General features: G+C 33.2%; 2 protein-coding genes across 2 annotated transcripts; both read right to left on the minus strand.

Moving 5' to 3' along the window:
• Positions 1–2,054: 2,054 nt before the first annotated feature.
• LOC122537681 (cilia- and flagella-associated protein 58-like) lies at positions 2,055–23,368 on the minus strand. Its single transcript, XM_043671060.1, has 12 exons — positions 23,336–23,368; positions 22,805–22,900; positions 22,155–22,352; positions 21,455–21,583; positions 21,136–21,368; positions 18,521–18,797; positions 15,539–15,771; positions 12,536–12,947; positions 6,156–6,426; positions 4,115–4,629; positions 3,100–3,324; positions 2,055–2,327 (listed from the first exon to the last, which is right to left on the minus strand). The coding sequence occupies exons 1-12, from the start codon at positions 23,366–23,368 to the stop codon at positions 2,055–2,057; spliced, it is 2,895 nt and encodes a 964-aa protein (XP_043526995.1).
• Positions 23,369–36,494: 13,126 nt separating this feature from the next.
• On the minus strand, positions 36,495–49,111 carry LOC122537613 (lateral signaling target protein 2 homolog). Its single transcript, XM_043670917.1, has 6 exons — positions 49,079–49,111; positions 48,432–48,854; positions 44,380–44,736; positions 40,744–43,103; positions 39,532–39,818; positions 36,495–37,834 (listed from the first exon to the last, which is right to left on the minus strand). Exons 1-6 carry the CDS (start codon positions 49,109–49,111, stop codon positions 37,554–37,556), a joined length of 3,741 nt encoding a protein of 1,246 aa, XP_043526852.1. The 3' UTR covers positions 36,495–37,553.
• Between the last annotated feature and the right edge of the window lie 22,978 nt (positions 49,112–72,089).

Consider the following 72,089-nt stretch of genomic DNA (forward strand, 5'->3'; position numbering starts at 1 on the left):
TCCTATGTATCAGGATAACCGCTGGAGACATAGCTTTGTCGTTCCACCTCTTCGACTGTCATATGCTCCTAATACAGAATTCGAAATTTCAGCGAGAACAAGCTTGTGGTATCCGAGATATTGCCGCATGAATTTCAGTGGAGAAACCTACGTATCAGGAGGACCACTGGAGGCGTGTTTTTGTCGTGCCACCTCTTCCACTGTCATATGCTCCTGATACAGAAATCGAAATTTCTGCGAGAACAAGCTTGTGGTTTCCGAGATATTGCCGCATGTATTTCTATGGAGAAACCTACGTATCAGGAGGACCGCTGGAGTCGTGGCTTTGTCGTGCCACCTCCTTGATTGTTATGTGGTCCTAATACAGAAATCGAAATTTCAGCGAGAACAAGCTTGAGGTTTCCGAGATATTGCCGCATGAATTTCTATAGAAAAACCTACGAATCAGGAAGACCACTGGAGGCGTGGCTTTGTCGTGCCACCTCTTCGACTGTCATATTCTCCTGATACAGAATTCGAAATTTCAGCGAGAACAATGTTGTGGTTTCCGAGATATTGCCGCATGAATTTCTATGGAGAAACCTACGTATCAGGAGGACCGCTGGAGCCGTGGCTTTGTCGTGCCACCTCTTCCACTGTCATATTCTCCTGATACAGAATTCGAAATTTCAGCGAGAACAATCTTGTGGTTTCCGAGATATTGCGGCATGAATTTCTATAGAGAAACCTATGTATCAGGAGAACCGCTGGAGACGTAGCTTCGTCGTGCCACCTCTTCCACTGTCATATGCTCCTGATACAGAAATCGAAATTTCTGCGAGAACAAGCTTGTGGTTTCCGACATATTGCCGCATGAAATTCTATGGAAAACCCTACGTATCAGGAGAACCGCTGGTGGCGTGGCTTTGTCGTGCCACCTCTTCCACTGTCATATGTCCCTGATACAGAAATCGAAATTTCAGCGAGAACAAGCTTGTGGTTTCCGAGATATTGCCGCATGAATTTCTATGGAAAAACTTACGCATCAGGAGGACCGCTGGAGCCGCGGCTTTGTCGTGCCACCTCTTCCAGTGTCATATGCTCCTGATACAGAGATCGAAATTTCAGCGAGAACAAGCCTGTGGTTTCCGAGATATTGCCGCATGAACTTCTGTGGGAAAACCTATGTATCAGAAAAACCGCTGGCGAAGTAGCTTTGTCGTGCCACCTCTTCGACTGTCATATGCTCCTGATACAGAATTCGAAATTTCAGCGAGGTCGAGCCTGTGGTTTTCGACATATTTCCGCTTGAACTTTTCACGAAACGGCAGGAGGCGTGGCTTTGTCGTGCCACCTGCTCGATTGCGATATTCTCCTGTTACAGAATTCGAAATTTCTGTGAGAACGAGGTTATGGTTTTCGAGATATTGCCGCTTGAATTTCTATGGAAAATCCTATGTATCAGGAGAACCGCTGGAGGGGTGGCCTTGCCGTGCCACTTCCTCGATAGTTATATACTTCTGATATAATTTACAAAATTTAAGCATACGTCAGTTTGCAGCGTACGTAATTTGTCGGGTCAATTTATCAGTCACTTGAGTTGGAAGTTATTTTCTGCTTTGAATATGTCGTCGACTTGTCATCAAAATTTCTGATACATGTTTGAACAGAGACTCATTATTAGATTTAAATTAAATTAGAGTCGTAGTTGCTGCCAGTTGTCTAACTTCTGGTAGATGCTACTTAGATGAACCTAAATGGCGAATTGCTTCTTGCTTTAAACACGGGTTTGTCGACTTCCATGAAAATGTGTCGTACATATGTTTGCTCAAGGTTTTCCATTTAATTAACCTGTCTTTGCATCGTCGTGGTGTCGCCTCCGCGTCGCTTTGCAAATATTGGCAAACATTCTGAAATGTGGAAAAGGACAGAATAGCGAGTGTTGTGTAACAGAAAGACACCTACACACTGGAATTTTGCAAAGTACACTGTAATTATATTTTTGTTAGGCCCTCGTGTCATCGTCTCGAGCCGTACACCTCTTTCCTCGTTGGCCTTCGACGAGCGACACAGCTTCATCTGCACGTGGAATCTACGACGAAACAGTTTCTGGGCGTTGGTGTTACCATGTTGAAACCACCGCCGTGGAATTTCTTTCGATCTCGACCGACAATTGGGAAGACAGTCTCGCTCAGTGATTTCGGCTTTGTCTCTTTGGAGATCTGCAGCTTCTTCTTCTGTACGAAGTACTTCTTCTTCAGGTCGGTCATCTCGATGCTCATCTTGTCCATGTCTATTTTGTACTCACCCATTTGGACCTCGCACGTGCTCAACTGCGCCAGTAAACACTGAAAACATTCGTGCTGGTTTGCTTAGGTCAAACGCTTCGTCTCTCACTGGAGACTGATTTGTCAAACTTGAGAGAAAATTTTAATTATTATTATTGCTAACTCGAAAGAAAAGTTTAATTCTTTGATTTGTATTTTAGTGTCGATCGTAGAAAAGAAAAATTGGGATCATATATTTCAATTTTCTTTTTTTTTTTTCTCGATCGATTTAATTTTAATACTAGAACTACCAAGGACCAAAGGATAGAATTTTCATCATAGATATTATAGTAAAGAAAATAGAGATACGATGGTATACACAGAATACACTAGAATACTTTTATTATATAGAGATACAATAGAATACTTTTATTCGTGTATTTTATAAGAAATCATTTATATCTGTACTCTGTTTTGCATCTCTGATATATCTAGGAAAAAGTTATGAATTAGTTATTCGGTGAGTTAGGCCACAATCACTCACTTCGGTAGTTAATTTCAGCGTATGAAAATTAACAGCAGAAAAGGAAATTATTGTATTGTGAACGAAATATGAATTCTCTGGTCATCGTATTAGGATGATTCAAAGCTTTCCATATCTTTTACCTTCTGTCTAAAATTGAAGTGCTTGATTTGAACGAATCTCGATTGGACAAATTTTATTCGAAAATTGGTAATGGGGAAAATAATGTAATTACGGACAAAGTAAATTTTAGACATCTTGAGTACGAGTAGCTACGCATCTAAATGTAAAAATAATTAATAATATGATTGGAAATTTGTTTTCATTTACCTTTACTTTTCGTCCCCTCTCGCGCAATGCTTTCTGAGTTTTGTTCAGAGAAATCGCGACTTCTGGACCAGGATGCTTCGACAGAATTTCCCGAAGATTCATATATAGCTTCTCGGTGTCCTTTATCTTCTTCTCTTTCTCGATCATGTCAGCCGCCATTTTTATTATTCGTTTTTGAAGGATTTGAATTTTCTTCAGTAATTCGTAAGTATTTGGATCGGAACCCTAATCGAATTTTCAATGATATTTTTCATTACAAGAAAAAGAAAAACAGTACTACAATCACTTTAATAAAAATTCAAAATGAGTATTTTACAAAAAACTATAAAAGTATAAAGTATATTTTACAAAAAAGACAGTACTGCAATCACTTTAATAAAAATATAAAAATATAAATATATTTTACAAAAAAGTATTTTATAAAAAAAACAGTACTACAATCACTTTAACAAAAATATAAAAATGAGTATTTTATTTTACAACCACTACACTAACATAATTAAAGGAACAAAGCTGAGAACATAAACAGTTGTTTCTATCACGAAACTTTTATATATGTTTGTATATATATAAATTTCCATTAAAATTTCCATTTAAAAAAAAAAAGCTGCAGTCTACTAATTATCGTTATTATGTGCTTCCTATAAATGCATAAAAAAAACTGCAGCGTACTATTATTAAAAATTGTAGAACAACTATAACACGATTGATCACCGATGTTCAATTGTACAAATTGAAATGAAACTGACACAAGAATCCATGTCTGAAACATGTCCAGAACACGTCTCTGTCGATCATAATCAATGTCGCTCGATATTATTAGACAAACAAATACATTAATTATTGACAGCTGACGCACTAACCCTTTGCACTACGAGTTATTTTCCAATTGTTTTCTTTTGACAATTTAACTGGCAATTTAAAAAAAAAGTGTCGACTGGACATAAGAGTTCCTGTTGACAAAAATGTCGACGCCGACGCTGACAACGAAATGCAAAGGGCTGGAACACCATACCTCGAGCTTCCTCCATCTATGAATGTTAAGTGGCGTTTGCACTTCCTCTTCCAACGCCATCACCTTCAGCCTCTCTCTCGTTAGATCGTGATTCAAATGGAACACCTCGTTGCGCAGGTCGCTCATGTTCTGAATGTTCTTTATCAACAGAGCTTTCTCCGTCCTCAGTTTCTTCACCTCCAGCTTCAACAGTCTAATATCATCCAGCCTTTCATTGTACTGAACTTGTCCGCGTTGAAGCGTCCCGTGCAGGACTTTTATCCGACTGTACTGAAGGCTCAGCTCGTCGTTCCTACGGACCAGCTGGGTGCCCAACATGTCTCTCTCGTTCATCACGTTCTCGATGTCCTTCCTGTGCCGACCGATGTCCGATTCCGCCCGCTGGATCATCTGTCGCAAACTCTTCTCCTCCTGCCTCATCGACTCGATCTCCCGTTTCAAATCGGACGCCTCCTTTCGGCTGGACTGCAACTCGACTTTCAAAGCTTCTCGTTCCTTCTCCAGTTTCTTGTGAACTGCAATGGGATAGGAAATTGCGCGAACTTTCACTTTCACGCGCCGTCGACATTTGTACGAAATTTATATACGAATTCGCTGAATCTTTAGCTCTGAATATATCTATCGCGTTATCGCTATTGCATTAAATTCTTAGGGGACTTTTCATTATTAACAATCTGCGCTTGTCCACGATGATAAATTGCATTTTATGAAACGAAATTGTTTATCGTGAAATACTCTGCAGGCTCCTTTATTGTGTAAAGTGTTTCGAGTGAAATTATTTTATTGTGGTACTCGTTCTGAGGCAGTAGAGATCAAATTAAGAAACATAGTTCATATCGAAAGACATTGGTATAGATATTTACGTGTATTTATATCACGTGAATATGAAACATATTATTATGGATATGTGGATATTGAGAAATTAAAAGTCGCAAAAGTGGAAGTGAAAATGAATTGAATTTACACGCGTAACGTACAAATATAATGCAACAGCAGGAAGGAAAATAAAAATAAAAATATAAAGAGACCTTCGAAAAGGATAAATATGTAAAAATAAAATAAATATAATAAATAAAAATATAATAGATAAAAGTATGATAAATAAAAATATAATAGATAAAAATATGATAGATAAAAATATGATAAATAAAAATATAGTAGATAAAAATATGATAAATAAAAATATAGTAGATAAAAATATGATAAATAAAAATATAAAGAGATATCAGAGACCTTCAAAAGGGAGAAGTATGTAAAGATAAGATAAATAAAATAAATGTAATAAATAGAAATACGATAAATAAAAATATAAAGAGATATCAGAGACCTTCGAAAGGGATAAGTATACAATGATAAGATAAATAAAACAAATATAAATAGAAATACAATAAATAAAAATATAAAGAGATATCAGAGACCTTCGAAAGGGATAAGTATACAATGATAAGATAAATAAAATAAATATAAATAGAAATACAATAAATAAAAATATAAAGAGATATCAGAGACCTTCAAAAGGGATAAGTATGTAAAGATAAGATAAATAAAATAAATATAATAAACAAAAATATGATAAAAATATAATAAATAAAAATACAAAGAGATATCAGAGACCTTCAGAAGGGAACCTCAAATTACGAGCGAGTCGAACCTATTAAAAGGAGAAACTAAGTTAGCAGAAAGAGCCAACTCAAACGAACTCGCCTTCGTTAATTTTTACCTGCGTCAGATCGAGGGCGGGGGAGGGGGGAAAAAACCCTTTGCTTCGGCGGTTGGACCCTACAGCTTCCCTAACACGCTTTAACGATTAAAACTTATGGCCAAAGACCTGGATCCGCTGTTCTCCGTCAGGCAAACAAGTCGGGCAACTTGCTTCAAACTTTGGCCAAACATCGGTCGGAGAACCGAGGAGCCGGGGCTAACCAGCGCGACGTGAAACCGTCCGCAACTCAATTATCAAATGTCACCGGATGAAATATCATTAAGACGCGCGTCCGTTGAAGCGATTATCAAGAGCGTGGAGGGGAACGCTTAGGCTTACTGAACTGCTCTTTGACCAGCTGCCCCTCCTTCGTAACGATGTCCTCCTTCAGCTGTTCGATCTGATTGCTCAGCACCTTCAGCTTGTTCTTCAGCTCTTGTATCTCGTCGTGCGCCTCTGTCAAGCTCTTGCTGCACGCGTTCCTCTCCGCGCGAAGCAGCTCGAACAGATTCTGTTGCTGGCGGTGCTTGGCCTCGGTCTCGGCCAGACGTTTCTTGTAACTCGAGATCTCCAGCTGCTTCAGCTTCACCTTGCTTATGTATTCCTCCATCTGTGCGCGAAGCCGAGTTACACATAGTTAACTCGATTAGTTGACTCGGAACGTGTAAATTGACATGTTACTTTCAACGCTTAATACACCGATTATTTCTCTAGGCTGAGAGAGAAAGTTTGCGCGACCTCCTTCGAAAAAAAAAAAAAAAAAAAGAAAATCCTAGAACACGAAGATTCGAGATGTAAAGTTTCAAATTTAAGACTTAGATTAAAAAGTAGTTTTCGTAGCGTCGAAGATGCTTTCACGTGGTTCTTGAAAAGGGATGAGCAAAGATACTTTCATCTCTCGGCGATTTTACGGATTTACAACGTCTTTGCGAAAATGTGAAAGCTTGTTTTCATAACACTTTCAGATCCCCACCTTGAAGACTGCACGACGATCCCTTGTAATCTGTCGCACGATTTGATTTTTTTTTTTTTCACAGAGCTTCAAGAATTTGAAAATTTCTCAGTTTTTGCAAAAACAAGTGTAAGAAACGAATATATCTGTCATCGTATAGTATCATTTGGTTTAGGATTATTTATGATATAACCAGAAATATGCAAAAATTAACATAGCTAAGTATGAAAAATCACATTAAATATCTGATAGAAGAATAAGTCCTAACGAAATGAATATATCTGTCATCGTATAATATCATTTGATTTAGGATTTTTTATCATATAACTAGAAATATGGAAGAATTAACGTGCAAGCTAAGTATGAAAAATCACATTAAATGTCTGATAGAAGAATAAATCCTAACGAAATGAATATGTCATCGTATAGTATCGATCATTTGGTTTAGGATTTTTTATCATATAACTAGAAAGATGGAAGAATTAACATAGCTAAGTATGAAAAATCACATTAAATGTCTGATAGAAGAATAAGTCCTAACGAAATGAATATATCTGTCATCGTATAGTATCATTTGGTTTAAGATTATTTATGATATAACTAGAAATATGCAAAAATTAACATAGCTAAGTATGAAAATTCACATTATAATATCTGAAGAATAAATCCTAAACAAGTAAATAAATAAATTCAGAATTGCTCAAAACTGCTGGTTACATTATAAAGTTATTATTAATTATTATTACATTATAAAGTTATGTATTAAATTTACATTTATCGTGAACGTTAAAAATACCATAATATTAAATACCAAAAAAACATTGCAAGCTTTGTAACCTAATATTGTTGCAATATGGTTGTCCAAAGAAGTTGATTATCGCTCTTAGAAAACGAGATAGCTAAAATTTCCAGAAACGACTTGTTAAGAAAAGTCACACTGTCTCATCAGCCGAATGTAACTGACACCGGTGTACTCCTTGTTACAGAATAGTTAGTAGTTACATGATTTACGTTTTAGCCGTGTAACAATGTATATGAATAATGAGTATGAACCTCGAAGGACACGTAGAAAGTTTGTTTGAATAATGCTTTAGTATCTGATTATCACTTGTTTCTCATATGCGAAAGAGAAGAATACTTTTGTTAGATTTTCCTTTTGCGCAACGAAATTATTGATTTACATAAATATTTTGTAACGTCGCGTCTCTGCTGTACAGGGTTACCGAAATCGTTTCAAAATGTTCATTATACCCACGAAGCTATCGAAAAGAATTTTTAGTACAATGCCATGCTTTGAATTTCCGAATATCTGAATATTCTAACATTTGGGAATATCCGAAATTCTAATATCCAAATTATTCCAAATTCAAAATACGAATTGTTCAACATTTTACAACTGCAAATACGAAACTTGAAATATATCGAATGTTCAACACGTTAATTGTAAACCTTTTGCACATTTTGGTTAATTTATTTTTCGAATTATTTTAATATTTAATATTTAATTATTCATTTCAATAATTTTTAATATTTAATTTGAAATGTATTGAAAGCGTATATTATCTAGAATCTAGAATATTTATATTATTTAAAATTTGTTGCCAACAAGATTCATCCTATTTTAATCATTTCAGTTACTAGTGATCACTACAGCTAATACAGTTTGAAGATATCTGACAGTTTTGAAGCACAGAAAGAATTACTTACGCCAAAACGTTACGTTGGACAATTCTGTTCTCAACGTGCAGTTTTCTCATAATATCCACCTAAACACGCGCAATTCAATATCAGATAGACGATCCATTATCCATTGAAAATCCCATTAATCAGACACTTTTGTCTCCGTGTATAATACAGTTCGTTCTACAGTGCAGTATCGAGTACAAAGCGTTTTGGATCAAATTCTACACTTAGGCATATTGTAGATCTCACCTCCGGTAATAGTTACTAATCTAGTATTAATTACAATTTCGTGTATAATCACGAAATGAGCAGGTTATATACGTCGGGATAATACCGGCCACATACGCGTATATAATGTGGTTACACACAATGCGTTCAGCAGGACCACTGTTAAGACGATATTTCCTCGAATACAATATCAGTACGTGTGTGTCTGTGATGCAAAGCCCGTCGCTTAAAATTCGTATTTAATAGTTATGTACTGGAGTGAAGTGAATTAAACGAGATATTACTTAAGACTCTTCCATCCTATCGCATTATCTTATCTCTGTTCCTCTATTTCAATTTCAACGTTTCAGTGTTTTTTCATTTTATTTCACTTCTCTGTATGTCTGTTTTATATATATCGCTTGGAAAGTGGAGCGAAAATGTTTGTACCGGTTGAAAATGTTTTCGGATCAGACTCAACTGACTCTGGGGGGGGTTTTTTAAGAAGATTGTCAAAATTATCAGGTGAACGGACGTTGTTTTGACGACGTATGTTATTCAATTAGAGCAATCATCCACTACAAAAGATACGAAGCTGTTCGTGCTAAACATTGCGGTCGAATCGATCGGTTCCTGATCTCTCTTGAGATTGTATTCCGCAATTGCTCAAACGATAATTCCGTAATATACTTTCGGGATTCGGCTCGCGGAAAAAGGAAGGTACACTCGTAATAACTTTAGTCCCCTTTATCCAGCGGGATTTTCTCCCAATAAACTAGAATTGACCGATCGATTAATGATTGACGTAAGTCCGCGATACAACTAAATAATAAATTATACTTTACGATGGAACTTCGTCCGGAAGATTGGAAAGGATTAGTAAGTTGAAATCCACGTTTTTAATCGTATAATTCGCTGGTATATGGAAAAGGAAAAATTCAGTGCAAATATGGTAAAAACATCAAATACCAAAGATTGAGATATCAAGTAACGGAACAGTAGTAAATATGAAATGTTTATTTTTAAGACAGAGACAGTAATTTAAAGAACATTTTAAAAAATAGCAAATACCAAAAATTAAAATATTAAATGTCCTTGATTCCTAATAAATTAATGTAAATTCTTTCTCTCTGTGCGTGATCTCTGTTTTATTTTATGATAAAATGCCAATATTTGAATCTTCAAACTTCCCACAAATGCCAATAAATTCGCGATTTGATCGTTTTATTTATATATTTATATATTTATTTGCGAGAAATTATTTAAATCTTTATATATATATAATTTATGTGTAATTTATATTTAAATATATTTTTATATACAATATACATTTAAATTTATATATAATTTATATATAAATTATTTTTATATATTTATATAATTTATATAATTTATATTTAAATATATTTTTATATACAATATACATTTAAATTTATATATAATTTACATTTAAATATATTTCTTTATTTAATTTATATATAATTTATATTTAAATATATTTCTTTATTTAATTTATATATAATTTATATATTTTTTACAGGCCCGTAAAATGTCCAACAAAAATTAGAAATTGTGACCATTCTGGCGATATTGGTAGTTGCAGCGTTGGTAAGAACATTATAAACAATTCAATTATAAACGTTCTCTCTACTTCGACGAGCGCGAATCTTATCCGATCGCAGATCTTTCGAAAGCACAGACAGGATCTCGAGACTAGCCCTGAGCAAACCTAAAATGAACGACTGACCTATGTCTACCTTTACCACCCGCTGGCGGGCAAACCGTATATCCATCAGCGCAATTCGCTTGATGCCTGTGCACACAGCAACCGTACCCGCTTGCCGATCCCTCGGCCTGCACGTCCACCGTACAACTTAGCTGACAGCTCACGCTATATCAACACCTATTATTAGATAGATGTTTAACAGCGTGTCTACCTCCACTACTTCCACCATACCCGATTACGCAGTATACCTTAACAATTCCGCCTTTCCCTGTCCTATCGCGTTACGCAGCGTTTTTGATTTGCATCAACAGCCGGGAACGGGAGTGGACGATCGCGATCGCGCGTGATAAATGAGCTTTATCGATTGGCTGTGAGACCTCCCTTTTTGCTTTCTTTCTTTCTTTCTTTTTTTTTTTCTTTTTTTTTTTTGACGAAAGAAGAAGATTTATTGGTTGGTCACCGCGTGAACGATGGAAATGGTGAAATCCAGCAGAGTGATATGGATTGTGATCGGTACCGATTTCTGTTGACTGCGTTCGTTCATTGAAGATGTAAAACATTATATATACAGTGATGTAATATATAATGAAATATATATAGTTTCAATGGAATTAACTGGAATGTATAATAAAATGTAAATAGTTTCAACAAGATCGAAGAAATGACGTTAATTGTTAAGATTATTTGAATATATTCATTAAACTATGAGAAAGTTGTAATGGAAGCTAATGTGTTATACTACTATGTTGACAATTGTATAATGTCAGGGAGCTGTGAAGAATAATTTAAATTGAATTTTTCTTTCATTTGCTGAAAACATATTCAGACGTAGAAATTTATTTCGAATATATCACTGACAATAGGATGTAAGAATTTAAAATTGTAAAGTCTAGAAATTTGTTTTACAAGAATACGTGTACGAATTTATTTTCCTATCCGAAATAACGATCACAATTTTTAAAATGAGAATAACACGATACTATCAAGATAAAGTAAAACAGTGAAAAAGTAAATAATTCTCAAGGTGTTCATTTTTTCGAATTTGAACATTCCAAAAAGCAAGTTAAATCTGCTAGTAAATACTTTAGAAATTGCAACATCAATTGCAAGAATCAATATGTATCAATATGTGCAATATACAAATTGCAAGTAGAATGAATCAACGATATATGAGATAATAGTAAAAGAATTGAATTAAAATCAAGCGAACGAGCAATTTCTCCCCAAAAAAAGAAATAGAATGCGAACGAAAAACAAAGAATCAGTATACACCGATATATGTCACGAATTGTAAGTAGAATGAATTAATGATACGTCGGACAGTAATAAAAGAATTAAGTTAAAATTAAATGAATTTCTTTCCCAGAAAAAAGACTTTTTTAATAAAAAAAAAAAAAGAAATAGAACGTAAACGAAAAACAAAGAATCAGTATACACCGATATATGTCACGAATTGTAAGTAGAATGAATTAATGATACGTCGGACAGTAATAAAAGAATTAAGTTAAAATTAAATGAATTTCTTTCCCAGAAAAAAGACTTTTTTAATAAAAAAAAAAAAAGAAATAGAACGTAAACGAAAAACAAAGAATCAGTATACACCGATATATGTCACGAATTGTAAGTAGAATGAATTAATGATACGTCGGGCAGTAATAAAAGAATTGAATTAAAATTAAATGAATTTCTTTCCCGGGAAGAAAACTTTTTTAATAGAAAAAAAAAAAAAAAAAAAGAAACAGAGCTCAAACGAAACAGTGACACAGTTAAGCACGTGGAATACGAGGAACGAGAAACGAGAAACGGAGAATTTGTTTGTATGCATCCAGGCGAGTAGTATAAGACAGGATTGGGTTAGATAAACTGAGAGTGACTCACGCGTGAGTGAAGTGAAATGGGTGTTGGATACGTGGTCAGAAAAGTGAAATGATACCATATTTGCTCGGGCAAGTAGAACAGAATTCCTAGCGAACAATGTAAGACCGTGTATATATAACTGCGCATCATTCACGGTTATCCAAGCGACATTCTAGTCGAGTAACATACGGAAATTCCCGAGGTAATAAATTGTTAATGTTTTAAGCGACTATTCGACCTTTTTATTCGAACAATTTGACGCAAGCAAGAATTCAGAGAATTTCCCCTCCTCACCTGTTGTGCCAAATGCTGAGCGGTCGTGCTATGCTTGTCTCTCTCCTTCTCCACGACAGCCAATTGGGTTTCAATTTCCATGATGTTCCGCAACGATGAATCGAGCTCGTGCTCGACCTTCCTCCGACTGAACTCGCACACCAGAACCTCCTGATTCAGCCTTTTGATCTGGTCGCCGAGGGTCTCCTTCGTGCGAGCCAAAATGGTCTTCTCGCGCATGATGATATCCGTCTCCTGCATCTTGTCGGCCAGCTGTTTCCGGAACGCGACCGCCTCGTGCTCCGCGGTCCTCGCTTTCGTCGACATCTCCTTCAGCTGCTGCTCCAGGCTGGATCTCTCCAGCTCGAGCTTCTGCAATCGCTTCGTCGTCAATTCTCTCTCGGTCTTGCACTTTGACATTTCGTCCCTCATTCTGCAACCGATGCAAGAAGAAAAAAAAAAAAGAAAAAAGAAAGAACGAGACTGGGAAGCGAAATTGGAGAGTTATTGAAAGTTATTCTTCGAGACTTTGGATCGTGAACGCCTCGAATGTCAAAGTTTTATCAGGCGACATTGTGCTCTGACACTGGTTGCTATTCAATCGAATTATTTAATTTCGATCTAACGGCATCAAGGACAAGGGTTTTATAATATATACTATAATAACTATCATAATAATAATAATAATAATAATAAATGTAATAATAAATAATAATAAAGGACAAGAGTTTTATAATATATATTATAATAACTATAATAATAATAATAATAACAAATATAATAATAAATAATAATAAAGGACAAGAGTTTTATAATATATATTATAATAACTATAATAATAATAATAAATGTAATAATAAATAATAATAAAGGACAAGAGTTTTATAATATATGTTATAATAACTATAATAATAATAATAATAAATAATAATAAAGGACAAGAGTTTTATAATATATATTATAATAACTATAATAATAAAATATATAATACATTATTATGTTATAAAATAGAAAAAGCTCCAATTCAGGCTTTATTTGAATAATCTGACTTTTAATTTTAATTTTCATTGAACGTCAAATGGGAACGGGTCGGCAACGATTTTAATAACGCTGGACAAAGATTAAATGTTAGACGTTAAGATGTAACTATAGGGTATCGAGCAACAACGGATGTTGCATTATAGACTGCGTTTTACTAAAAGCTGGCAACCTTTATATAAGTGGAATAATTCAACGCATTATACGCCCGAACGACCATAAATTTCAGATGATCGTTCATACTGCTTTCGTGCACGTATAAACGTGTAATTGTTATTTATATATGCGCCGATACCGCAGGTATTGCTCGCGCGACGAACAACGATCCATTAAGCAGATTTTAAGAATAGTCGCGACACAATTCTCCGAAAATTATTACCAGTTACGCAGCACGGGATTAATCCGTCTGGGATAATTAAAGTGTATTTTACTACTGGATCAATTTGAATATATTGTTATTATTATTCTGGAAAATGTATTCTATATTCTGCACAAAGTTTTACCTATATTTGTATACTTCACTTCTTTTCTTATATTTAATACAATGACTACCAAGCTGTTTGCTCATCACTGTATTTTTTAATAATTTAATAATAATTTTAATAATAATTTGTACATTAATTAATAAAATATACATTTAACACAGAAAATTTAACAATTATACAAAAATATATTCCAATGTAATTGTAATAATGTACATTAAAGTTTACAGGAATAAATTTTATTTTGCTTGTTAGAGAAACATTAGTAAACTGTGTAAGTTAAAATAAAATAAATAATAAATAATAAAAATAAATATAATATATATAATAACATAATAATATATATAATATATAATATATAATAATAAAATAATAAAATAAAATAAATAATAAATAATAAAAATAAATATAATATATATAATAACATAATAATATATATAATATATAATATATAATAATAAAATAATAAAATAAAATAAAAAATAAATAATAAAATTAGAAAGTAACATTGATCGTAGAATTGTAAGATAATTAAGTCAGAATAAAATAAATTGCATAAACTAAACTGGACTGAAACTGAATTACAAAATAACGTTTAAGGAAAACTAAATTGCCCGAAAGACTATAAACAAAATTATTATTTCCCTACGAAAACTTATCTTGCAATAGAACTTGAAAATTTGTTACAACACTCCGCAGAAGTATTCACCCTCTTTAAACTCATATTTCTGATGGTACATTCCTTTGATATTTCTGAAAGTTTATCAATTTATCAAAGAAATATTGAAACATACCGTTTCATTCAAACAAACTTATACGAACAAGTGAAATAATAAATATCCGTGGGATGTGAAAGATATTTGGAACCGTTCTCAGAAACCATTCTTCACCGTCGATAGAATATTCGAAAATCCTGTTGTGCAACACACGTATTTCCTTCTTCTTCGTTTTCTCTTTCTGTTGTCATGCAAACAGCAACAAACGAAATTCGTTTCGTCAATAGAGGATAAAAGTGACGTGGAAATCCTTGTCGTCCGAACAATGAGTTATATTTTCTCGTCGATCCATCTGGCGAGTTTTCCCCCAGGGAAATACATGACAATTTGCATAGCAATTATACCTTGGCCATATCGTATCGGCGCGCGCATTGTAGTACAAAATTTAATGGGAAATAAATTTCGTTTGTTTGCTGGCGAGGCGATCCAGGAACGAGTAATATTGCAAATAGTCCGACGATATAATATTTCTCTAGCACGTAGATTAGAACAATCCTACGTTGCAATAAATTAAAAAAAAATTTTATTCGACCACAGTCTATCGTAAATTTGCTCGATTTCGAATATATTAATTTAATTTAATTTACTTTAATTTAATAATTTAGTTTAATTTAATATAATTAAAGAAACACACAAACTTTCCAATAATCGTAGAAATTTGTGATATTAATTATTAGTCCATTTAGCCATTAACTGGCTAATGTAACGTGGATTGAAACGTCATTTACCTGTTCATGGTCACCCTGCTATCTTTTATATACTTTTCCTTCTCCGTCATTTCCTTCTCCAAACTGTCTATCTGATTATTCGCGTTCTCGAGATCCGTCTCGAGGTTCAGCTTCTTTACTGACAGCTTGTTTATTTCCCTTTGCATCTTCTCCGTGGATATTCTCTGCTCCTTCAGCGAACTTTCCAGCTTTATTACGTTAGCGGCCGCCGCATTTATCGATTCGTTCGCCGTCTAACAAAATGCACGCAACTATTAATCACACGGGGACAGACATCGATGATAATGAGATTATGCAAGCTCGTGCGCAAAATTTGGAATCCGTTGAACGTGAAAAATGCGTTTCGAGACTCGAAACGGGCAAACAAGCGAAAGAAATACGCGTCAATTTGAGATTTTCGGTGAAAAATTGAGCAACAATACTATCTGTTGTTATAACTTGTACGATTTATCAGCCGTATTTTGTTTACTTGGGTAATTATCGAAGAAAAAGAAATTTTAACATTAACAATTAACGATGTGTTGAAAAAGTAAATTATTCTATTGTTACGTTCTCGTTTTGAATCCGATTGTACAAAACACTGAGTGTATATCATTCGAGCGTTACAATATCATGAAATGTATCACTTGATGTAAATTTAAATAGCTACGATTATTATAATAATTACAATTAACATTCTATCTTCTAATATCCTATCTAATAGTCTATCTAATATTAATATTCTATAAAATATACCTATATGTACGTATTATTATATCCCCAATTCGTACTCATGCCTAGTATATAAAAATTTCTATGCACGCGTCCTCAAACGCGATTGTAAGCATTAGAATCAACTTGAACACTAAATAGTGACAACAATTAAGAATTGTTAAAGAAATATATTCTAAGAATAATAAATAAATATATTCTGGTTAAAGAAATATATTCTAAATGCTAATGAACAAATTCTGAATGATAATGTAATTGTATAGTAGTAAATTCAAATTAAAATAAAAAAGGAATTTATTCTATGATAATAATTAAAAAAAATAGATACGTATAGAGTTTCATAATATATTCTAAATTATAATATACTTTATAATATTTATAATTATATGTATATGATATAAATAATATGTCATATTGTTATTATTGATATGAAACATAATATTATAATATTTAATATAATATTATTAATATAATATAATATAATATTATTAATATTAACATAATATTATAACATAACATTATATATTCAGAGCATAATATTGAAAATATTAATGAAATTAAAAATTTTTTTATATTAAAAATATATTGAAATATAATGTTTTAAATAAACTACATATTTAGAAATAAAGAAATATTGAAATATAATGTTTTAAATAAACTACATATTTAGAAATAAAGAAATATTGAAATATATTTAGAAATTTAGAAATATTGAAATATAATGTTTTAAATAAACTACATATTTAGAAATAAAGATATCTATATCTAGTTATATAGTTAGAAGCTTCAATTTTTTATTTCAGGTTAAATTAGAATTTTATTCAATAAAATGCTTCTTTTTAGCTTTAATTTAAAATAAAGTATGAAGTAATGTTTACATTTTATCTTTATTTGTATAACATGTATTGAAACAAAACATAGATCCAAGAAACTCAAACCCTATCAATCGTCCGAAATTATCACGCCTCAAACCAGACCCGTAATCGTAGCTACCTATAAATTATTTCACTGCCTCTATCACCCTGTATCTTGGCCGATAAGTTTCCCGCGCAAAAGTTTCCAATTCGTAGATCGAAGTCGCATCTTACAGACGATCATCTCGCGAAGATAAGCTTCGAACGAAGGAAAGCGAAATTCCATCGATCCGGCTGGAAATCGCCCGCGAAACCACCTCGTCCCGGTTTTTATTGCAAGTCTATTGGAAAACTTGTTGAACTTTTGCGTGCATTTGGTCGCGAGGCCGATTAGCCGAGAGAGAAAAAAGGTGGCTTCGTGTGTTTGACTTTTCGGTCGGGCAGCGAGCTTGAAAGAAGTTTCAAACTTCTTAAGCATAAATCTCCTGACTTTCTGAAGAGAGAGAGAGAGAGAGAGAGATTTCGAAGATCGTTCAAGGTGTCGCTCGAATTGACGCTTAAACGGCGTTTTAAGTAAAATCGACACCATGTTTGATTATCTCTCCAAAGATGAAATTTTAAGCCGTGTTTCGCTTGTCGATTCGAGTGATGAATTCAATGAGATTCAAATTAAATTAGACGTGTCTTTTTTTTTTTTGTTTTAGTCATTACCAAAGAATTTTTGTTGCGAAGATACTACACTAAAATTCATCTGTGCACTAGAACCACGTTGGTATGTTCAACTCTATAAATAAAGGACATAAACTTTTACTCATATATTTGACGAAGTTTATGAAAAGTCGCTGAAACATTGAAAAATGCTTGCCACTAAATCTAAAGAAAAAAGTTCCAATAAAATTCAACAAAAATTTAGAAAATTCTAAATCTCTTCAAGCCTAATGTTCCAAGGAAATCGTTCTGAAGAGAAAATTTCAATCTTCGAGACCGTAATGAATCTAATAACGAAAACATTTATTCAACATTTGTTCCTAAAGATGTTTAACTATTAAAACTAATATTATTGATTAAAATAACTATTAAATATTAAAATTAATATTATCTAATATATTAATATATATATAATGTTATTAATTAAAATAACTATTAAATATTAAAATTAATATTATTTAATATTATTAGATAATATATTTATATATATAATATTATTAATTAAAATAACTATTAAATATTAAATATTAAATATTAAATATTAAAATTAGTATTATCTAATATTATTAGATAATATATTTATATATTAATATAATATTATTAATTAAAATAATTATTAAATATTAAACTTAATATGATCTAATATTATTAGATAATATATTAATATTATATAATATTAAAATTAATATTATCATAGAGTTTTAATTACCTGAAGATCGCTGGTTTTCACGGCGAGTTCTTCTTGCAGCTGCAGGACCTCGTCCTCTGCCCTCTGTCTCGCCCGTCGTTCCTTCGAGATCTCGCTCAGCTGCATGTCCATGTTCTCTTGCATCTCCGCTATTTGATTGCCGGCGACGCTGCTCCTCTTTTCCAGCTCCTCCGTGTACAGCGCCATGTTCTTCAACCGTTGCTTCAACGTGTCCACCTCGCCCATCAACTTCTCCTTCTCTTCTATCAGGCTCTCCTTTTGCTTCGCGAAACTTGTGCTGCAATCGTCGATGAAACAAACGATGAACGCTGCTTCCTCTTCCCCTTTCTTTCTCTTTCACGCGGTTGAAATTCTCTATTCTATTGGCGATTGAAAAAAAATATCCTAGCAGTGTGATGCGCTGTCGGCGGTTGGTCAGAAACACGGAGATCTCGAGGGACATCACGGAGACGACGTTAATTCAAAGAAACACAATAACAAGGTCTCGGAAACTCGTGGGACACGTCGAAGACTTCAAATTCGTGTGATCCGATGTGAAAACGTAATCAAAGGGAATTTAGAACTTCCTGATATCGGACGGAGCAACGAATTATCTCTGTCATCAAAGAAACTCTAATGTCTAATAATATTCGAATTTAACTGTTATAATCTAATGTTATATTAACTATAATCTAATAATATAATGATAAAAAATATATATATAACATAATGATAAATGTCTAACAATACTGTAAAAGAATCAACTATTTAGTAATAGTAGGGAGGAATCAATTTGTTATGTAGTAATAATTTACTGTAATACACAATAATTTACTTGTAAGAATTCAACTATAATTACACAATATTAATAATTTACTGTTGTAAGAATTTAACTATAATAGTAATAATTTAACTATAATACAAAATAGTAATAATTCACTGTAAGAATTTAACTATAATTACACAATAGTAGTAATTTACTGTTGTAAGAATTTAACTATAATTACACAATAGTGATAATTTACTGTAAGAATTCAACTATAATTATACAATAGTAATAATTTACATTATGTGTTACATAGTGAATATGTAAGGAATTCAAAGGAAATAGCTGCAAAGAAATGAATTGTAGGTAAAAATCTAATAAAAAGAAATAGAAAAGAAAGATGAAGCTGTAAAAAGATTTTTATTAGACGTTTCATTAGAATATTTCATGGCGAAAGTATTAAATTGAAATCAGACGAAGTATAACAAAATAAGAAGGAAATATAATAACAAAAAGTTTAAAATTGTAAGGTATTGCAAATATCAAAGAATTACGTGTAAACGATAAAATATTAGAGATAATCAACGACAAGAGACACTTACTTTTTACCAAAAATTTTGTTATATACATTATATATATTTATTATATCATATATTATATATATATTATATTATTATTATGTATAAATTATGTTATATATATAAAATATAAAATAATAATATGAATATATATACATACATCTACCAATTTTACTAAAGACCAGAAGAACCGAACAATAAAATGAGAAAACAATTACTGACAAAACTATAACCAAACACAGACTGAAAATATTAAGGAACAAATGAAGTATTTGTAAGAAGATACAAATATCGTAGCCAGTATATAAATGTCAAAGAAACAGATAATGGAGAAAGGGCAATGGGGAAAGGGCAATTTCAGTTTGCTCGTAGCCATTAAACAATTACAAAGCTGTCGGGAATCGAGTGATATTGATTGGCCGTTTTAGCCCTTTGCGAGAGAGGTTGGCCGGAAGTTCAAGACAGTCTCCTCTCGAAGCCCTTTGTCGAGACACGAAACCCGAGAAACGAAGTAAAACGTCTTTATGAACCACGCTACACACCACCACCCTTACAGCCATCGTCCCTTTCGCACAGAAATTGCATTCTGACCGTGTTGACTAAACAGAGACGATCGGTTTACCGGACCCCCCTTCCTAGGGGATTAGATTCCCGGATATCTGTGTGGCTTCGGCGTGATCACGATGTCCATACAACAGATCGGCGTCTCCCATGGACGTGCGAGGCAAATTGGCGCCATTTAGAAAAAAAAAATCATCGTTCATGTGTATCTTGTTATTGTAACACACTATGCTTATTAATACTTACTCGCTTGTACGAAGTTTTTTACTTCGATGGGAAAATTAATCTTGCGATAGTATGTTTATAGATAATTTCGATACCGGTATTACTATATTATTAATAATATTTAATAATAGCGAATTTATTATTTTATCATTAATAATAAATTTATTATCACTTATTGGTAATAAATATTATATAATAAATAATAAATATTATATAATAAATTTATTATCACTTATTGATAATAAATATTATATAATAAATATATAACTTATTGATAATAAATATTATATATAAATTAATTTTTATTTATTATTATATTATTAATAATAAATTCGCCGGCGTTGGATAATTATCAGAACAATCGAAATTAAAAGTCGCAATGTCCCTCCGTTTCGAACTAAACTGAATTCTGATGTAAATCTTTCTGTATTTGTAAAAAGTTTACACGCTGTACAGCGAGAAACACGTGTTAGATAACGTAACGAAACATTTAAAAAAACACCTACTCTTCGCTGGCGGCTAGTTGCCTGTTTTTCTGCGCGATTTCCTGATGCAGTTTCTGCACATTCACGCGTAAATTTTCGATCGTGTCTTGCGCGTTCTGCTCGCGCGTGTGCGCAGCGTCCGCTCGCTTCATCGTGTTTATCACGTCCTGTTTCAGTTTCTCTATCTCTTCGTAATTCAACGATATCCTGTTCGTCAATTCGAATACTTTTTGTTCGCTTAGGAAAGCTCTCTCCTGGAACGAAAAATGTATTTCAAGGAAATTTAGAATGATTATTGTAGAGTAATTATTTATAGAGCGTGTAAAATGTATACACGGACCCTTAACGCATTATACTTCTCCATTAAGTCTTTCTCCGATCGGTGGGCTTCGTACAGAGATTCATAGAGTTTCGTGTACTCATTAATGAATGGAGCCAGCGCTTCGTTGGTTTTCATCTCTTGCAATACCTGAAGACCAAAGTAAATTTTGTCAATGAAACAATTTTATACAAAATATACAACATATATATTATTTAAATTATTTATATTATATTATTTATATATATATTTAAATTATTTAAATTAGTTATATTATATTATTTATATATATATTTATATTATTTAAATTATTTATATATATATTTATATTATTTAAAATCCATGCAATCCTTTTATAACTTTCAACTTTAGTTTAGCATTTCCTGTATGAAACAGATGAAAATTTAATTTTTTATTTACAAGTTCGCGTCCGCTTACGATTGAGACTCAATCGAGTCTCAAGCTTAAATTTCCAGACTTTTCAGTTACAACTATATACACAGGAAATAAATAATTTTTAATGCAACACATTGCAATGACACGCGTTCTACGTGTGTATAAAGTATAACGTCTGGAATTACGTCGGTGTTCCAATATTTTCCGTGACCGAGCGTCCGCCCGTGACGAGTTGAACTCAGCTCTCGAAACAATGCTCATACCTACTTCCTTGGGTCTTCGTGAGAAAACAGCATTGTCAGGACGAACAAGAATTTACCCTCACCTTCGAGTAATTCTTCTCGAGGTCGCAAAACGTGCTGCTAGCCGAGCTGCCCTCCGACGCCGGCTCGCTGCTCTCGCTCCCCTCATCCTGAAACGCGTCGTTACACGCTAACAGGATATCCGTCACGTCCTCCGCATGGCTTTTCTCACCATCATCGTCACCTAGCCGCGCCACTGACCTCGCGATATTAGTCACCGACTTTCGCGAAAAATTTACGACCGCTTCTTCTTTCTTTCGTTCTCTTTGTCTCTTGATAAACGTTTCGAGTTGACCAGAGAGAGAGAGAGAGAGAGAGAGAGAGAAAGAGAGATCTAACTAACCGCTCTGATGATCGAAAAGCACGCGTTCTCGAAAAATTTCAGAGATTCCGTGGATTTGTTGCCCCGTTATTAGCGATTGATTGATATTAGCTGTCACTGAGACTTTGTGTCTCTCGGGGTTTCAGGGTTTTTCTTTTATTAGGAATATCATTGCTTTGAATTGGATTATGCCAATTTTGACAAGTCTCAGATTTATCTCGTCGATAATTACTTGGAAGAAATGACGCAAGGAAATGAAACTAAAACGATAGCACGCCCAATAAAATTATTCGCGATTGCATTCTGAAAGATTTCTTACCGCAGATAGTCGCGCGGTTAGGTTATCGATACTTGGGAAAATTCAGTTTTGATAACAACGTCTTGGTTATCTGGTCCATTGCTCTTTTTAGACTTATCGGCGTCCATTATTCTTATCACACCATCGGACTATGTCGCAGGATTGCAACGATTTAACAGACTACATAAAGTAAAGCCGGAGCACGAGAAAGAAATATTTCGCAAATAGTCAGAAGAGCAAACTGTTTGAACATTATTCAATGATTGCTCGATCATACTCGATACATGCACAATGATAAAAGATGTACTGGGTGATTCTTAAATCAGCATATTGAAATACATAAGGAATATCATGTGATAATATAATATAATGATTAAAGAGCATAGATAATTGTTTAATCTACATTGCAATACATTCTATGAACGGTTATTCAAAATTTTATTTTAGCAGATAATTTCGTAATTTAACGCAACTTAAAAATGTATCTCATTATTATAATATTATTGTAAGTATATTATAGAAGTGCAATACAATATGATACGTTTGAAAAAATAATTTATCCTCGATCAAATGATTATACTTACGTCCAAACCAGCGTTCATCTCCATGTCCATCATGATGACTGTCTAAGATATCTCTTTTCAGAGATGAAACTTACAAAATGCAAATAAAACTTACAAAGTCGATATTTTCCCACTTGTAAAAAAAAAAAAAAAGAAAACTATCACTGTATAGAATATTTGAATATATCGAAATGTCACAATAATTATTAAATTGTTTAATAGGATATTGACTATCAGACTTGAGCAAAATTTCACTGATCGACAGGGAACAGCACGACGCGAAAGAATGTTCTATCCATCTATCTAGTCAAATCCACTATCGTAATTTCCTTTGTTGACTGGTATCCATGGAAGCATTCGATAGCCTGCAATTCCTTAACAGATAGTGGGAAATCAATACGTTGATGATCGATAAGAATAATAAAATTGTTATTATGGTGTATAGCTTGAAATTTCGAGCCACGAAGTGAGAAAAGAAGAATGGAAAATCTTCTGCAAATTTAGGAAAAATGGAAGTTGTCGATATATTAGTGCATATTAATAGTAACATGCATAGAAAATTGTTTTGAGAAAATATTACAACTAGATTATAAAACATTCTAACTAAATATTGTAACTAATTTATGAGTTTTTACATTTTCATGAAGAAAAATGGAATCTAGGGAGAAAATTATTTCAACTATTGCAGGGAATATTATACTTTGAATGTCTCATATATTCCTTCATATTATACTCATTGGGCGCATTTTTGCATCTTCAAATTTCCCGATAAAAGTCCGCAATCTGACGATAACAAGCTACCAAACTATTTTAATATATTAACAAACTACTGAATATTAGATAAATAATAAGAAGCTATTGAAATATTCTGATGAAACAAAAATTGAGAGATTGTGGCATTAAATAAGATACTATTGGCCTTCTGATATTGGACCGTGCCGAACACAATGTTCAAATATTGACACGTCGGGTAATTGGAAAATGGGAGGGTATTAGTAAAGAATATTGACATAAAATACTAAAAGTACTGAAACAGCTGTCTTCTTCCTTTTCCTTTAATACCATGGTACCTGGAGTATTAAGGTATTAAAACTAGCCGAGGCATTACTCTGTTAGCTAAAATATTAAAGCTGTGACGCCAAAGAACGAAAGCATTGAAACGTCAGAATATTAATGGATTGAAATATCGTATATTGGACACGTTGGCGGATTTCAAGGAATATTGAACGGCTGGAATTATTGAAAATATCTTGCAAAATATATTAACGGCATTTCAAAGCGTGCGCAATATTCTGACTTTCAAATATTGATCAATGTGTATGTTAGAAATAAAAAAAACTGGATGTACACTCCTGTTCACGTGAAAAATTACTTGAACCTAAACTATCACACAATTGAGAAACTAACTAGGATTATCAACATTTACTGTTACAATGATACAATATAATATGAAGATTATAATAGTATAAAATTATAATATGTAATAATATACAATATATTATAATAATATATAATTATATGTATATGTATAATACTTGATACTTTATATCATTCACTGCAAAACCAACAGGTATCCTAATATTTATGAACAGGAGTGTGCATACATGTATATGTTGTATCAGTGTATCCTGAAACCAGTGAAGTGTTACGTGTAGTGTAGTTTGTGGTGTATTTGTGTGTCTGTTTATTCATGCATTTTTATTCTATTTACACCATGTACATGTCTACAATTTTATATCTTTCCCCTGGCAACCACTATATTTGCAACCACTATATCTATCTCAAGCGTTTCGTTGATAAATCCAACGTTAAATCTAACATAGCAACCGTGTAATTTACGATACTCGGAACAAATTCTAATAGATCGTAAATTATAATACGTGTCACAAAAGTATCTGCAGGTATTTAATTGATTGTTCAGCTTCGTTGTTCTTGCGAACCAAGCACAATCAGAGATCAACGAGAATAGAAAAACGCGTTTGAACGAAAATATCATTGTATTAATAAAATTATCATCGTTCATATATATATATATTAACATTTTACATCGTAACACTTATTATGTATGTATATATGTATGTATGTATGTATGTATGTATGTATGTATGTATGTATGTATGCATGTATATATATTAATTCTTCTCTTAAGCTCTATCTTACAACATATTATCTGGAGTCGTTCGTAGTACGGAAAAAAGAAAACGGAGGCCTAAAACAACTTCGGCATTAAAACAACACCTCTTAAACACCTTGAATAACAAACTTTATTTACATTTACGTTCTTTAATGTGTCCCATTACCGAAACCACGACATATGATGTAGATATTATATAATAATATTGCGAATACTCTTGACTCCTATGATTCGCACATATGTTACACTAACTGCGATCTTCGTCGCGTGACACACGTTCAACTTTAGAATTCGTTGGCATTTCTCTTCAAATACCTTTTTTTTATTAATTTATTTTCGTCAAACTTGTTTATTTATTTATTTATTTATTTTTTTGTATTAATTTATTTCTCCCATTTCAATTTTCCTCTCATTTTACATAGCAAAAAGAACTTGTAACACTTTAAAAAGATATTTAACACGAATGTGAATATTTCTGTTTAAACTTGAGATATTTTTTAACATTATTATATATATATATAGTTAGTCCAAAATTAACAGTATGATGATATACAATTTGCAAGGAAAGAATATTTCATACGCACCGATCGAACCGCCAATTATCCTCGAGAATAATTTCTATACAAAAGAAGAAAACATTGACGAGGGGGAATCCAAGTTGAACGCGAGCCACGCTCGAACGATACACGTATACACGGTATGTATGTATATATGTACGCTTGGGCAAATAATATAAAAATAACTCTGAGGTATTGTTCTCTCCTCGGATAGTTGGAATTTTCTAACTAATTGGCAGATCACGTTCGTCGTGACTTCTTCCTCTTCTTGAACGTGGCATCCCGAACCGACACGTGGCTTCGTTCCGCCATTTTTTCATTTCGTTTGCCCATTTCTTCCTCAATTTCTCGCAGTTAGTCTTCCTCATTCCCGCCTTAACGTTCCCTTCGTTAGCTTCCCACTCCGCTTTATTTTCTATCAGTTTTGTTTCAGTTCGTTTGTCCGTCTAAGCGCAGGCTGGCCTGCGACATTTAGGCACGGGGGAGTTCCTGGTTATCAGAACGACGCGCGCGTGAAAAAGGGAGAAAGAACGACTGGAGAGACAATCGCAAACACGATCGAGATCGACGTTTTGTTCGCGCGTGAAATTTCTCGCGAGTCTTTTATACATACTTTTCTTTTCTCTTTTTTTTTTTTTTTTTTTTTTTAGAAGAAGAAAACTCTGGTTGACTCGCGATTCTACGCGACTGAGTTTCTAATCGGGTACAGGGGTCAAGTAGCTTTTCGTCTCAGTTCGAATCCTTGAACGCTAGAACTACAACGACGATTACAAAGTGCGAAACTTACGTCGAACTTACGAGAAGATTCAAACTGCAAGATTGTAAAATTTTGTTCGTACATTTTGGAAAAAGAGTCATTCGAATCTTTAAAAATCGGTAAATGACGGTTTCTAGGAAAAGTTACGAGTTGATCCTTCTCGTCGATTTGGTAGTTCCTTGATTATCCTCTTTCTCAGGATATCTTGTACACTGTCACTCATCTTCATCGATCGTTGTGATATATTTTCACCGGCATGAGCCACTTTTCATTGAGAACAATTTGTATCGTGCAAATGCCATTTTATTGTCAAAATCTTCAGTCGATGGAACAGATTAATCATTGCAACGTAGTCGGAATTTATAATATAATCGACCGAAAATTTTAACTCGACGCAAGTACATTCAGAACAAATCAATTTTAACGTAAAACAACCTTCGAAATCTCCAAATGGCATTTCGATACGCTACTTGACTTCTTACACCGGCAACTGCAACGATCCCGCGCGATACACCACCGTTTTATACAACAGCTTTGAGTTTGAAATTTTCACGATTTTATACAACTACGACGAATTCCTCAAGACGTTCGAACAAGTTAAAAATTCACAGAACGATGTTCAAGTGTTCCATCGTTATCAAGGGAAATATCAAAACAAGAAGAACGCGTGTCGTAGAATTTTCAAACCCTCGCAGAGAAATTAGATCTTTTTTTTTTTGTCTTTTTCATGCGAGAAATGGAATATTACAAATTTCTTGCAGCTAGCAAATTCATGGAATTTCGGAATCTATAATATTCTTCGTACGTTAAATTAATATACAGGTATAAATACGTATCGCTTTTTGGCATCGATAGTAGTATAATCAAAAAAAGGAAAAAAAAAAGTGAGAGGTTTGCCTGTTCGCGTGTTTAAAAAAAAATTATAGTTGTTTAAAAAATTTCCGTCCCTGACTACGAGTAAACATTTTCTAACTTAAATTTATTATATATATAATAATAGAAAATTTATTATATATATAATAATAGAAATTGATTTTTATTCATTCGTGCCAGTATCAAAAAATTATAGTTTAAAAAATTTCCATCCCTCATTACGAGTAAACATTTTCTAACTTAAATTTATTATATATATAATAACAGAAAATTTATTATATATATAATAATAGAAATTGATTTTTATTCATCTGTGCCAATATCAAAATGCCAAGAAGCAATACGTAGCATAGTACTGACTTCGTTCAGAGGAAACTGAAAGAAAGAATTGAGCATTAAAGGATTAACCATACATCGTATCTCGTTTCTTGCATTCATAAGGCATTCCACGAACGAGCCACAGTGTAAAATTCACAAAAGCATCATTCGCTCGACACTAACGTCACTTCGTGATGATCATTAAATTGCGGATTTTTATACGAAAGTGTAAAGATGCGAGGAAAAATATGTAAGCACAGTGCCTTCTATAATATTCGATACGTGAAACGATTATTTTCTACCAAGGTTTCTAATTATCAACACTACAACTATCAAAATGGTCCAAATAGACCAGTCGTGGCCAAAATTTTTGTTAAATATTTTATAAACGTGTAACGATGCATCTTTAAAGATTTAAATGATTTTTCGTAAAATGTACAAATGAAGTTTCTCCTTTTTTTTTTTATTTTAATGTTTCCCATAGAAATTTTAAAGGTCTAATCTCTCGTCTAGCGGTTTCAAAGATACCAACTCGCACGAAAATCCGCAATTTTTTCATTATTATTTATACGAGTTGTAAAATACGAATGAAAGTTCGATTGAGTGTGATGTTCAGCTGAGAAAAACACATGGAATCGGAACAGATACTGCGCTTGTTTCTAATCGAAAAGCACGGTGATCACTGAATTCGATACTTAACACCGTGTAGACGTCGTTGTTTCAAAATCATTTGCCATTATCTGGTTTTGTACTCTGTTCGACACACAGGTTGCCCTTTTCTTTTTTTTCTTTTTTTCTTCTAAAAAATTCGAATCTTTCGCTGTACTGCGAGGAATGAATTGAACTTGATCCAAATCGACGATGGATGGTAATTGAAATTGAAAGCTAGACGTATTTCGTTCGTTACAGTGATACGTTTATTAAAATACACTAAGCAAATCGCGAAAAACTTTCTCTCTCTCTCTCTCTCTCTCTCACTCTCGTTAAAATTTATGTTAGTAAATTAAATATTCTTTTTTTTTACAATCTCATAGAATATCCTAAGTTCTCTCAGTTATAATACCCTGTGTGATCGTGCTGGTGTTTTGAAAACAAACGAGTCTGAAGTATTAAAATTGGCAAGAGTTTCTAATTTATCCATTTTCTCTTAGAGCCTACAAGTTACAATAATTTTCTCAAACTACTGGAATACGATTTATTTAAGTTTACGCAGAACTGTTTGTATGAAGTTCCTTATTTGGCCAATTTTCACGAATATTCGCGCGGATCCTGACCTTTTTCAATTAGAACACTTTTGTCGCGTTCACTACTGCTACATTATATAATTACGATGTGACATTGTTCGTGTTTCCTTCGCTATAAACGAGTTGTTCTCTATTCATTCTGCAATTCCGATCGCGAAAGAACACGAAAATTTGAAAGATTGGAATGAACAATGTATTTCTACAACGTAAGATATAATGTCAATTATTTGAAATACTGATTACTTGATTCTTACGTTGAAAGAACTGTACCTGAAGCTAGAACATAGCTACGTAGTACTAAAATTACAAAATTATACAAAATTTTATTTGATATAACTATGTATCGGAGCTATGTTGGAAAATTGGCAAATGATGAAAGAACAAAAAGTGAAAACAAGGGAGGATGTTTGTCTGACGACATGAAAATTCTCTTAAAACGAAGAACGTGATAAGATCGCCGGTGACAATAGTCCGATTGTTGGACTGTATTATACTATCGAACGACTAACCGTCGAAGAAATTATTCTTTACAAATAACGTCGTACACCTAATTAATTTGACAATAAACATTGGCAGTAATCGCTTCACGTTGTACGAAGGGTAAACCCATTCGAATTCAGTGATCACCCTAGATAATTGTTACTTTTTTTCGTTGCATTGCGTCATATACGTATCCTAGTAACGTAGCAGTTCTTAAATAATTGTCCTTCGATAATTCTATACGATCGAACAACAAGCTGAGCCACTTCGACGTTTACGTAACTTTATAAAAATGCCTCGCTGAATTGCTTGAATTTTTTCAAACGAAGAAAAGAAAAGAAAAGAAAAGAAGATGCAACAAAAAAACTATAGCCAATTTGTTTAATTTCAAAATAACAGTAACGAGGACAGTGATAATAATAATAATAATAATAATTTTGAAGTATAAATATTTCCACGAGGAAATTAAATGTAGAAGATTGCATAGAGAAATTGCTGTTACTAAGACATTTTCGAGTTCGTTCCTTTTGTAATATACATGCAAACTGTTCTTCTTTCTGATAAAAACAAAATTCGACGTTTAACTAAAACTGATACGAAAATACACTTCGAGAAAGAAAGAGAGATCGAATTATTCGCCATCTTTCACATCTAATTTCCTCCTGCCGTCTGCAATTTTTTTTTCTTTTTTTTTATATGTATATATATACTATAAAAGTATCTTGTACAAAGACATGATCTTTGTTTGTTGGTATATATCGAATATTAAACGCTATAGACGAATTTGTACATAAGGTTACATCTTAATTCCCATTAATAAGAATAAAAGAGAAACAAATCGTTGCCACTATTCTCAACGAACTTCAAATACATATGTATGTATTAATTGTGCGAGTAATCGAAAATTGTGACACGTGGTCTCTGTACCTTCGAAGAAGATCACGCAATGAAATTGACACACGAGTTGTGGCAACAGAGTTGACGTCCCCTTCCAAATTTTCGTTTCGATAACAATTGCAAATCAGTCGTCAATACTGAACACATCAGTCGTTAAATATAGTTTCTATTTAAAATAACATATTCCTCCAATTGTCTTAAAAAAAAAGAGAGAGAAAAGAAAAAAATAGAACGTTCAATTAACTAAAACCCTTCTTTATTAAACGAAAGAAAAGAAATCGAAAGAAATTGCCGACACTGAGCAATCGAAAATTGAAACGGAAAATAAATTCCCAAACTCCGAGCAAAATGAAACTTCAATTTCAATTTCGATTTCTCAGCTACCATATTGTTTGATCGATCATTCTCAACGCTATCGATACATAATATTTTACAGCCCCTGGTTATTGAATCAGTGAAATTATGAAATTACTGACTCACAAAGAGAACATGCAAGTTATTAATGAATTAAAGAGAATACATTTAGAATTTAAGACTAACAATTTCAAAATTTTGATAACTGACAAAGCTTAGAGCTTAAATTTGATTCGAACATTCCTATTTTATTAAAAAGAAAAAACATATATCAAGGACGTATGAAATCGCGAGTTTTAATTCAATGGCCCAAAGGCTGCATAACTTTCTAAAAATTCAACAACGAATCAAAAGAAACACTGCCCAACCATTTTCGCGGCTGGAAGAAGCACGAAATCGCTCGACTCGGCCTACAATCGATAACAGTCTTTTTAAATCGAGATCGTACGCGAACAGCGGCAGCCGTCTAATTAAAACGGTTTCTGGAATCATCGGTTCGTCGCAACAAACAAAATTGCTATCCAAGGAGAAACTCCCTTTCGACGTTGCTAAATTCCCTTTCGCTAAATTGCTATTCTCGATCAACTTAATATTCTCGCTCGGTGATCCTCCAACGATCACTGATCGCCGAGTATATTTTCTGCACAACTAGATCTCGAATTGTCGAAATGAGAATTCGCTCAACGGAATACAATGGAACCTCAATCTTTGAACGATTTAATGTTCGAGGGAAATCTGCTTTTTGAACAAGAACTCGAAAGTGTCACTCTGACAGAATAATTGGACATCGAGGAATGAATGAGAAAGATATTAAACGAAGACTAGGACCAAGTTAAAATCTATACGTAGAACCTTGTTGATACAAACATGTCTTTCAGATAATACAGATGTCTATTTTTCTCCATATTCTGCTCTTGTTTGTTTAAATAAAGTGGTTGATTATGACTTCTTACGACTCGACACTCAACTAAAAACGAGGTTCAATCGTTAACACGATATAATCTTAATCGCGTAATTAAATCATTAACGAAAGTAATCTTTAAACACACCTAAGATATTTTATAATATTCATAATTTGTGTCTTGTATTACGTCTGAAATTTCGATGTTTTACACAGGGAAAATTTATATCGAACATCGAATTGTGTTCAAAGTTTAAGAGTCCGGTGTAAAGTGGCTCACGAAAATTATTCGCACACTCGTCATAGAAGATCCTTGTACGTATGTATAAGTAGAACATTTTGAAATTTAATTAGCGCTGCGATGTCACTTTTTATATTCAGAAAAATTCTGAACCTAATCTGAAAATGTACATACATTGGGGCGAGTCACCTTGATAATTCTACGACCTGAAATTACTGCTGCCACGAGAAATTCGAGCAATTGGAAATTCTTGTTCTTAAAAAGTTGTCTCGTGCAACGTAACGATTAATGCGAAGATGATTGAAAATGGTGCAACCTAGAACGCAGAAAATTATTTTCATCATTGATCGTACGCAATTTGCATCTAGTCTAGCCATTGAAATTCCAAAACATGCAAGCATAACACATGTAGAGCTAGTACATTTGTGAAACGCGTCGACAAGTGTACCACCTTTTTTGCATCGATTCGCTGAAACTCGTGTTCTACTCTTTAAAAATCGCTGTCAATCTGAGAGGGGAGAAACTTATTATTGTCGCGTAAATTTGGCACAGAAACTAGTTACCTGCCGCTGCGCGTGTACAGGGTGCTTCGAAGAATCGTCGGATCGTAGGACGATCGGTGTGACACTACGGGATATCGCCTTTTAAAGCTTCGCTGAAGCTCGCGGGTTTTAAATTTGTCGCAACGCCGCGGTGAAAAGAAAAAGAAAGAGGAAACAAAAAAACTAACGGAAAAGTTCGCTTTCTCCCTTCGCGTTCTGTCATCAGGAATCATCACACAGTTCGCACTTGCACGCTGGTTTTCACGCTATTTACAACGAGTCGTTCATTCAGACTCGAGCAGGGTTTTTTTTCTTTTACGTCGGATGTCTTTCTAATAAAGGAAGATAGTGGAGCAACAACGTTCTTCGGAGAACGTATCCCAAGTGGAAGAAAATTGTTAAAATGTGAGATATTGAATTAATCTACTAATCTTGATTAGCTTTCATCCAGTCTCGACTACATCTTTTCCTTTTTATGTTGTATTGTTAAATTTGTAGATTAAAATCAGACGTACTTGCAGCGTTTCGAACGTTGTGGTCCGATTCTGGTCAATTCTAGTTCTACTAAAAGTAATTTAGTTTTCCAATAGAAACGATACTACGTCTCAGAAAGATAATATAATAAATTAAAGGAGAAAATTATTATATTCAAAATTGTTCCAATGACGAGTTGATTCACAGATTAATTGCAACGTCGTTGTAATAAATTTCTTCCACCAGGAATACGTATCGATGCCAAGCATGTGTCTCCTTCGAACGAAAGAGTTTTTCGTCGATAGAATATAATAGTAATTCTAACAAGATCACGGCCCGCCTATCGCTAAGTCCCATGGTCGCTGGTTTGATATTAAACATTTAGAAATCGCTATCTCATCACTATCGCTGAGCGAACATTTGATATAATGCACAGTTAGCCACAACACATAAGGGTTTTTTAATTTTCTTTTCCTTTGTCTTTTTTTTTCTTTTTTTTTTTTCCTTTGCATTCCTCAGTCTGTGACAAACGTTCCCACCTTTCTCGTCGATCTTAATGGACGCTTCCTCCTTCGACGCCATTAACTATCTAAGAATCTTGCGTTTCCACCTAGAAAGAGCATATTTCGAAATTAGATACGCGCGTGAAAGAGTGCGTAAATATAAATTCTATTTCTACTTTTATACAATATACGATATCGAAATTATTCTTTGTTCTTGATTATAGAGGATGCGACGATCTTTCATTTTGGTTCGAGGAATTGGACGATTGTTCGTGCAAAAATGAAACAATTATTTCGAAATAAGTGTATCTCTGTTATTTTGCTTTTACTTTTCTTTTTCGTTCATTTGCGAAAATGATTGAGGTGAATTTCAATATAAAAATTTTGCCAACGAATCTTCATACGTATTTCTAATGTAATAAATTTTTATATTTGATCTTTCACATTGAGTTTCGAATACGCACTGTGTGAAGTTTTAAAATAAATTCTTTTATTTAAATTGTTATTTTAATTGTTTTTGTTACGAATTCGTTTATGAACATCAAATAACATTCCAAGATAAAAGAACTAACTGTTAATGTAAAAATTGTGCAACATTCAATTTATGCAATGAGCTTTCATGTATTGAATTATGTATTGAATTATACATTTATGTTCAATTCTTTCTTTTATTAATATATTAAATACTGAATATACGCTACGTGAAATTTTGAAATAAATTTCATTATTTGTTATTTTATTCTTTTCCCACTCGTTGTGAACAATATGACTAAAATTAGAAGTAAAAGAGATAAAAATTACTCTGTCATACTTAAACGTATGTATCCAAATTGTATCTATCACCTGGATCTTTCTTTCCAAACATTTTTTTGTTGATTTTAAATAAAATGAACATCATGTCTTGTAACAAAGTTTATTTCAAAATTTCAACAAATTCTTACACTATGAATCATTCCATTCTCATTTGTGTCATAAAACTCGTCGCATCCAATATAGTCTATGAACAATAATCTAACAATAATCTTTTTATAAATCAATTTCACCCGACTCAGTCAGAGAATACAAACTACACTATACTTGTATACATTTGCCGCAAAATGTAGACATAACTTCTCACGGAGAAAAATGTAGAAGTTAAAGTAAATGAATCTTCGTGGAAAAATCTTTTACACTCAATAATTCTCAAAGAATTATTTAAATTACTAAGAAAATTACCAACAAAACGTGTAGTGATCGCATGATACTTACAAACTATTATTCGTTTAGCAGTATTATTAAAGTCGAGAGTATAAAATTTAATTTTATACCGAGTGCCAGAGCCAGAGAAAATTTCTAATTTTCTAGAACTCGAAATCTCCCGCTGACTCTATACTAAAAAAAAAAAAAAAAATGAATGTTCCTGTTATATAAACTCGATGTAAGACTCAATGTCTCGACGATAATATCTGTAATAGCTGCAAAGAAGGGAGAAACGCCACGTATCACAATTTCAAAGAACTTGAATCGTGGAACATGCAACTTACACGTTTATCACGAGAAAAAAAAAAGTACATGGAAACAAATTTTATAGATCCAGAAAAATAATGCGATTTAACCGAAAAGAAACATTAAGACAAACAGCGCAATTTTACAAAATTGCAGAATACAACGATTGCTCGTACTGTTCCTTCATATTTTCCATCTTTTGCTAATTTGCTCGCAACATTTACGACCCGCTTGTATAGCCAAAATTACGTTTCTATTCCGTCGAAACATCATATATCACGCATAGGTGAACGTAAAGAGAAAGAAAAACAATATCACGCGAAACGAAGGAAATGCGCATTTGTACGGTGAAAAACGAAACAAAGAAAGCAGGACGTTGAAAGCTTTAAACGATGTTATCTCCCAAAATAAAAGCGTGTGACAGCCGGCGTTTTCCCTCGCAATCGCAGATGAAATAAATATTATACTTCAATAATAACACATCGTGAATTTTTAATTCCAACAAACGAAAATAATACTCGTTTGCGATGTTTGACACTTTTTCCACCTTTGCCTCGCATTTGAAGTTATATCCAACATTACATAATCCGATTGAAAAGGGAAAAAAGAGAGAGAGAGAGAGAGAGAGAAAAAAAATGAACGATTCTGGTGCGAATAAAGCGTGACGCGATAGAACGAAATTTTGTGTGTATGTGTATACATATATATATTGTTTGTTATTAACAAATGAACACTTCTAGCGGAGGAGGATAAAAATTAAATCGAAACGCGGACGAAGATGGATGAAAAATAGAAAAGGAATACTGTATAGTCGTATACACGTGTTTTAAATAAAAGCAACGACTAAAAAGATATATATATATATATATATATATATATATATATATATATATATATATATATATTTTGTTTTTGTCTTTCGATCGTTTTTCAACACCTCGTTTTCTTATCACCTAAAAACGAGGATTTAATTACGGTGTGACACTGGTTTTGGAAATTAGCTCGTCTTAAAAAAAAAATCTTCGATCTTCGATCACGACGTGTAAAAATAGCGGCGATAAACGCTTATATACATATACTTGAAATTTACAGTTTTGAGTGCACGTAAGTAACACAAAGAACGATCGAGTAGTGTCAATGTTCCTCCGAACTTCACCGATTCTCTCTAATTAATTTTTAACAGAGAACATTCTTTATTTACGTATGATCGATTCGATAATTAAATGAAACTGCACTGTTTGTTCTTTCGTTTGAAGATTGATCCGTTTGTGATTAGTAGGAGGGTTTCAAGTAAGTCTCCAACGCAGAATGCAAACAGTTTTTCCTGTTATTATAACGAATATAAACGGTCCAGATTTTTCTTCTTTTTCTTGTGTAAAATAGTATGTAAGCATATGTTGTGAGTGAAGAAAAATCAAAAGCGGGATCATAAATGTTTTATTAAAAAATTGTAACAAAAAATATAATTCAAGAGACAACAAACATAATTGTTTAGTTTCCGAAAATCAGCAGATATAATACAGATTGAAATTCACTCGTGAAGAAAGCACTTATACGACGACAATTAATGTAATATTGGGAATACTTTCATTCAAATTGCCAATTCAATTTTTCATAGGTATTACTTCAGATTTTGGGTTTTATATACCAATTTATATAAACAGGATAACACTTTAAAATGAACTTTTATATTTCATCAAAAGCCGGTTTAGCGTTACGTTATATTCTTTCCACTTTCTCGTCACTTTTTACGAATCTATGTGACGTACTTTCTCATTTTTGCTGGAAAAATATATTAACATCGTTCAAAGAAAATAAAATAAAAACTGAAATTTCAACAGTCATCGTTAATTTCAGTTTTTAACTCTCTAACTTTAACATCCTTCATATGTGTATATAAAACTACCTTAAGTTAGATATCTTTTTTACAATCAAAAATAAAAAGAACAAAAGATTGAACAATCGTCGTCAAACATTCCTCTGGAAATACAGTTTCACTGAACTTCACACACCAAAAAAGAAAAAAAAGAAAAAAGAAACATCTCGCAAACCCAAGACGAAAATCGAAAGAATACACCACCAACGAAAATACTTGTTAACGTGAACATATACCTTTATGACTGTCCCAATAACTTTGTCCATCTTAAATTACCCCTCGATTGTTTCTGGAGATTTGAATAAACTTGATTAACGAAAGTTATTCAGCACAGAGGAGATTAATTAAGCTGGACACAGTTATTGAGACAACCTGCATGTATACGTGTTTATGCTCATACTTTGTAAAACTAAAAAGGAGAAAAGAACATGTATGCACGGTCGTTGCAAAAAGAAAAGGATACGTCTCCCTTCTTTGATGAAGGAGCAAAAAAAAAAAAAAGAAAAAGAAAAAACAACAAAGAAAGAGAAAAGAAGAAAACCACGATAAACGATTCGATTTCCTAAAAACTCTCTCTCATCACACACCTTGTCATCCCAAAGTTCAGCTCGCTTGCGTCACTGGCGACACCGTGAACGGCGTCACCTGATAGAGAAAACACCTGTTGCACACCCTGACAGGCTTCGTATGCCCGTAACGAGGCAGGGGAACGTTATTGCTGCTACAACGGCCACAGAACACCTTGCCGCAGTTTCTGCAATGGTGTCTACGTCTCACCACCGTGAATCCTGCTTGACACGCCATGCAACGGGGCGCATCGTTGTCCGGGACCCAGGCTGGCGCTCTTTCCACACACTCCTCGCCGCGCTCGGTTATGGGAGACGCTGCAAATGCGATTTTCTTTTGTTAAAAAGAAGAAAGAGAATGTAAAACTTAAAATGCTAACGTTATCATTAAAACTTAAAATGCTTGACGTTATTATTAAACGCAGTAACACACCCCATATATGTTATATGAGATTCATATAATTGGAGGGATATTGTAGGATTGTTGTAATAAAATTATATTGATTATAATATATAAAATATATAATATATAAAATAATATATTATAATATAATATATAAATATTATAAAATAATATATTATATATTATAATATATAAAATAATATATTATATATTATAATATATAAAATAATATATAAAATTATATTGATTATATATATAATTTTATGTATATTTAATATATATATTATAATATATGTGTTATATATTTGATTATAATTAAGATAGGATATTCTTGTTTTAAAAAATATAATAAAGAAGTCCTTGTGAGATAAAGATGCGATAATATTATCTGAGTGACCTTTTTGTAGTTGAATAAATAATATCTTCACACTTTCTCGCCCTAGGATAGGTGTTGGAGATTTTGAAGCTTTCGGATGTTCGTGGAACGTGACTAAATGGGATTTTTAGAATTCGCGAGAGATATGGATACTTTGACATTTTCATGTTTAATTCTGTCAGATCCGCCAGAGATCATTTTCTCACTGAATATTTCTATCTCAACGGAATATTTTTGCATTTTCAAATAATAAAAAACTTATGGTCCAATAATAAATTTGTTGTCATCAAAATACGCTCGTATGCAATCGCAAAAATGTTAGAAGAAAAGATTATATCATTGAAATTTATAACAATTTTTAAAATGAAATTCGATACTCGTAATTTTAAAAATTCAAGTTTACAGTAATAAGTGAATACATACATCAGAAAACTCTTTTTTTTTTTACTTATACGTATTCCTCGTTTACAACGAAGTATTCTGAGAATACTTTAAACTTACTTGAAGTAACTGTCGAAAACAATTTCCTTCTGTAACAAACACTTCGTCTTGAGATCCCAGACATTGATAAAAATATTCAGAGATATTTCTGATCTGATTTCTAATTTCGCCAGACGGTAAAATAAATCAGAGTGTCAGTAGAATCATGACTGTAACTAGACTTTTCAAATGCTCCCAAAAGACTCGAACTTCGTTCATACATGATTCACATATACGTGAATTGTCCGCCCAGTCAACCAGATAACACTGTCTTATCTATCAAACGTTTAGATATAAACTGTCTTTCAATATCTACTAGGTTCGCTCTGCTGTATTACTCAATTTTAACATTACTCATTTTCAAGAGTACTTGTAACTTGGAAAAATTTCCCGACCCATACACGCAAAGAAAAACTTGGTCCTATTTCTAAAAAAAACACCAAAATGGTGTAAAATATTCTCACTACAGTTTGCGATCAAGCATTGTGAAAGCAATGCCATCGAAAAATAAAGAATGCACGTATTTAAAAATTATTAATTAAATTTACTGCATATGTTTAAAATAGATCTTCGATTACTAAAATTCGTTGCTGATTTCTCACTCAGTTAAATTCGTTGTTGATTATTTAAAATTTAATGAAACATCAGCAAACATCAATAAAATGTGTAATCCGAATGTTTCCTCGAAATACGAATTGCATGTACGTAAATAACTTTTTAAAAAGATTGGTTAGAAATGAAGGTAAAAATACGTACACGTATTATGATCGGTGGTGACGGTAGTCTCTTCCAAATCATCCTCGTACTCTTGTAACAAATCCTGTCGATCGTGGTTAGTAACTGTGTCGTTTAACGGGCTTGTCACAGGATTCTCGGACACTATACTTTCGTCCTTCATCTCGCCATCGTCCACGATTTGACTGCTGTTCATCAGGAACACGCACTTCAGGATATTACGCAGATCCGATGCGAAATTCGTCTGCAATTGATCTGCAACACCGGCTATACAAACGAACAGACGATGAACGAGATCCTCGGATGATCTGAAAAAAAAAAGAAAAAAAGGATCATTATCAGGAAATGAACGATCGACTGGGTTGAAGTTTAATTCACTTGCATCACGAAGCGGAATATTTTGCAAGTTATAATTTATAAATAAGTTATAATCCAATGATTAAGAATTTTATGTTTGGCTTGTATTTTATTAAAATAAATAAAATTGTATTTTATTAAAATAAATTTTATTAAAATAAATAAATTTATATAAAAATTAATAATTATAGGTGAAATTTAAATTATTAAAGTGAATATAATTTTATATTTATTAAAATATATGAAAATTGAATATTAAACTAGGATTAGATACCCTATTATATTTATATAAAATAATATTTTTATAATTAAATGTTGAATCATTAAAATAAAGTAATATGGCAGCCTTTTAAACTTTTTAGGGAAATTTACTCAGTTTCTGACAATTTGATATTTCATTGTACGGTAGAATGTTTTATAAAAATCTCACACACGAAAAGTTTTTCTCGTTAAATACAATCCTGCTGTTTACAATTTTTTTTTTTTTTTTTTTGTAAATTTATACGTGCATGTATAATAAATTGAATTTATGATATGTATATACGATATATGTATAATGCAAAAAAATTGTCAGCATATTAATAATATACAATATTAAGAGAACGTACACCTATGTTTCATATTAAGAAAATACTATCGCATTAAGCATGTATTATCTTATTAATATGTATACATATCCTCGTAACGAATGAATATTATAACAATACCGCACTATAATCAATTAGTGTTGTATTAATAAAAAAAGTAACAGAATTTTATTTAAGTTAGAAAACATTGTAAATGATTCGACACGTACATCGTGATGCAAATGGGTGGTTGGACAATGTGTAAATACTAACAAATCGCGAAACGAAAGGGAACAAAGGGAAATTTTACCGAAATTTCGCTCGGATCTTATAATTGTTCGCAATCTCGGCAGCCTGCATGGCCAAAGCTATCTCCTCGTCGTCCTGGCAATCGCTCTGAAACTCGCTGGTCTCCGAACTCGAGTCGCAGCAACTCGAACAGCTGGAACTGGAGCCAACGTCCGGCTTGTGGACCATCGTGCGATCCGAACCGATCGACTGCGTCCCTTGAACCGCGGACGCGTTCACCAGTCTCACAGCTCGCGTCGTCCTCTGCGAGTTATTGTCTCTTTGTGTCCCATAAGACACGTCCTGCGTAGTGTTGTGGTGAACCGGCGAAATCAACTCGCTCGCCAGGCCACTCTTGTCCGTTCTTGGTCCCAAACCATCGTTCAGCAGTTCGCTGGGGCTTCTGCTTCCGAACTTCCTCTTGGTCTGCTCGGATCTAGGATTAGCTCGCTCGTGCCTGTCCTTCCTCTCAAAGTCTCTCCTCTTCATCCGTATGATCTGCTCCGACCTGGACCTCCTGTGATCGAGAAGCTTCCTGTTTTGCGGGGACAAATTTCTCTGAGCTTTGGACGCGACGCTGCATGTTCTTTGGCCGGATCCCGGCGTGCTGCGAGTTTCGAAGTGCTGCAATCTCGGGCTGGCGCGAGGACTGTGACTGCCGAAATTCGGCATCTGTCTGGTGTTCTGACTCGGGTGCAAACTGGCCCCGTAGCTGATCAGCCTGGGATTCAAGCAACGGTCCATCGAGTTCGACCTGGAGCTCTCCGTGCTCGCCGACGAGCGAACGTTCTGAAAGTTCTGCCCGGCGTGCAGCTTCTGCCCGTTTCTCTCGTGCTTGCGCTGATGCCGCCGCTTCTGCTTCTCGTCCTTCGTCTTCCTCGACGTAGCGATCTTGTCCTGAGCGTACTGCTCGATCTTCGTCCCGATCTTCTCGATGTTCTGCGACGTGGACGGACAGTTCTCGCACTTCAGATCGCTCCAGAACTCCTTCCTCGAAGTGGACGCGTCGATGCTCAAGTTCAGATTCTCCCAGTTCTCCGTGTAGTTGATCTGGAAGCTGGACTGATTCGAGTCGCAAACGGAGATCTGCCCGTTCCCGTACGCGACGCCGACAAACTCCTCGTTCGTCCCGTCGAAGTTCGACGATATCCGCGGAATGTGTTTCGTTACGTTCGCCTCGTTGTTCGCCGCGTGCAGGCTGTGTACCTCGATCGAATGATCCAACGACGCGACCGTCTTCACGCTTCTCAGGCTGCAGACGCACGACGAGTTGTCCGATATCGTGGAGCTCTTCCTCTTCGGCGAGTTCAAATTCGAGCACGAGTAACTCGTGTTCTCTTGCGTGTCCTCGTCGTCCAGGCAGTGTCCCTCCTGTTGGATCTCGTTCGCGAACGTCTTCTTCTCCTCGGGGCTCTTGTCGTACAGGCTCGTGTTTTCCGACGAGATCACCGTGCAGATCCCCGAGTCAGTCTGCTCGGAGATCTCGTTCTGGCACTCGCCGTCGAGCAGCAGGTTCGACAACGTTTTGTTCGCCTCGGATATCAGCTTCTTCGAGTCCAAGTCCGGCAACGAGTTCTGAATGTGCACCGTCTCGCCGGTCACGTTGTTCTCGTGCGACACCTGGTTCAACAGGTACTGCGTCTGAGGGATCTCAATGTTGTCCGAGCTACCAAGTATCTCGCTGATGTCCGACGTGATGAACTCATCCTGCTGCTGCTTGCCGTGCAGCTGTTCGCCGCTTCGTCTGCTACCCTCGGTTACGTCCGAGATATCGTCACCCTCCGGGGCTGCCTGCGCCACGATCGAATCCGACACTGATAGAGAACTCGCGGCGCGTTCTATCCTCCTCGAGCACGGGCTATCCTCGCAAGATAAGTATCTACTGCTGTTCGACGAACTGGCCGCTTTCTTCACGTGATAATTCACCTCGTCACCGACACTCTCTCGTTCACTAGATGTCCTCGCGTCACTGTTACACCTCACAGCCTCCTTGTACACGTTCGCGGATATGTTTAAACGATTAGGCCCGAGATCCGCTCTCGTCGTCTCGCGGCTCTCCTCATCCTGATCGCTGTTCCCATCGGTCAAACGGCTCTCCTCCTCGAGTATCTGTACCACATCGTCCGCCACCTCGTCCATATTGTTCCCCGTGTTCTTCGTCACTGTGTAAAAATCTACGATGAAGTCTTTACAGTTCGGGTAGCCGGTATAAAAATTGTGAACGAACTCCTCCAGGTCGGGGATGTCCTCGCACGTGGACGACTTCGACGATTGTTTGATCGAGCCTGGTGGCTCTTCGCTCGAGCACAGCAGCTTCTCCAGCATGTGGAGCTCGCGGTTGTTCAACGTCCAGAGGAGCTCTCGTATTTTGATGAGCAGCGACTGCAACCGAAAGAGAGAGAGACAGATATTTAAGAGAGTGTGATGATTTTGTATCCTTTCACATTTGCTTTTATCGTTGACGTTCTTCAAATACGTTCGACATATCATTGTGAAAGTTCACGCTTCTTTTGTAATTTTTAGTTTATGCTTCTAATCGTATTTGACATTGTCGACATTCTCCCCACATCATTATCAAAAGAATTTCGGTACACGTTCTATATGTGAAATACATAAATCTTCTAACGTCGATAGACACTTTCAACATAACATTGATTTTAGTATTCCGAATAAATTGAAATATGTCTGCAATCAAAACACATGCACTAATTCTATGTTAAATGTTCTCTTCGGAGATATTGTTGTTTAAAGAGTTGCTGCTTGTTTAAAGAAAATCAAGATTGAAATGTTTTAAGAACCGCAATGTCTGAACACACAGAAGATAATATACATAACTGAATCAATAACGACAAAACTGGACATTTTAATTTAGCAAGAGAGAATTAGTATAAAAATATGGAGAAAGACTTTTATTATTTGTTATCTTAATAAGATAAATTATATTTATAATATATATATTATATTATATATATATATATATTATATATATATATATATTATAATATGTATTATATTATATTATATTATATGTATTATTATATATATAATAAATTATCTTATCTTAATTATCTTAATAATTATTTATCATAGTAAATAATAAAAGTAAATACCAAGTGGATTAATATGTAATTTTCCTTCACAAAGTTACGTCTTAATTATCTTAATAATTATTTATCATCTTAATAAATAATAAAAGTAAAGACCAAGTGGATTAATATGTAATTTTCCTTCACAAAGTTACAACAACACCCTCTAGACCTTACTAACTATGGAATACAGCCAAACATGTATAAAACGGAATTAATTCCATAAAAAAAAAAAAAAAACTACCGATAACTGTATCGAAATCCACGCGATCTCAAACAATAATAATATAAAAAATGAAAATAACTGAACACTTAGACTCATACACACGGAAGAAATAAAAGAAATAAAAAGTTAAAAAAAAAACAAAGTTACAACAATTTACAATTTAAAATATTCGCAATTTCTTTTGCCGTTGTTGAGTCCGTGCATGTACACAACATGTAACTTTCATTCTATCCTAAGACAGATGGCACGATTGAAGAAAGATTGTAAAGTGCATCGGTAGTTTAATTAATACGTGATAAGCGAGGGTTAATTACACTCGACTATAATCAGTGTCCCGCCGGCTTACCCTAAAAGGTCTAAACACTTCGCTGATGCTGTCGGGGGAATTGAGGCACAGGGGACCTCCAGGCGGAGCCAAGAGGCCAGAAACAATCGCCAAACGAGGAATAGTAAACATCAGAGCTGGCTCGTAATTATCCACGTCGGCCTGGCTGAGCAATCCACGTTCGAGAGCTCTCTGCAACGTCTCCGAAAATAAAACGCACACGAGCTCTTGCTGCTCGTACTCCTTCGTCGATTTCACCGGCACCATGGCGCCCACGTAGCATAACTCGAAATCGGCGAACAACCGGTCGAAGATCTTCAGCGACTCGATCAGCTTCTCCAGCGACGGGTCCAATGGATTTTGCGTCTGGAAAAGGTACTAATCGAAAGTCAGGCGATTAGTGTTACAGATAAAACGTGTTGCAATATTTTTATTAAAATTAGTGGGAAATATTTTTTTAAATACACAATGTTAATATTTTAGAGGATTATATTTGTCATAAACAAAATTTCAACGAGAATTCAACGAAATGGAAAGCGCGAAGTGTATGAAAACGAGATTATCTTTGACAGCAACTACTGCGAAACTGACGCGCAGTAATTAATAAAGGTAGATTAATCACGTACTGCAGTGTATAAATACACTCACAAAAGAAACGTCGATTACAAGAAACGAGCATTACAAGTGATTTTCTTTTATTCAAATTACGTTACGAGATAGAGTTTTTCGAGTATCAAACGAAAGATTTATATGTACAATCATTTAATCTTACATGTTTCTACGAAATTTTAATCCATTTTGAAAGGAAAATATAACCATCGTCTCATTCCAAAATCAATTTAAAATCGTTGCAAGTGTAAAAATTTCTTCATACAACATGGTTAAAAAAAGAAAAGTCAATTTTAACGTTGATAAAACATATTCGCCAACAATTTCACTGTGAACTTTATACGATTCATAAAAATATCTGAAGAGCTGCATATGCTCGGTCATTTAAATGCAAATGTACAAGAATCTGATAATGGCAGCAACGATTGCGCTCTTTTGTCTTGCTGGAATGATTCCATGTTCTTCATTCTCTCGAAAGTATGCATAAATTTTCAACGACCCGGTGTATTGTTTTTATAGAGTCATATAACATTTTCCTATAACGTTAGAAAGGTTTACTTGCTATCAGAAGCAATATTATGATTAGACTATCAGAGAAATTGAATGTGCAACTATGTGCACAATGTACGTGCCTACATTGTATGCAAAAATATGCAAACTATAAATAAAACAAGTGTGAATACTTGATACATTATTTAGAAGGTGGAACAAACTTTCATTTATTCGCCATTCTGTTCATTAATCTCTATTTTATTAATACTGTAATGTGACAATTAATTTTTATTAATTTCCATTGTTTTGTTCTTTTCTAGAGATACGAGCATCACCTTGAATTTATTATACGCCACAGCACGTTACATTTGATTTTGCAATTTTGAAAAGGTATTCGGTGATTTTCAAGATTTTCGGTGATTTTCCTTTGAATTGAAATCAAATGTTACACGTTATACTTGTAAGAATTGAAAATATCAAGTAAGAGAGAAAATATAAAAATAAAGAAAATAATCAAAAACACGAGATATAAAAATATCGCACGACTTCATTAACATTATGCAACTGACGCTTAAACCATTCGTCCATATGTCAAATGATCTACGATGGCAAAATTAAGTGACTCACACTGCACATTAAACGACAACAACACCAAATATTTGAACACCATCGATCATTTCCAGTTACATAAACTCGAGGGGAAAAGCAATTATTTAAGTGCCATTAAGTGCCATTTCCTTAATTTACCTTTATAAAAACATGGATTTGCATAAATGTTCGTAGTTTAATTACGAACCCGATATCAATCACATTCGACGATAATCGAAGGACTATTAAATAATCGATGAAATGAGGCGAAAAAAGAAAACACAAAATAAATAACGCAAATTAGTAAAATACATCGTTGCAGTTATATACAGAGTGTTTCTTTTTTCATTAAAAAAAAAAAAAAAAAAAAACGAATAATTGCCATGTCCTCGAAAGAGTATCGTACGAAAGAGAAAGTTGCATGCAAGTACTCGACAGTGCAGAGACCACGCGTTGAAAAGCATGCTTCTCTGCACGACGAATTTCTAAAGAAGGCGGACTCTGCTTTCGTAAGTGCATAAAAATTGCGCAAAATTTGAAGAATTAATACGAATAATAAACAAAGAATCGAACCCGAAAGTCCACGTGCCTAATGAAGTCCACGTTTCCCCCGGCCAACCTGTGTATATTTCAGGGTTCAACGTTTGCTCCGAATGCAACTTACGTAATCCTCAAGACCGACAGACAGAAAAGGAAGGAACGCAGAAATAGGACACGTCGTTCCAGCACGATGAAACACATATTTCAAAAAGAAATAACTTCGTCCAACCTGCTACTCTCTTTCGGTAATCCGCGAATTCGGTAATTCTTTTCCAAGCTCAAAGCGCGCGGTCTAACACTCGATTCGAGTTGTCTAAACAGACGTAAGAATTTCTGCACTTTCAGCATCCATCAGAGGAGTGAGAAATGATTCGACTGACGTGTACGAAATCGTAAAATTCATTCGATTGATCAATCGAGTAAAAATTGAAACGATTAAGTAAAGAACAATCAAATGAAAAAGAAATACAGAAATTTGTTTTGCACATCTAGAAATCAATCCTGTCGAAACACAGAGATATTTTTTTTCATATTTGCACAGAATGTACGATGATATCCTTTCATTTCATTTCAATAGAAGATTGACGCCGGCGGATTATGAATCGATCAAGTTTTTCAAGTATTTTTCCTCTGATATTACACGATATATAGTATATGTTTTCCATTCGTTATCGTTTTAACTTATCGTTATCGATTAAATTCAAGCTTCGGAAATGCAATACGTGCCTTGGACAAATAAAGATATTTTTTTATTTTCTTATGCAATTAATGAATGTGACTGTACATCATAGACAATCTTAGACTCTTTTCTGTTAACATCTTGTAGGAGCCAGTGTGCAACGTAAATAAATTAGATGATTCATTGTTCTCGGCCCTTTCAGACATTTTTTTATTTCTTTTATGGAATTAAAAAAACACTCTATCCTCGCAAAATCTTGGACTCTCCCTCTGTAACGTCCCACAAAACTCAATTTGATAAAATTCAAACCAATCAACCAAAATGGACACGTAACATAAAAGAATTGGACGATTCATTCGTTCTTATTTAAAAAAATCGTTTCGTTTGTTAAACGAATGCTCTATCCTCGCGTCGCGTTGTAAAATCCAAAAACTTTATACCTATCAACCAAAGTATAGTAGATACGACGTAAAAGAATCAGGTGACTGGTCGTTATAACTCGACTATAATGATTGACTTAATAACTTAATTAATAACTAATATTAATTAATAACTTATTAACTTAATAATAATAAGTTATTAATTAATATTATTATTATAATTAATATTATTAACCCAATATTAATTGATAACTTATTAACCAAATATCAATTAATAAATTATCAGCTTAATATAATTAATAAATTATTAATTACTAACTTGTTAACTTTATATTGATTGATAAATTATTAGCTTAATATAATTAATAAATTATTAATTATTAACTTTATATTGATTGATAAATTATTAGCTTAATATAATTAATAAATTATTAATTATTAACTTTGTATTGATTGACAAATTATTAGCTTAATATAATTAATAAATTATTAATTACTAACTTGTTAACTTTATATTGATTGATAAATTATTAGCTTAATATAATTAATAAATTATTAATTATTAACTTTATATTGATTGATAAATTATTAGCTTAATATAATCAATAAATTATTAATTATTAACTTTGTATTGATTGACAAATTATTAGCTTAATATAATTAATAAATTATTAATTACTAACTTATTACCTTTATATTGATTGATAAACTATTAGCTTAATATAATTAATAAATTATTAATTAATAACGATTAACTCGACCATAGCAGCACGCGCGATAGATACCTTCAGGTTCAGGTGACCCTTCAGCGCGTGTTCTCTCAGCAAATTCCTAACAATGTCCAACGACTTGGTCAAAGCCCTGGCCAGCGGCCTCATCGCCGAACTCTCAGCCTCCCTGTTCATGATCGAGGATCCAGCAGCGAGGCACTCGGCGCCGAACCACAGCTGCCCCGCGAGATTCTCCTGCATCACGTCGTCAGGGAACTTCACCCTGAAGTCCCGGTTCGCCCTGCTCTCTGGTATTAGCTCGTCCATTATCTGGCTGCATATCGTCAACACCTTGTCCTGACAGTGGCGCAGCTGATTCACCAGGGTGGTGCATCTCTCCGGCTCCTGGCGGCCGTCGAACGAGTCCAACTCGCACGCGACCGCGTTCAGTGCCTCGTCCGCGTAGAAAAATTGAGCGAGCAGGCTCGTGTCGTCCCTCTGCCAAGCAAACAAGTGCGAATGTCAATTCTATTGCTCGTACGAACGATGACAATGATGTCTCGGGCAATGAATTTACATGGGGTGTGAAGTGTTTCATCGACGAGGCTAATTAATCGGGCGATCTTTGTAAGAGAAATTTTGTACAAGATAGATACGCAGAAATATAGAAATACGTCTGAATACTTCGAATTTTGCATTTTTATTAACCGGAATGCACGTACCAGCATATCGCCCGGCAATAAACGTAAGCTCATATTCTGAGATGGTTCAAATATCAATGCGTTGACCGTCGCGTTTCGTCGGAACGTTCAATTTTTATGAAACAATGTACGATAAAAACGCGACAAAAGCGTGTATCCATCCGGTTCTTCTTGCGTTGTTTAAAATATTTTTTCGCCGGCGAGATTTATTTCGATTGAATCATTCTAAGATATTTATACGTCGTCACACCCGTGATGCGGATGATTTTCCAGTAAACAAATATAATAAAAATATAACGATGAAATATAAAATTGTATATAAAATAGAATATAAATATAATATATAATATTATTATAATAATACAATATACGTATACTGATATCAAACAAATGATACATATAATAATAAAAGTATAAAAATACAAATAACATAAAATATAATAAAATAAAATAAAAATATAAAAATACAAATAACATAAAATATAATAAAATAAAAAAAAAAATAAAAATAAAATATAATAAAATAAGACAAAAATATAAAAATGAAATATAATAAAATAAGATAAAAATATAATAATAAAATAAAATAAAAATATAATAAAATAAGATAAAAATATAAATATGAAATGAAATATAATAAAATAAAAATATAAAAATGAAATATAATAAAATAAAAATATAAAAATATCGAGAGCTAAAATAAAAATATAAAAATAGCGAGAGAGAATATAAAAGAACATCGTTTTTTTTTCCAATACCACAAAATTCTCGAAATCCTCGTTACTCTTTCAAACGTTTCAAACGTTTGGCAGATGCACGTAATTTTCGCGACTGGCCTCGTAACATACGAGGCGCACTTTTAACATTCTGGAACGAGACATGTCGACCAGTTACGTCTGGATTGCGTCTAGATTGTGTCTGAATCGGGAAATTTAACTTCGAGGCAACATTGTGCGTGTCACTCTAATTAAACTACTACGCTCGTCAATTCTCGTGGTAAATTGTCCTTTCGAAGGAGGAGATGACGGAAGAATTTCCAAGAATTTCCATCTCTCGTTTTCATTGCGGTCGAACGCGAACCGTGGAGAGATGAACTGAACAACGGGAGATAAATAAAACACGGTTGGCAAGAGCGAGTCGGTTCTCGTCGTGTTATACCAGATACGCGCTCGAGTTGTATCTCGAGTTTTGTTTGATTTAACCTACGCGTGTATTCGCACGAGGTCACGAAGCCTCGTCAATTTTTATCGCGCGTGAAAATTCGATAAACGCCCTAACGCAATACACGGATGGAACACACGCTTCCGTCCTTAACGTACGTGCATACATGCGTGCTTGTACTTGACCTTTGTCACGATATCGTGCGTTTCCTCAATCGCGCGTAGCTGGCGGATTATTTGTAAAAATCTATCGCTATCACGCACAATCGCGATATTGAAAAATTGACCGGGCAGCACGCAGCCTTCGAGGTTAATTATACTTGACGCGACCAAATGTTTCTTTGTTACGTACGAGATAATAACGCGATAATAACATACGAAATGACTAGTGCTCGTTTATAACATATTTAACAGGCGTGAAAAATCCAGAGCATTTTAATACTGTACTTGTGAAAAATCCAGCATTTTAATACTGTACTTGTTTTCTTAGAAAGACGAGCATTCGAAATATTAAAAATCGAAATTGATTTCGCTCAAATGGTGTCGTTGGGTCACAGGTGATTACAGTAAATTTGTGTTAGATTAAAATTGAAGTGATCTGATTTATTCGATCTCTAGGAATAATAAGATTCAAGAATTAGATTAAGAATTCTAGAGCTCAACGATTAAAAGTTGAATCAATAATTCAAATAATTCAACAATTTGACAATAATTATACTACTTGTAGCTATATATTATTAATATTAGAATATTATAATATTATAGTATTATTAATATTAGAATATTATTATATTATAGAATATTAATAATATTATTAATATTAGAATATTAATACAACTTGTATTATATTAACTATGTGACTCGACTATTATTATTTGATAAAATGAATCTATTACAGCTACAATTGCTATTCTTCATAATAATTTGCAATTAAAGATTTATTGTAATTTCGTTACAATTTACGACAGATTGTTACACGAGCGAAAAAAATTATAATCAAACGAACAGATTTATTTCTTCGAGTAATTCCTTACCGGTGAAGCGATCGAAACGACACTTTTTTTTTTTATTACGTAACTATGAAATACTTTATTACATAATACGCGTGCATGGTAACGCACCTAACATTCATCGTGCGTGTTACGTGCATTGAATATAAATAAAATTCAGAGAGTCCAACTTTGATGAAAAACAGGGGGAACGAACAGTGTTTATCAATTCACCGTGAGATTTTATTCTGTATCGTTATTAATACTATTAATCTCTGTTTAAGAAGAAAAAAAAAAAACGGAAGTACACAAGCAATTTCGCTCTCGATCACGTAGGTTATCATCCCGATTAGACCGCTCTCGTTCTCGCTCCTACCGCGTCATTAAAACGAGAACCATGTTCAACGAATAAATTCTTCACCTTGTAATGTGTACGCGCTCAAGATAAATATGGCACTGTTAAGCATCTTGGCCAAGTCTTGTAATAATAAGGAATTCCTCGACGAAGTAATTGCCAACTGCTCAAACACGAGCTCTAGAAATGTAAGAAAGCATGAAAAGCCGTCTCAAAGATGAATTAATCTGCGATTTATTTAAAACTCTAGAGAAAACATTATCTCATTGATCAGTCGAGTTGGACACAAGATTAGAAATTTTACGAAATGACGACCGCTCGTGAGAATGATCTAGCCGTGTATTATTTGAAGACATTATTATTAGCGATTATTAGTACACTATACGCGGATGTTTTCGCATAAGTAACTAACTAAAAAAAAAGTGAAGCCTCAGCAGTTTTACTTGTTAACATGTTGTTCATGATCAACGATTTCTGAATATTCAACGCGTTGGCTGGTCAACAGTATGTTAAACATCGTAATACGTAGAATTGCAATGTTATATGTGTACGTTGCAATATTTTTAAATTTTAAAAGTTTTAAACTTTCCGCGTCGATAAATAAGTGAAACAAAGTTCGTAATATATTCCATGAAAAAAAGAACTGAACAACGAAGCTTCTGCGCATAAAATCCTATTAAATGTTTAACATCATTAAATATATTATCATGGGGTGATTTAATCATTAAATTTATTAACATTATCGAAAGTATTTATTCTATTGCGAATATCGAATAAAAATTAAATTAAATGTTAAATCTTTCAAATTGAATATTAAACCTTTAAACCTAAAAATTAAATATTAAACCTTCAAACCTAAAAATTAAATATTAAACCTTCAAACCTAAAAATTAAATATTAAACCTCCAAACCTAAAAATTAAATATTATATCTTCAAACCTAAAAATTAAATATTAAACCTTTAAACCTAAAAATTAAATATTAAACCTTCAAACCTAAAAATTAAATATTAAATCTGCGCACAGAACTCTATTAAATATTTAATATCATTAACTAGATTGATATTAAAAGTATTTGTTCTATTCAATTTATTGTTACCGTTCAATATCTAATATTTATTAATTAAAATATTAAATCGCTCATTTAATTTTAGTTTCAGCAATGCTGTTGATTCTTCCCTGAAAACTAAATAGAAAAAAAAAACTTTTTCATCTTCCATACAGAAATAATTAAATAATTAACCAGTTTCCAACGATGAACAACGAACCTTTGACACGTATTTAATAAACGATAACAAGAGCCAGACACACACATACGTGTATTATACTTAAAAAAAAAAAAGAGGCAATTTATTTGCTACTCTTTTCCCTCCCTTTGTATTTTGCTGTAAAATTAATTAGACATTGCCACACGACGATCGAGTTATTTTCCGCGGGAAGAAAGATGAGAGGCAAAGAGGGATAAAAGAAAGAAAAGCCGCGGGAGATATTTATAAATTGATACGCGAGCCCATGCTCCTCCGAACAATGACTCTAATTATACCTACGCGATGTAATTAAAAGAAGGGGTGGGAGGATCCCCGGTGTGTGCGATGCTTTATGTTCCGTAAACAGTGGACTTCAATGGAAGCGTACAACTACTAATTCACTGTTAATTACATCAAATGATTCGCTTGTAATTTGTTTAAAGGCCAAAACGGTTCTTTTCTTCTCTTCCTCTCTATCTTTCTTTGTCATCTCACCACAGGTATACCTCGAGAAACAATCATTCGCAGTTTCGTGCAATGAACTGTACTTACATTGCAATTGGAACAAGCATGACTGATTTCTTTTTTCTTTTTTTTTTTTTTTTTTGCTTGCTTGTCGAATGAGGGATTTAATTAATTTTATTAGCGTTTACGCAAGAATTCTTTTTACCACGTGTATCCGAGGTGATAAGAATCCAACGATAATGGATTGAGACACTCGACTGTTGATTCGACGATTTCGGTTTTGCGGTTTCTTATGCATTTAAAAGTTGCGCGTAGCATAACGTGAAAAATTATACGAAATATTCAAAGTACAATGATTTTTGTGGTATTTCGTACGTGAAGCAATTTCTGTTTCTTTAATTATATTTTTGGTGAAGGTGTAACAATTTTAATTGAAATACTGAAGAATAGAACCTCCAGAGAGAGATACGTGGATCCTTATTAGAGATTGCAGAAATACACGTACATGAAAATGTATAATACTTACTACGAATATTTAGTATCTCTAAGTAAGCAATTTTCTATCTGCAATTCCATTTTTTGATTTATCTTCGTACGAGTTGGCATAAATATTTGCCGTCTACTCGTTATTAATCTAGTCATTTCTTGGACTATATTTGTGCGTATCATCTACATATTGTCTATGCACAAATTGCATATAATTACATGAAATAATTACATTTATAAAGCAAATAAAATCTACATTCTGATTGCAATTATAATTATAACAAAAACACATTTTACACACTACAATATATCTTTCACTCTGATTTATTTGTATCATAAAATGTGATATATATCGTAGAAATATAACAATACATTTTTGTTCCAGTAGGTAGATATAAGAATTTATATAATTTTAAATTAATAACACGGAATGTTTGAAACTCTGGACAAATTGCATACAACTCGTAACGTGTGAACGATTAAATTTTTAAAAGCGTTTCGTGCAGTACGATAAGATTCAACATCCAGAAAATTGCCAGAGCAATCGACAGATGAATTTCACGCAGATTATGTACATTGACAACATTGATATCTTCGCCTGGCGATAAATTGAACTTGGATTGTACAACAGGAGCATGCAAATAAAAATTCGAAACAAACGGAAATGAAATATAACTGCTCGTTGACGTAGAAACAATCGCACGATAAGATTTTGTAATCGGTTAAAGTGCAACGTCGTGTATACGTGACATCGAGAACAAGAGAGGCTTAGTTACTCGATAATTATTTACAAGAAAATTTGTCTTTTTGTTTTACAATAAAAGATAGAAAAACACTATCGTATTTATTACACACAGAGGAATTGTATAAATCACCGTGGCATTTGCCTTTCAATAATTTGTTAATTTGTTCGGTTATAATTATTAAGTTACTAAATTGTTAAATTACTAAATTGTTAAATTACTAAATTATTATTACAATTATTAAATTGTTAAATTACTAAATTGTTAAATTACTAAATTATTAAATTACTAAATTATTATTACAATTATTAAATTACTAAATTACTAAATTACTAAATTATTAAATTACTAAATTATTAAATTACTAAATTATTAAATTACTAAATTATTAAATTACTAAATTACTAAATTATTAAATTATTAAATCTTCGAACAATAATTCACCAACTGCTTGTGCACGTCTGTTCGATTATTAACGAACAGAAAAAAAAAGTTTCAGAAAATAAAATTAAAACCACGCTGCTGAGAATAATATTAAAACGACGCCGAAGCATATTGCGAAATTACGCGCGCACACTGCGTATGAAGCATTCTTTTCCTTCATACATCCCTTATCGTCTTATCTTCTTACGAATTGATGACAGTTTTACAGATGTTTTCGTCGTTGAACGTAAAGATCATAAAGCTGCGTTTTACTTTACATCTATCTCTGCTTCTCACTGGTTAACAAACAACGGCATAAATTAGGCACGAATCAAACGCGCGCCTTCATTGCACGTTTCGCAATGTGCAACAACTCGATAGAATTTTTTTCCTTTCTTGAAAGAAACCAAAATAAAATGCGTCGGTATACTAATTCAACACACAGTTGGTTACAATTTCGGTAACTAGGAGAAAATTTTCATAATTACGAGGATAGTTAATGATCGACGAATGGGAACCGAAATTGGAGGAGTTCGCGAATTCGCGAACCACGCACGATTTTCCGTATTTTTATTAAAGTTTATATTTTTATTAACAGAATACGTGGACGAACAAAACGTGACAGCCTTGCATTAAACACGGAGAAGAGTAATCGTAAAAATCAACATCGAAAACGAATTTAGAAAGCGTAACGAGGTTTTCTCCATTTAACGCAGGCTAATGATTATGGTGCGGCTCGCGGGATTTGACGGCAAAAGTGATGACATCAGACGCGACGGAAAAAAAGATACGGAGAAAAAAAATTATAATCTGTCCTTTTCTGAAAATGTTAGAGATTAGTTTCAATACAAGACTTCATTTTAACGTATTGTTATTTTCTTTTTTTTATACGATCGATGCGTTATCATCAAATTGTGAATTTTTGTGTATCCACAGAGAGATTAATTGAATAATAAAGAGGTGTACGAACGAAATGTAGCACAAAATTATCTTTTCAGTACGATTTCATTTCATTTTTTTATTTTTTATAATAAAACTGATGATGTGTCGCGGCTAGACTAGACTGTGAGCAAAAGGATAGTGAACGAATAAATGGAATTTTTTTTTTTGTTTTTCATGACTACGATGTTAAAAGCAAAATGTGATAACTGAGTTAAATAAAAAGAATTGCGACTAAAATGTTGCGCTAACGTAACATTAATCTAACAAAATAAACTAATGACATAATACCTAAACATATGGGAATACGTACAAATCAAAAATTCAATATTAATATTTTCCTAACAGGCATAATATCTCTATTTCTGTGTTTTCTAACATACTGCAGATTTTTATTAAAATTTAAAAATTCAACAATTCCAAGAGTGTGCATAATTTACAAAAAAAAAAAAATGTAAAAAACACTCGCTACAATGTTCATTGTATTTATATACCATTCATAAATACTCGTGATGACATTTATAATAAATTTAGTAACTGGGCAAGTTTCAAACAGACAGATATTAAAACAAATCGCGTTCCCCAAACGCGTTATTTGTTATTCGCGATAAAGCAGCCAAAGCCCCTTGGTTCGAGATAGTGCCAAAGCGTTTCAAGATAAAGCAACAAAGCGAACAACACGAACGACAATAGAAATTTCGCTTGAACAAATGTGTATCTAAAATAGATCTCTATATTTGGCGTTTAACTTGGTGCCACTTTCGAAAATTCGCGCCCTCGCGTACCCTTATGTCTATTTAAAGCGGCGCAATGATACGTAAATTAGGATGTGCAACGATACGTAGATTGCTCGTGCAACTGCGCTTGCATAACAAACGTGTCGATGCACTTTAAATCAATAGTATCGGCTGCCGCGGTACAGTTACGTGTTTATTGTTGCTCGTTTGAACGATTTCCTTCGCAAAGACAAAGAAAAGATGGAACACGTGTTCAATAAGAGAGGCGTATTGAACGTTCGTTGGAAGAAAAATCACATAAACGTGACAGTACAATCCGTCGAATCTTTGTTCTTGTGTGTGTGTGTGTGTGTGTTTCGATAAAATTCAATCCTTTTCTTCCTGTGACGATTATTATCAGACTTCGTGTTTTCGAGGATACGATTAAAAAAGAATGGAGCCTCGAAAGGAATTTATTTCGACCGCCGAACGTTATGGTACAGTATAAATATATTATTTATATTACTTTTGATACTTTATGCATTTCTCACGCATTTCTACATCATGATCTATATTAATCGTGCGCTTGCAATAGAATTTACAAGTCGATGACGAAATATCGCTGCCTCGAAAATGATTCGAATTAAATTGAAATCTCGAAATTCCAATATTTGTGGATTTGCGCGTGAAAATTTGAAAAAAAAAAGTGATATGCGAACACGATAGAGAGGATTGCACGAACATTCGAATTAAATTAATAATTTACGTGCGTGTGCTTTGCAGTTGGAAACGTGGTAATATTCAACCTTGATTTTGTCAAATTTCAATATAAAGCGACGATTGTTAACACGTTGCACAACTATATTTGAAACAATAGGAATATTGAAACCGCACCCTGCTAAGAAACTGTGTATATACTGAGGCTTTTGTCGAGTTCATCTTTGATATTTGTTCAATTCAAGTACTTGCTCAAGTACTTGCAATTGTTGTACTTCTACATGTAAACAGTGTATATTAATTTCTGACATTTGAATTAGAAAATTTAACAAGAAGTATTTGTTTTTAAAAACGATCTTTTATTTTATATTTATTATATTATTTATTTATATTCATTATATTATTTATATTTATTTATTTTAGTTTATATTTATTATATTTATATTTATTTATTTTATTTTATATTTATTATATTATATTTTATATTATATTATATTATATTTTATTATATATATCTCATTTTATTATTATCGTTTCTTTTCTCTCTTCCTATTGAAAACAGATATAAATATCCTTCATAAACGAACTTGTGAATTGCTTTTTAGAATAAGGAAATTTTGGAAATTCAATTCCAAATAAAAATTAAATACTGTAAGAGTGGAATATTACAAAAAAAGAAAAGCAGGTGTGCATATTTAACATTCTAGAACAACACAGTATTTTTTAGTATTTTCAGTATTTTTCTTTCACTACTTTTCACGGTATTTAAAGGTCAGAAGTCCGACGCAACGCATGTGACAGTTTCTCCCGCTTTAAATACTTTCCGTTTACGTCAATTGCTCTAATAATGAAATGAATCGGAAATGGCTCTCATATATATTATGCAAGCCATTTTTACTGCGTTCCAAAGACACGCATTGTAAAGAAAATTTGTCGGTCAAACAGGTTTTAAACAAACGATGAAAAAGAATCACGAAAAATAATTCTAGTTACGATGTTTGCAATTTTCATTGCACAGTTAGATTACGGTGGCGAATATTTGCATAGGAGAGGTATTATTCTGAGAAAGAAACTTATGAATATTAATACAATTACGGGCTTCTGAAAAAATAATAATGCTCGATTAGTGGTAATCGATGTGTTGAATCATTTCTTAGAATTAGAATGATTAAATAGATATCGAGGAACAAAATATTTGATACATATCGTTTACAAATGACAAAAGTTTATTTAATTAAAAACTCTTGAGGGAAAAATTCCAAATGATGAAGCTTATCAAATAATGATAACGATCGGTCATTGGTAATCTACGTATTTATCTGACCGATTAAAATTAGATAATTTAACTTTAAGTATTAATTTAATTTAAGTATTAAGCAAATTAAAATGTATGAACTCCTTTGTTTTAAATTCCATGAAGAATAATGACAAAAGACAAAGAGGCATTCGATTCAGAAAAATTGATCACTAGACTGTGAAATTTTTTTACAAGAAAATTAAAAATTCAGAATTTGCAAATAAGATATAAAAATTCAGTAATGCAGAGAATGTACATAATGTGTAAAAATATACAAAATATACCGAAAGTACGCTGCTTATTGTGACATTTACTGAAACAAATTTCCACTTGAGCTCAATTTCCCTAATTTTAGTGACAAAAATACAAATTTTTGCAAAGAAATCCGTACAATGAATCGTGAACAAATGTGTTGATGCTCTGCGTTAATTCTTCGCCTGTATTACAGTTAATGGCTCTTTGGAAGGAAATAAATCGTAACTACGATATAACGTGTTTCTATTTCATAAACGTAACGACGCATCATTTGTTAAATTTATAACATATTGTATTACAACCATTTACCGACATATTACGACAGGCCGAGCAATCTGGCAATCTCTCGATATATCAAGTAAAATACTTTTCCCGAGGAGATAAATTATCAATTCCAAAATATCGGCCGCTCTCTTGACAAATTAATTTCGTTCTGTTGAGTAAGAATACCTTTGTTAGATTACGGAACAAAAACAAGAAGAAATGAACCAGAGAAACGAATCAGAAAAAAGAAAACCAACGAAAGGATTTAGAATTTGTAACACGCTTAATTTGCAAGTGATATAATTTAACTTTAAGAAGATTAATTTCACTCAACGTGATTAATAATTTAAAAATTGTAAAATTGTAAAAAATGTAAACAATATGTAACGAGAATTTCTTTCCACACTTTGTTCATACTTCAGATATACTTCAACGTCAATAAATTGATCGAAAATGACGGAAAGAACGAAGCAAAGATGATGTTGTGCATTTTTTTCGTTATCCTGAGTAAAGCGCGACGATGCAATTTATTCCTATCCCCAATTTTTCACCCTGTCATTATTACAAGCTGAGAATAAATGGCCTCGTTATGTGGTGTAAGGCTTGTTAAGATTCTAGAAAATTTAGATTTATGGTCCGGACGGGTAAAATTCACTGCTTTCTAAATATATCGAAGAATTTATTAGATTAGAGTTATACGATAATGTTCCTTTTTTTTTTTTTTTTTTTTTCATTTTTTTTTATATCGTGTTGGACCAATGATTTATCGTGTTCCGCGGAATCATCACGCACGACTCGTAGGGAAGAAAAGTATTCGGCGATCTGATCTAGTAGAAAGGGGTAAGTAAATCAGAATTAACCTTTTCATCAGGCAATTTCGTGTTGCACGCGCGCTATTAGTGTAAAATGATCAAAAACACGTTTATTTATCTATCAGGGACAAGCGTTTGATTTTCAGCCCCTTGGCGAATGGAATTAACAAAATTCACGCCTGTCTTTTTTTTATGTCGTAAGAATGATTTTACTTATCCCCTCTTTATCTCACTGAAGTATCTCACCAACAACTATAATTCATGCAAACACTATGAGTAACTATAATTTCCAACATCGATCGGACAGGGTTCGAAAATTGTTGGGAATCGCGTTCGTGGAAACTGAAGTCCCTAGAGCTCGACATTTCCCTAAAAGAACAATAGAGTCGGCGGCTTCGATCCGTTCGACGAAGGAGTGAGTCTCTCGCCGTCGAGTGAAGATAACGCGGTACGGATAGCAGAGAGGGGAAAACGATTGTACAGCGGCAACGATCGACTGGCAGACGTCGAGAAGAAACGAGGATGCGTTAAAATATTCAAGGTCCACTCTGGGTAAAGAACATTCGACTACCGGAGGATGATGCGTTCTCCTCGCGTTATAAGACCTAACGAGCTTCCGGCGAACGAATGACATTCGTTTCGACGTGAATTATTGTTAACTTTCAAGGCTGTTGTCATTACTGTTCGAGCGCAAATGTATTAATACATTATAATATATTTTATATCATTATATACTATTGTATAATATATATAATAATATATTATTACACATATATTATATTATATTATAATATTAAATATATTAATATAATACACATTATTATTACCTCGTTATAAAGTTATTTAATATAATTATCACGTTGCTATAATATTTACTATAATATTAATATATATAATATATAATATTAAATATATTAATAACATAACACATATTATTATTACCTCGTTATAAAGTTATTTATTATAATTATCACGTTGCTATTTACTATAATATTAATATATATAATATATAATATTAAATATATTAATAACATAACACATATTGTTATTACCTCGTTATAAAGTTATTTGTTATAATTATCACGTTGCTATTTACTCATTTTTCATTGTACTAACATTTAATTCCCATTTTTAGGTTACTGTCGTAGCATAATAGTAAAAATTATAAATAATTTTATTATACCACAACAGATAATATCCTTATCCCAATTCTTCTTGTGTAGTATTAGTATTGCGCAAAATTATGAAAAGATTTCCAATACTTTTCACAATAAGAACTTATTTCAATTCTATATTATCCTAAAAACAGAGCTTCTGGAGGAAAAAGAAAACAGTCTGATACAGTGGAAACGACAATCTCGCTGGAGCATGATAAAAATGGTGATTTTTCGCGATTTTTCTGAAGAATTTGTATTTTGATATTAATGGCTGCGATAATCACACTGAGGAGTAATAAAATTTGGAGATAATGATTTTTCGCTATATTAGAGTTCATCTTTCTCAGGGGAAGGGATGAAATTTATAATTTTGGTTCTCGTGTAAGGTGATTAGCATGCTATTTGGGACACCCTGTATATTCACATTTGGAGCGTTCCCACCGTCACGAGTACGACTCGTTATCACCTCTGGACTGTGTTTTCCACGCGACAAGTGTAACTCGTAAGACACAGGGGGTTAATTTGATACGACGCGCGTAGTATGATGCTGCCTCTAATAAGAGGAACGCAAAAAACCAACTGCATCACGTGTGCATTATAAATAACGAGAAATATATTGAAATCACCGGGCTTAAATATCAATGATTTGATTTTGACTTAAACGAGGTCAAAAGAAAATCTCTTAGGTTTTGTAAAAATATTATATAATTCGTATGTAATATTATATTTTATATATTTTGTACTCCACTGTTATAATTAAACGAATAATACATAACAGTGTAATGAATTATATTAAATTGCATAATATATTATATTTTATCATAAAAGTTGAATTTTGCAGAAATCTTGTAAAAAAAAATCTTGTAGAAATTAAATAATTTCTTACTTTTCAAAAACAAGCTACGAAATTTGTCTATAGATTCTACTTTCATATCCTACATACCTCCGCGCTTCAACACCGAATCATCAATTTTAAATTCCGAATTTCAATTTTAAATTAAACTCCGCGTAATCATAGTTTCGCGTATAAAATATTACACATTAATATTGAACTTTAAATAATTCAATCCATTGCTGAACCATTTAAATACAGGTTCGCGTTCTCGCAACTGTTCTATTAAATTTCCATTAAAGAATACACGAACTGAGGAAGAAGAAAAAACAGAAGAACGAAACTACAACCGGGTCGAGCATTCCAGTTCCAGACCCAAACCTCAAAAAATGATTAGTAATTCCTCGAACCGTCCATAACCCATTTAATTTTCTGACCATGTTATACTTTTCGAACCTAAGCTTCCTCCAATGAACTCCCTCTTCTTAAACTTCCTCCATCCATTCCGTTAGTTTCTACAGTTGCGCGTGTGGAAACTAGAAAATACTTTTTGTTCTAAAACAAAAAACGCGTGATACTCAAACCCTTGCCTCGTAGATCGCGACGCCTTAACCTCTTGCGCCGTGTACAATAATTCGTCTTCTTTTTGAATTCATCGGCACATCACTGGACAGAAATTACTAAGAAGTAATAAATTTATTATTTGTTTTGCCTGGGTTATGTTTATATATACTTGAAACCTATAGAGCAATTTTGGGCCAAATATTATCGACGTGCGTGACGCGTCATTCCAGCGCAAGAGGTTAATTCATGTGTACGTACGCACGGTAACAGGTTACACTTAGCCCTGCTGAACTGGACCTACTGGTTCGACGAAATAAACGAGCAGGATTAAAAGCAACAATCCGGAAACGGGGAGCCTGTTTCTCCGCTGCCTATCGTACGGTATTATTACACGGCGTGTTCGCATTTGTTTATGCCAACAGGACGACCGGGACACACACCATAGACGAAAAAACTGGCGTACGTCTGCACCGAGCTGCTGACTCTTGCCTTCTTAGTCACTAACCGGTGACTAACGAGTCCTTATATGTCCGTTTCGCTTTTCCACGATTGGCCGTGGTTTTACATTTTCGGCTCTTCTACCTTTGCATGTTGAATTCGACTCGCAATCACGCGAAATTCAAACGTTCAATGACACACGGGGACGCGTCAACATACCGAGTAACACACAAAGTATGTAGAGATTACCTAAAGTATATCATTCTCTGCAATATTCAGTCGGTAAAGCAGATTTCTAGAAATCCTTGCAGTCTAGGGGAAATCTTCTTAAACAGAATTTTTACTGTAAGTTAAAAGTTGGTTGACCTTGCACGCAGATTCGCCGTCGTGAGGGAAGAAATGGAAAATCTTTTTTCCTTGGCAACTCAATTTCACGACTTACTCGCGCTCTAACCAGCCATCATTTTCCAACTCTTTCCCGTTCTCGTTGAATCACGGCGATTCAATTCGTAATTGCTTCGTGACGATGTTCTATAACGCGAGTGAAAAGTTTCGAATTTTTCCTTGTAAGTTAACGAGAAGAAAATCTTGGTCGAAGCATAGGTAGAGGGAAGATATATACAGAGGAGGTTGAAGTACGAGATCGTCGTGGAAAAAAAAAAGGAAAAAGAAGTAGAAAATGTAGGCGGAAGTTTTCTCTCCGGTACTCCCGTACCGTAAAAAACTCCCGTTTTTTTTTTTTTTTTTTTTTTTGGATAATAGAGTTTGAAAGTGCGTGGGCGCAACGCGAGTTTTGAGGTTAATTTCTCGGCTATCGAGGAACGTCGGGGGAAAATTTGTTGCACCTTCCCGTCGTATTTTTTGACAGAGTATCGTTTCCTGATACTTCTTTTACGGCGTATACAGTATATTTTACCTGCAAAAATTGTTCAGTTTTCGATAAAGTATCCGACGTATAAAGAGCAACCTAACCTCAAATTGCTCCTACCTATATATACCGTTTCATATATACAGGGTGGTCACTGAAAGACTGAACGATATAAAACAAAAATAACTTTTACAAATGTTTCTTTAATTTTTTATTATTTTACTTTAGAAATATAATTAATTTTTTTCAGTATTATATGTGAAAAAGAACATCTCTCAAATGACCACCATTTTCCTGCTTCAGTTTTTCAGTGACTTTATAGAATGTTTCAAAACATATAGGAAGTAAATATACATGCAGTATATGTACATATCTATGTCACATAATATGTTTAAGATAAAAATTGTACAAAATCAAAACGAATATACAATGCTGATCATCATCCTGTTTCTTTTTTATTATTTTTCTGTTTGTGCAGTCATGCTCTGTCTCCACTTATCTTTATCTTTCAAACTTTTCTCTTCGCGCGAAATAAAATCTTCGCTCTGTCTATTTCATATGATTCTACGTGGTAAAAGATCAAAATAATAGTTCAAATAACAGACGAACGTCAAACGCGAATAAACTCTGATTCTTGCACCGTGCAAATGTAGCGAAATATCAGTCTATAATGTAATTTGTAAAGCCAATCACCTTTTCACTTTCATTCACTACCTAACCAAACTTCATTTTCATAAAACTTTTATTAATAAAATCCTATAAAGCGTGAACGAATTCTACGAAACAATAATTAAGATATCATTTGCAGTATCAATGGTCTAAAATCATTTATACAAAGGCTATCACAGGACAATTGTACTTAACAAAAAGAGAGAACACCGCTCAATTTTTGCATATAATACAAAGGCCACTTTATCAAAATCCACCCCTAGACGTCCGCATGATAAAACAAACCTACCCAACTATACCTATCTCGTCGTCAGAAGCATAACGAACGTCTATTAACCGCATCACCCACGATGCCAAGCCAATTCAGCCGCTGTAACTTGTAAAATGCGTACGCCCGCATATGGCGTGGAGTCGTGGGGTTAGGCGAGCCTCGAGAGCGTTTTATCCATCGTTCTTCGCCCCTATGAGCATCTTCTTGGCGAAACCGACGCGAGGCAACAGCGGGAGGGGGCAAAAAGAAAGAGAGAAAGAGAGAAAGAGAAAGAGAGAAAGAGAGAGAGAGAGAGCCCGTATGCGTCACCGTACCCGCATACCGCAGCGGCGAATTACAACCATCCCTTCGCGTCACCATTCCCCTTAACACCCCATACAATGACGGATATTGTGACCAACCCCCGAGGGGACTTGTCCTCTCCATCGATTCACAATCGTAGGAGCCAGGTACGATTTTCACCTGAAAAATTGTACAGGGTGGACACACAATTTAAATGAGATCGTTCCCCATTGTCCAGTGCCCAGGAATCCATTACACGGCAGTGACAATTTTTTTTTTCTTGCAGATAGATGGCTCTCGGGAAGATCTCGACTTTCTTTAAATGGAATGTATATATATTTTTCCACTGATGGACACTCTCTGGCGAAGAAAAAGTATACAGTGCACACATCGAAGAAACTGTACTTCAATTCTGTGAAATTTGTGCATAGAAACAACGAATGTACGGACACAAGAACACGACGTTTACTGTCTTTCTCTATTTTTCATGAGACAGGTAGATTTTAGAGAAATATCTACCAAACTATCTACTAAACCAAAATACAATAGAATGAAATGCCAAAGAAATATCTACTAAACCAAAAAGCTGTTCGACATGTTAATAATTTTTTATTACATAGAGTTAATGGAAAAGTATATTATTTCATTTAAAAAAAAAAGAAAAAGCGGATGATCTAGAAATCTTCGAAATCTCCCCACTTGCAAAAAAAGTCCTTACTGCCGTAAATAACTTTTACTGACAAAGTTTATCCCTGTCTCTAAAAACAATGGAGTTATTATATCAAGTTACTTAGATGATTTAAGTGGTTCACCCTGTATAGTTGGGAGTTGGGAGCTGGAAAGGTCTGGACAGTCGACTGTGATTGGTTCTAGTTTATCAGATCGACGGACACATGCATAAAAACAAAAGATACGCACTGAAGAAACGCATCTACTACTGAGAAGAGTAAATTGATATTCCTTTCGTTGCCCCTGCAAGTCTCGGCCGCTGTCTTTACAATTGTATACTTTTGGGAATATTCTAAAATACCAACGAAAAGATGGATTTAGAGAAAATTTACGACTATTTACGGTTGTTCCAGTGTTGTAAAATAAGGATTGGAATTGTGTTTGAACCTTGAAATATTGAGACTTGTAAAACAGACAAAGAAAGATGGATTTTATAGTATTCAAAATAGTGAAAATAAAAAGAATAGACAAAATATTTGGACAAATTCAAACTAGCCGTGACTGATTTCTCCTTCGAAGCAAAATACTGCATTGTTAAAAATAATAATAATCAGAGAAGGACGAACGCTGTAATATAACACAGATCTGCCCATTTAGTGTAAAGATTTTAGAACGTATTTTCCTTTTTTTTTTTTTGGAAAAATTGTACACGTCAAGTAAAGTGTACAGCAATCAAAATTGATTTTGACGACAGTACAAACACAATGTCACAGTGCCGTTGCCATTTTCTAAAAAAACGTTGAACATAAATTTAAAAGAAGAGAAAACGTGTATTTAAATTCAGCACTCGGTACGAACGTACCAGAGACTTCAAAGTGAAACAATGACGAATCGTAAAACAAAGAATTCTATCGAACCGCTGTTACTAGCGTATGTATGTAGAGTACCGAAGTTTCTGAATACTCGATTCCCTAGTTGCAGACCTATACTTCACGTGATAAAAAAATCAAGATTACATCTCTCCTTCCCCACCCCCCGGGTTCTACACGTTCTATCACTGAACCTATTTTCATACGAGCAACTTTACGCGCTTCCAATTTCAGATTAAAGATACAATTCGCGAACGATCGACGAAGGTGGAAGAGAGGGTATCCGCGATTTATTTAAATAATTCAACCGTCACGCAAAGGAGCTTGAACGAAACGCGTAACGCCAATCGCGACTTTTTATCGCATTATTGACAAACATTGTGATATCTCTCTGCCTTCCAACGGAAGAACGATGACGCAAACGAATTTCTTGTGCTTCGATACGAAACTCGCACGTGTATTCCAAAGGAAAATCGCAACGATATAATATAAATGATATAAATATCACACGTTTTAATCCGAGGAAGAAAAACGTTAAGTGAGAGTATTTGTAATAAATTCAGTACACGGAGGTGTTACATTTATAAAGGCTATAAACAATTTATCAGGCTTGATAGAGAGAAAGGAATTTTTGTACGATAAAATAAAATTAAAATAAAAAGATTGTAAATTTTTATATAGTGTGTGTCATGTATTTGTATATTTATTATTTTATTATATTATTATGTATTATATTTTAAATATATTTGTATAATATTTATTATTTTATTATACTATTATTATATTTTATTATTTTATTATACTATTTATTATATTTTGAATATATTTGTATAATATTATTAATTTTATTAATTATTTTTATTATACAATGACTTTATTTCTTCGTATTTATGTCCGTACGAAATATCTCAAAATTATTATATTTAATCGATTACCAAATATGTCTACGAATCTTTCAAAAAAAATTGTGTAATTTTATTTTATAATTTCTGCAACATGCAATTTAAATGCGAAAAGCGAGCCATTCTCATTCCTTGAATTCTCAGCCGCGATAATTAAAAATTATCTAATAATTGAAAACTAACTAAAAAAAAAATTTACCACCGTGTGAATTAATACGAAGAACGATACACGGAATTTTCTTTGGACTCTCTACAGTTACGAGTTTCAAGATGTTTGTAAACATTCCACGAGAATGTCTGAAAGAGGGAGACAATAGGCCAGACAGTTCGAGAAAAGGAATTAGAATAGTAAAAACGAGATCTCGAGCGAAGCCTTCGCCTTCTCTTTGCAATGGAAATACATCCTAGTTATTTTCACTGACAAAAGGCGATCGTGCAAGATCTCTGACGACAATAACACACCGTGATACGTGGAAATGCATAAAGTGCTTCGTTTCCATATCGATACGATTATATTCGTCGTGGAAGGCTGGTGTGTATTAATTCCAGGCTTGTTACTGGCTGAATAGGATGAAAATATGCCAGGCGTATTTCATTAGTATAATTTATTGCGATCAGTTTAAGGATTTGATAAATTTAACTATTCCGTCATGTGCGTGTATTGTAATTCAATTTTCGCTCGATTATTGTTGTGTTAAGCATTAAGTTCTTTCTCTCTCTCTCACACACACACACACTGATGTAATAATTATTATATTACTATGTGTTCAAAATATAGGTTTCTGTAATATAATTAAAAAAATATATATATATTTTTTAAGCTATATATATATATATTTATATTGTACATATATATTTTATTTTTTAAACTATATATATATATATATTTATATTATATATATATATTTTTTATTATATTACAGAAACCTATATTTTGATTACATAGTAATATAATATAATAATTATTACATCAGTGTGAGAGAGAATTTAATATATATTAATTTAATTTAATATATATATATATATATATATAATACCTTTCAATTTCTCAAGAATTTCACATTTATACATATTTTATATTTAAACATTTTGCATTTGTGATCGAAATCCAAATTTACATTTTTATGAATAATTTAAACTTACAGCAGAGACATCTCTTGTACACTAGACATAATGATTACCATATCTGTCACGAATGCATAAACACGGTCTAAATTATATCATACAATTATGATATAATAAGATGCTATTAAACAATATAATACGATATAAACAACATCACTGTTATTAAATAATATAATCAAATGGAAACGTGATATATATATATATATGTATAATTATGATTGTAATTATTTTACTTAGTAGAGTAGCGTCCAAATTCTCTCCCTTTGCTCGATTACTATGTAACTGCACTGCACAAAGAAACTTAACAATTTAACAATTACAAATTGACAGTGGATGATTTAAGAGACGCGCACGAGGATGCGCGTAAGTGAAAAATAAGTGGACGTTACGCAAAATCCGCTGAAGCTCAAGATGCAAATGCCCGTACGACATTTGATCGATCTGAATTCTCTTTTGCAATGAAGTGCTATGTTGCGAAATCGCTTTTTCTTCCTTTCAGTGCCTACTATTTTCTGCGTTTTATCAAGGACATAGAGGGAATTTCATTAAAGGAGATATTTCGAACATTCGCCCATTACCCGTTTATATCTATTGCAATATTCGTTCGTTCATTATTTAAATCCCTATCATACGTCATATCCTTTAATCAAGTGTGATTAGAGTTCCATCGTTTATCCTCTGGCTCCGGCCTATCGATTTATCCTCGATCCAACATTACATTTTTTTTTTTTTTTCGATATCAAGGAACAACGTATTTTCACAAACTGAATTTTCATTGTTACACTTATACAGGTATCTCCGGAAAAATTTCACTTCCGTGTTACGTTCGCTTCGAATGTGAATCTCCACGTTTATCAATTATTTCTTCGATCCTTTACTTTGTTCTAAATTGAAATTCTGCTGTTTTACGTATGCTAATGTGACAAGATTCGTTTCATTAATTTCCACATCGATTCCCCCCCCCCCTATATTAATTACACCTGAATCAAATTTCTTCTTCAATGTTTTATTCACACCGGGTGTGAAGTTTCATTATACTTTAGTTACATATTCTATTACTTTTCCAATTTTTGGTCAGATCCTACAAAATTACGAGGTTGCACTTAATTAATCAATCAAACCTCACTATTTATCATTAACTCTTTCCTCATATGTATATGTCATCACTACTACCATAAGTGTTATACTAAAGTAAATCTGTAATTTAGTACTATACTAAAATAAATCCGTAATTTTTTTTTTATATTCTTATATATTCATATATACATATTTTTATACTTTTATATATCCTTTTCAACGTTTGAAAAAATTCTCCCCTCATATATATATATACGTACTACTACGTATTACTAAAATAAATCCGTAATTTTTTTTTATTATATATTCTTTTCAACGTTAAAAAAAAAATTCTTCCTTCATATATATACTACCCTAAGTACTACTAAAATAAATCCGCAATTTTTTTTTATTATAAATTCTAAATTTCTATTCTTGCGAAAGTATATTTCGTATTATTAAACGTATTATTTCGTAATATACTAGTTCTCATCATCTCGATGTGAATTTATTATCCAAACACACCCCCGCCCGCGCTTCAATATATACACGAATCTGTCCTGCTGATTTTATAATACCCCGATATCACATATTAATTATTTTAATTAAATAATTATACGGCAATACATATGAAAACGAGACGAATAAAATGAAACGGTATCAATTATTTCAACGCATCTATCAAATATGTATAAATCTACAATTTCTAACTTATTTTACTTCGTTCCGCCCTTATCCTTCGAGTCACGCCTATTTTCGACGTAAAATTAAATCGCACTGCGCACTTTCTCGAAATTTAATTACACTAAAAGAAATTAAAATATAAAGAAAAGAAGAGAAGAAAAATCTTCGACAAACATATACATACACGTGCATGTGTAATAGATCGCTATACAAGCGACTATTTCATCAGCTTTTCAGCGAAGAACGCGTATCCTTTTCTGAAGTTTGATGCGCTTCGAGGATCGAATGACGTCACGTTATCAGGAAGATTAATAATACGTCACAAGTAACGATTGCACGCGTTCACTATCGCGACGAACAAGACTGTGAAGAGGACGACGGAAGACTGGTAAAAGTCGAGGGACGATCCTGGGACTTCCGCATGGTCATGACTGAAAATGGGGGAAAATGGGGAAAAAGTGGGGGAGAGTTATGGCTCTGAGTCAGAATGGTCGTTGAAAAAAAAAAAAAATTTCTTGAAAGATATACAATCGGGCAGACAGATCGTAAAGCTCGACAAAATCCGAAAAGGTCAAGGGAATGTGAAAAGTTCTATTAAGTTCGTCCTTAAAGGCAACAAGGGAACAAATATCGAAATGTTGATGGTTATCTGTCTAAAATATAAACTTTCCGTTGAAACGATCAAACAATACAGAATCGACTGGAATATTGAAAGGAAAATTTAGTCAGAAATACGAAATGACTAAAATCAGGATTATAAGCAGACATTGGACATTAAATTGAAGACTGAAGGGATGGGGAGATTAAGTTCAAATAGCATAATGTTGACAGGCAATTTTACTTAATCCGTGAATATTCGAGGACAATTAAATCTCTTGTCTATACTTAACACGACACAATAGTTAAATGCTAAGTTATAAAGAAACTGCGAGGGAACATAATAGAAAAGAAATACTTATTCAGAAATACTGCAAAATTCAATAACGATTGTTTAATTTATAATCCACGTTGCAAGGTCAGAATTTTATTACTCTCACTGATCGTTACGGTTCTCATTTAGAGATCATAAATTTTTCACTGCAAAAAAAACATATAGGCAGAATTCTTGAATGAGAATTGAAAAGTATGAACTCTTGCATTCGTTGAAGGTTAATGAAAATTTATCGAAATTCGTATCAATTTATGAACACAGAGCTAACAAAAATTGTACGCTCAATTTTCACTATCAGATATTCCTGCTATTGGAAAAATTAATTCCCTCTTCTACTTGTTTACATCAAATGCAATGTAATACAGTAGAATGTAGAATCCAAAGAAAACTCAATAACAATTTACAGAATATATATATATATATATATATATATAAAATAATAAATAATAGAATACATATATATAGATATATAAAATAATAAATAATAGAATATATATATATAAAATAATAAATAATAGAATACATATATATAGATATATAAAATAATAAATAATAGAATATATATATAGATATATAAAATAATAAATAATAAAATACATATATATAGATATATAAAATAATAAATAATAAAATACATATATATAGATATATAAAATAATAAATAATAGAATATATATATATATAAAATAATAAATAATAGAATGTATGTATATATAAAATTCTGTATATTATCTATATATTATCTATATATCTGTATATATTATATTTTTCTATGTAGAATATATAGAATCCTATTGTTTGTTATCTATAACGATTCTATGCCCCGATACTTTCACCGATCAAATTTT

This window comes from Frieseomelitta varia, unplaced genomic scaffold (genome assembly GCF_011392965.1).
Source record: "Frieseomelitta varia isolate USP_RPSP 00005682 unplaced genomic scaffold, Fvar_1.2 scaffold_162, whole genome shotgun sequence".
In the NCBI taxonomy this organism is placed as follows: Eukaryota; Metazoa; Arthropoda; class Insecta; order Hymenoptera; family Apidae; genus Frieseomelitta; species Frieseomelitta varia.

Excerpts from the sequence above, each read along its gene's own strand:
- LOC122537681 (XM_043671060.1), bottom strand. The coding sequence starts at position 23,368 with ATGATGGACATGGAGATGAACGCTGGTTTGGAC. Across the intron at positions 22,353-22,804 it reads TCAAAACTGAATTTTCCCAA|TCGGTGACTAATATCGCGAG; the intron begins GTATCGATAACC and ends TTTTCGCGAAAG. Across the intron at positions 2,328-3,099 it reads AGAGGGGACGAAAAGTAAAG|TGTTTACTGGCGCAGTTGAG; the intron begins GTAAATGAAAAC and ends GAATGTTTTCAG.
- LOC122537613 (XM_043670917.1), bottom strand. The coding sequence starts at position 49,111 with ATGAGCTTACGTTTATTGCCGGGCGATATGCTG. Across the intron at positions 44,737-48,431 it reads AGGGTCACCTGAACCTGAAG|TACCTTTTCCAGACGCAAAA; the intron begins GTATCTATCGCG and ends ACTTTCGATTAG. Across the intron at positions 37,835-39,531 it reads CACCACCGATCATAATACGT|CGTCTCCCATAACCGAGCGC; the intron begins GTACGTATTTTT and ends TCGCATTTGCAG.